We start from the raw sequence: 60,948 nt of genomic DNA, 5'->3' as shown, positions 1-60,948 counted from the left end.
TCCTCAGGCTGCTTAGCATGGGTTAGCCCTGAAAAAAATATTCAATCCTAATAGATCTGTCTGCTCTTGAAACCACAGACTGAACTCACTTGTGTATATGTTGCCTGCTTTAACTGGTAAATAACTCATTTCTTTTTCCTAGTTAATACATGATTAGTTTATTACTGGATTGGCTAGCAGTGTTGTCTTTGGTGTGAGATCTAAGGTACAAATTGATCTGGGGTGAAGTGACTAGTCTCTTGGGATTGGGAGCAACCTGACTGCTTTGTGTGTTTAAATATGTAAGTGACAATATATCATTAAGTCCAACTTCCCTGGGTGGCAAGATAGACTAGAGTGTCTAAGGGGACTGTCTGTTATTCCATTATAATATTGTAGTACTCTGGGAGCTCACCTTTGTTACTGGGTTAGTGAAATCTGCTTCTTGAGTCTGCCCAGAATTTCAAAAAGAAAAGGAGTACTTGTGGCACCTTAGAGACTAACCAATTTATTTGAGCATGAGCTTTCGTGAGCTACAGCTCACTTCATCGGATGCATGCCGTGGAAACTGTAGCAGACTGTATATATACACAGAGAATATGAAAAAATACCTCCTCCCACCCCACTGTCCAGCTGGTAATAGCTTATCTAAAGTGATCACCAGGTGGGCCATTTCCAGCACAAATCCAGGTTTTCTCACCCTCCACCCCCACCAACACAGATTCACTCTCCTGCTGGTGATAGCCCATCCAAAGTGACAACTCTTTACACAATGTGCATGATAATAAAGTTGGGCCATTTCCTGCACAAATCCAGGTTCTCTCACCCCCTCACCCCCCTCCCAAAAACCAGACACACAAACTCACTATCCTGCTGGTAATAGCTCATCCAAAGTGACCATTCTCCCTATAATGTGCATAATTAAGGTGGGCCATTTCCAGCACAAATCCAGGTTTTCTCACATCCCCCCCACCCCCATACACACACAAACTCACTCTCCTGCTGGTAAAACCCCTTCAAAACTGACCACTCTCCAAGTTTAAATCCAAGTTAAACCAGAACATCTGGGGGGGGGGGGGGTAGGAAAAAACAAGAGGAAATAGGCTACCTTGCATAATGACTTAGCCACTCCCAGTCTCTATTTAAGCCTAAATTAATAGTATCCAATTTGCACTCCAGAATTTGGCACTCTTGGTCATGAGCCACTTCAAACAGTGTGACACCAACATCAATGAATGAGGGAACTGGCAATACCACTGTAATTTTTACACCTTTTAAAATAAAAAAAAAATTGTAATCATTGGTGCTGCTTTTCACAGCTTGAAGCAGTATGTAGAAGGCAGTAATCTTTCATTTCACCTTGGCTTTTGAATGTGAGATCAGATTTCAAAATGGTGTTTCCATGCATATGCAAGTTTGTTTATGCAATCATCTGCTTGAGCAATTTTTGTCCTCATTCACTTCAGTCACTGTCAAAGATTAGAATTCACACAGGTAAATCCCCTAGCTTTGTGCCTATACATTCTATTCTTATGCACAAGTGAGTGCTGACTGTATGTACAATGTTGCACATGAACAAATACTAGCTAGGCTGAGACCCCTTTGAAAACGTTGCCCATGCTGTCTTCCATCTCTAGCTATGCTGATACCTCAATAGGAAAAAAAATATGGGGTAAGGACATATGTATGTCAATTCCCAGAAGACAGTTAGAAAGTTTTTCCTAATATCTAATCTAAATGTCTCTTGCTGCAGATTAAGCCAGTTACTTCTTGTCCTCCTTTCAATGGACAAGGAGAACAATTGATCATCGTCCTCTTTGTAACAGCCTGTAACACATCTGAAGACTGTTACCAGGTCCCTCCGCCTTTTTTTCAGGATTAAACATAGGTTAAAAAAACTGGGTTTCTAAACTTTTTTATCATTTTTCTTGCTGTCCTCAAGACTTTTTCTCTTATTTATCCACATCTTTCCTAAAGTGTGATGCCCAAAACTGGACATAACACACGAGCTGAAGCCTCACCAGTGCTGAGCAGAGCAGAACAATTATCTCCTGCGTGTGACATACAACACTCCTGTTAATACCGCAGTCCAGAATATTAGCTTTTTGCAACCGCATCACATTGTTGACTCATGTTGAATTTGTGATCCACTAAGATCCCAAGATCCTTTTCTGCAGTTCTCTTGCCTAGCCAGTTATTCCACATTTTGTAGCTGTGCATTTGATTTTTTCCTTCCTAAGTATAGTACTTTGCACTAGTCTTTATTGAATTTCATTTTGTTGGTTTCAGACCAATTCTTCAGGTCATTCTGAATTCTAATCTTCTCCTCCAAAATGCTTGCAATCCCTCCCAGCTTGGTTTCATCCAAACATTTTATAAGCATACTCTCCACTCCATTATAAAAGTCATTAATGAAAGTGTTAAACTGTACCCGGTACTGAACCAAGACAGAGCCCTGCTGATCCCACTAGATACATCCTCCCAGTTTGACAGTGAGACATAGATAACTACTCTTTGAGTATGGTTTTTCAATTAGTTGTGCACCTACTTTATAGTAACGTAATCTAGGCCACATTTCCCTAGTTTGCCTATGAGGGACTGTATCAAAAACCTTACTAAACATCAAGATAAATCATACCTACTTCCCCATCCCATCCACTAGGTGAATAAACCTATTAAAGAAGGAAATTAGATTGGTTTGGAATGATTGTTCTTGACAAATCCATGTGCCTATATAGCTCCACACTGCCCCAAACATGTGGCTATGAACATAGAGTGCAATTAAGCCCTGAGGTTGTCATTTGCTGGCATGGTTAGCACTCCTAGCTGCAACTGATGGGAGCTGTGCTTTGAATGTATCAAATGTTGTTGTTATGCTAAGGATTCTAAAAATTCAGGTCGTGGTGAATCAAATCTGACATACAAAGTTGGTGGATAATTTTGACCTTAATCTCTGACCCTCAGCTCCCCCTGTGTAATATGGGGATAATAGCATTAGACCTGTTGTGAAAATCAATTGTTTGTGAAGCACTCAGGTACCATAGTAAAGCCCAAGATGACAATATTTTTTTCTTCAGAGCAGGGTTTGAATAATGTGCAGTAAATAGGGCCTAGAGCCATGCATGGAACGAGGATAAAACAAAATATTGAATAGCTGCTCGTTCATTGAGCACCATCCATACTGCACGCTGAATGAGTCAGAGGTCCTATGGAAAAAAGCAGTATAATCCTATACCATAATGCACGTGCATAGGAGGGGTGAATTAATGTTGCAAAGTGCTGGCATTCCTTAACTTTTGAGTGCTGAACTTTGCAACCTTAATGTTCTTTGGACATAGTTTTGTGTTTAATAGCCTCAATCATTAGTTTATAGACTATGTCTATGCTACCACTTTTGTCAGCAAAACTTGTGTCACTCAGGGGTGTGACTATTCCACCCCCGGAACAACATAAGTTACACTGGAATAGTGCTAGTGTGCACAGCTTCTGCCACTCAGGGGGTAGCTTTTTTTTAATGCGGATGGAAGGGCTCTCTCCCATCAGTATAGAGCATCTTCACCACAAGTGCTGCAGAGGTGCAGCCGTACTGGTACAGCTCTGCCGCTGCAGCACTGTAAGTTTAGGCTGCCCTTAATGTTAACTACAGCTTGGTGAGTACCATAAAGCATTATCTGCAAGTGTTTAACAAAATGAATATGTTTAAGTGCTGGCCAGACCCCCTTTGTGTTCACCCTCTTCCACCTTTCAAATAGTTGAGTTATACTCATGTGAACTTTCGTGAAAAAATATGTTTAAAACTGAGATGTGCAAGTATTCGTAAATGGTATATTTTATATAGAGGGGATCCCCTTTTGACAAAGCAGGGCACACGGGATCCCAAAACTCTTCACCAGAGCTCTGGCAAAGAAGCAATTTAATAAACCAGACAAAGATCAATTCACATTCTTTGGAAGTAGGACTGTATATGTACATATGAAGAGAAAATTTAATTTAAATTCTTCACCCAGCCATTAAATGTTAGTCCCCCAATTTTTCTAAGAATGTTGCATCAAGCAAAGCGTGTGAAAAGAGATAATTGTCAAAAAATTTCCTAATCCTGTTTGTTACTTCACCTTTGTTATAGACCGGAACAGGCAGTTAGAGCAGTGGTGGTTGGAGCAAGAGTCAAGAGCCAAAGGTCAAAGTCAGGGTTAGAGTCAGGAGTTGAGCCAAGGATCAGAGCCTGGGGCAAGGCATAGAAGCAGAGATCTGGAACAAGGCAGACATCAGGAACAAGACAGGTCCCAGGAGTCAGGCAAAAAGTCAGGGTAAGTGCTTAATTTGTAATGAAAAAAGTTCTGGGGCTCAAGCAAGTAGTTGCCAGGGCTCCAGCAACTGTTTTACATTCATGACTGATGCAGCAAGCCCAGAGGTGCCGTGGCTCAGCCCTGGCACAAATTAAGCACTGGACCAATGTAGCAGCCAGCCAGGGTTTTGCTGAGTTGCTCAGACAACTTCCCAAAACTCCTTCTGTCTTAAATAGTAGTCTGAGCCAACGGGAGAGGTCATACAGCTTCTCCAATTGAGATCTTTGTGGGCAGTGCCTATGATGAACTAGGGTCCAGCAGCCCACACTCCCTGCTGATACCATCAAGCTGATGGAGAGTGGCTGTGGTCTGAGGACTACATGGGGACCCACAGGCCCAGGTTCAAGAGCTGTGATCCCTTAAAACCTTCAACTGCTCTCTTCCCCAGAAATTCAAACCCCAGTAGCTTCTTCAATACCTCCTTCAGATGGTGGGAGTTTAACTCATTCAGTGAAAGAACAGAAATACTCTATGACTTTTGTGACCACTCACACCTAGCCAATACAGACCAAATTTGGAATATTGAATATTAGATTCTTGAGGTGATTTGTTTGTAATCATTCCATAGGATAAAATTAATAACTTTTAAAAAGTCTTTGAATACATTTAAATAAGGGATATATAGCAAAGTCCTTGCATATGTTCTAAAAGTAGAAATTGGCTTCAAATTATTTCCTCCACTCTAAAGTTAATCCAGGTATTTGTAGGAACTAGTATTTATGTTCACACTGGATGAAAATTCACCCCATAAGGAGAACCATCACTAAGTCTATATATTAGTCAAGACCCATTTAAGTTCAGTTTGAAGTGAATTTCATATGCTTATTTTGACACATAAAATCTTCTATTACAAATAGCTCCCTCAACCATACAAATGTTTTTTTTATATATAAAAATTAGTTACAAAATGTTCATTTTTTTGGATTATTCTGTTACACAAAGATGTGACCAGTATTTCTCTGGCACAAATAGTAGTTTATAGAACTAAACTGAAAAGCTGATGTACAGTATGAGGCACAGAAAATGGGACTGATCCAGATAAATCCGCAGAAATTGCAGCTACTTATCTCCTTTCAAGAATAGTCCTTTTGTGGGAATAAAAACTCCAGAATGCTGAACGTAGCCTTTTCTTTCTTTCTTTCTTTCTTTCTTTCTTTCTTTCTTTCTTTCTTTCTTTCTTTCTTTCTTTCTTTTTCTTCAGTTGTGCCATTTAGATTAGGTTTCTCAAAATTAGAATTAAACAAACCACATCCAGTATCTTCATCTCATCAGAAGACGAGCCACTGAAGCTATGCGTATCAGTTATCTTTAAATCACCACTGCTGTTAATTGGGACGTTGATGTGTCCTGCAGTAGATACATTGAATGTGTTATTCCAGATAGTCTGCTGAAAATCTTTTGTTGCATTATGTGCAGGTAATGTTATGTTTCTCTGTGGGATAAATGAAAATATACTCGTGTTGGAAGAGGCTTCTACATTAGAAAGTGAATTTAAGGATACGTGAACACAAATATCTTCTGAAATGCAGGCATTGATGTAGTGGATGTCATTTATATCAACTCTAAGTTCACAATTGTAGCCTGCATAACAGCGGCAATAAAATTTTTCTATAAATCGCTGCAGATCCTGAAAGGATGGCTGCCCTTGTATGGCATATTTCCCATTCTTTGACATCTGAATGACAAAATTCTCTGGGTTCAGATGAAGATAGTCACTGGAGTTCCAGTTCTTTCGTGCACATGCACCAGAGTCTTGGCATAATGCCTGACTACAGATTTTGGCTGCCATGGTTACATTGATGATGTAAGGGTTCAGAGTGTGCCTAAGGTAGCTGTCCAGAGTCCTGCAAGTGTTCTGTGAAAAGAAAATCATATTAAAAACATTTTCAATACGAAAATGGTTGTCACTTCAATAACAACATTGTCATAGCTAATTATCAATGTTTTTCTTGAAGTATTGCAAATGCAGACAGCCAGTTATCATTGGATGTTGGAAGCAAGCACACTTATTAAATTATTATACAGTGCAATAATTATGAAAAAATTATGCTAGGTAGATGCTGGAGATTTTATTAAAAGCATTCAAATATCAGAAAGCAAAGGAATTAAAGCTTTCACTTTATCTATGTAAGGTTAGCCTGTAGTTTTTTTGAGTCAGATGTGCTTAATGAAGTTATAAGAGAGATCAAAATTCCTTTTATTTTGAGGGGATCCTGAAGAATTCTAGGTCTTCACAAATGGTCATTTTTTTCTAATTATTGTCCCTATGAAACTCTTAATTTTTTCCGCTGAGCTGACTATCCGTCAGCTGCAGAAGACAGGGGTTTTTATGGCTTGAACTGAACACTCCAAGGGCTCTGCCTTTGGAACAGAAAGAGTTCTGGGAACTTCTTCATATTGAGGAATATCTTCAAAACATGCCTCATTGACTGAGAAATTCTTGTGTAATTGGCACGGGTTTCCTGTTTCCTTGGCATGGTTTCATAATTAGAGGCTGGGGGCAGGGGTTGGTTTTTGGTATGTTTTGTTTCTGAGGCTATATCTATACTGGGAATTTACCCTGATTAGACACCAAACACCTAGTGTAGACCCGCAAAGCTACTATTTGCACCAGTGCAGCTTACTGCTGGGATAAACTGTACCAGAACATAACACAGCTGATAGCAGTTAGTTTACCCTGTCTGCATTAGGGTTTGTACTGATACAGCTACATCAATGGCTGCCCACCAATGGCTGAAATCAGGATAATAACCCAGTGTAGAAAAAGCCTAAGAGATCTCTCTGCTTTTTATCTTTTCCCACCTGTTATGTTGAAAAGGGTATGTCTTGGACCTAGCAAAGGCTAAGATGAAACATTTATTTACTATTAAAACATTAAAGAGTTAAGTGTGGTCTGGGATTTCATATCAAGTTATTGCTTACTATACTGTAATACACTCCACTATAAAAATCTTTATAACTCATTTATTAAAGATATAGAAAATGAAGGGGAAACAGTTAAAGCATTTGAGCATTTGAAATGTGAAGTATTGAATAAGACTTTCATTTTAACGGTAACCATTATTCCCTTTCCCTTTAGCTGGAAACAGTCTTTTATAGGAGACAGCTCTGTCTGACAGCCTTTTAGATGGTGTTAACTGGTCTTCTGGGGAAAAGAGAAGTTCGTTTGGATGGTCTAGAGCTGTTGTTGAAATTGAGCCCCATTTTCTTTAAGACAAAACAAAACAAACACATGAAAGAGAAGAGGACAGAACAGTAAAGATGGAAGCTGTTTTTTCTATTTTAGGTGCTGATTTGTACTTGCAGCCTCTCTGCTGGAGAAGCACAGGCACATTGCATTATCAGCCACTCCAAGACCTGTCGAACTTGTACCACTGTCAGTCTGTCTTAGGCATTGTTTTAAGCGGCCTCTCTGGTCACAAGCTCACAGCTATATTACGAAAGATAAGAGTTGTGTTGGCTGGCTTATCCACACTCTTTATTTTTAGACAGAAGGCAAGAGGAGTGAGCAAGGAAAGAGAAGAATAAGGCAGGGAAGGAAAATTACACACGAGGGGGTGACACCAGAAACCAAAATCTCATGTTCCAGGCCTTGTTTAGGATTTAGCCAAAGCTGGTAGAGGTAGCAATGTCATCTGGTTCCCTCTCTCTCTTCTCTGATCTGGTCTGGTCAGGATGCCTTTCAGGATTAGGATGATGTAGGCCCAGTGGTGTTAGTGTGGATCTCAGCCAGAAGACAGTGGGAGTGGCAGTCAAGATGGTCAACCTTGCTCCTTCCAGTCCATGCATCCTTCCCACTCCCATTTGGTGAAGCCCAGATAAACATTGTCCATTATGGTCACCTCATCTAGGTAACATTAACCAATTAAAATACTTCTTTTTATTTCAACTATAGATATTTCCTCCCATTTCTAGAATCTCTCGATTTTTATCACTTACGTTATGCCAACCTGTGACCTTTCTAGGAGTCTGGAAGACTCCTTAGTACAGGATTCTTTTAATTCAAGCAATCCAGTTTGTATCTGTCTATTTATTTTTAACTTTTATGGAACAGGCTGTGTTGTTCTTGGACAATTTAGAGCACATGCCTTTGAACAACACAATCTACTATCTTTCCACTCTTCTGAAGAGCTGCAGGACTTTACTGTTACTGATTCTGTCAGTTACTCTAGGTCACTTATATTGATTGCAGTGGCACCCAAAGTGACCGAGGCACACAAGATAACACTTTCAAAAGCACCTGCGGGAAAAACATACAAAATGTGGAGAGAAAGGATATAATATACCATTAAAGTAGTCAGAGTGATGAGTGGTACAAGTATTGTTTTGTTTTATATAAAGAGAGGACAGCTAAAGATATTTTAGCTAGCAATTCTTAGCTGATTCATTTCTTGGAGGAGTTGTGGCAGAAGTGGGTCTAGTGGAGAGATTTGTATGAAGAGGGTAATGACTTGACATATCCCCGCTGGAAGGTTGTTCCATGAACACACAGCTTTACTCATGTAAAAACTTGCACAACTGTGTAGATAAATGTTACAATCTGTTTATGCAAAATCTCATTTGCTTATACTAATCACTTGCAAATTTAATTTTAAAGGCTGTTGCCAATGTAAATTCTGTCATAATAATTGTGTGCACAAATTACAGATGCAAATGATATTCATATCAAAATCAAGCATGTAGAAATGGAGTCCATGTTCAGACTCTCTTGAAAATTCAGTCCTTAAAGAACTATAAATATTTATGTGGGCATGCTTTCTGCTCAGGAGATACCAACAGTGCTGGACAGTTCCAATTCCTTCCTTTTAGTAGACTGTGGGTGGGGGTGAAAGTACAATAACTGCACAAACAATATTTTATATGGAGTGACTTGACTGTATACAAATGGTCTAGTTCATAAGATTTATTGGAGCATCCTTAGAACAGTGTTTCTCAAACTGTGGCTGATCTTCCTAAAGTACATGAAGGGGGGAAAAGATTTTTTTCCCCTCTTTTGTCATGCATCTTTCTCCTGTAAGAGTCAGTCTAGGTATTATCATCCATTGCATACAAAATAGAGAACAGACTAATCATGAAATGTAACAGGCTGCACCCTCTTAATGTTTAAAATATTTTCCCTAAATGTACCATTAAAAAAAACAACAATCCGTGAGGACGATCATAAAAATAGTTGCATCAGACAAGGCCTGAATATTTTTCTGTGCCTTAGGATGGAATGCTATGAAGAAATTTCAGAACTCCTAAACTGACTAAACAAGTGCCAACCTGCCAGCAGCTAGCATAGTAGCTTGTCTAGCCACTCATCCCTAACAGCATATATCAGATTAAAAGCTAAGTACTAACACTGATATAAAAAGACTTCTGAAGGGATGATGTTTTATTTAAGTATAGTGGCAGATGATGCCAACAAGCCTTAAAGGTGTTTGCTTTCTTCTCAGAGAAGACACTGGGTCTTCTGAAAACTACTTAGTCATTATTTAAAGTAGAAATTCTGAGAGGAGTAAATAAATAATAATAATTAACACCTAAAACTTTTCATCTCTAAGGAAAAAGAATGTATTGCTTGTTAAAAAATTGAATGTAATTAATCTGACATACCACACTCAGTGTTAAATTCAGGTCTCCCCAGATTACAATTCCAGACACCCCTAATGCAGCAGATTCTCCAATGGTATTTACAAGGTCATCCTGAAAGCAAACATGCAAGGATGAATAATAAAGTAAGTATGCTTCAGTAATATGCAGTACATACAATAAGTTTTACATAAACAGAATAACCACCTTGAAAGCGGTAAATAATTAAACAAACATTACACCCACATTCTGCTCTCAGTTATGCTGGTGGATTCTGGAACAGAGTTGAGCAGATAATGCAAAACAACGTTGCCACCTAACACCCTTTTGAGTATGTCTTATGATCACAGAACTAAGACTCAAATTGAGCTCGTAAAAGTTCATGAGACACACTGGCACTTCTCCAAGCTGATCACCATTTTGTCCCACCCCCTTCTCACCTCGACTGGCTAATCAAAGTTGATGGTGTCCCAGTTCAAAAGTGCTACCTGAGGCTGGGACATGAAAGACCTCGGGTTCAAGGCAATGCTTCGCCTAACTTTGGCCAGCAAGGGGAGCCAAAGCAGAAAAGCAGCAGGGGGAAGAGTCAACCGCTTTGGGACACTCTGCCATCAGGAAAGGCAAAGACACAGGGTGATCCTGGGCTTTACACATAGGTGAATTTAAAATATTTGTTTATATATTGTTCAGTCAGGTCTAATCCCAGGTAACCCCACTGACTTCAGTGGAGTTTCTCCAAATGTACAGAATTATACTGTATAAATGGGAGCAGAATTTGTCCATCATACTTAAGATTGACCTATAAAGGCAACACTCAGTGGACTTGTGCCATTTTTGCCTCTTTATGGTGTAAATAAGTTTTGTTTTGATTTTTTTTTAATTCTGCTTCTTTTTTCACATCAGAAATTCTGACCCTGCTCTAGACAAGCAAGTTCCATGATAGCAGAACTAGTGAAATGGTGACATCACAAGAGCCCAGAGAACAAAAAATGAGCAACAGGGTGGGATAGGGGTTTACTGTTTAAAAAAAAAACCTCTAATTTTCTTGTTTGTTTTATTAACACCTAATCAACAATGGGTATTTAACATTTTAGAGAAAGGAAGCTTCTCTTAAAGATTTGAGAAACTTGCTTCTTCAGTTACAGAGTTAGAATTCACAGTAGACATCCCTGAGAGCTCTATGGTCCTCTAACACAGTGGCTCTCAACCAGGGGTACATGTACCTCTGAGAGTACGCAGGGGTATTTCAGCGGGCACATCAACTCATCTAGCTATCTGCCTAGTTTTACAACAGGCTGACATAAAAAGCACTAGCAAAGTCAGTACAAACTAAAATTTCATACGTCTTGTTTATACTGCTCTATATACTATACACTGAAATGATTAAATACATATTAAAGTACAATATTTATATTCCAATTGATTTATTTTATAAGTATATGGTAAAAATGAGAAAGTAAGCACATTTTCAGTACTAGTGTACTGTGACACTTTTGCATTTTATGTCTGATTTTTATAACCAAACAGTTTTTAAGTGAGGTGAAATTTCGGCGTAAGCAAGACAAATCAGACTCCTGCAAGAGGTACAGTAGTCTGGAAAGGTGGAGACCCACTGCTCTAACAAAACCAGGGCAGACCACACTTCATATTCCTAATCCTTCTTGAGGTAAAACTCAACTGAAACATCTTTTAAAAAGTAATCTTCATACTTTCTTTCTACATCACATAAAAAAAATTGTCCCCAGTTAATTTTAATAGCCCCTAACCAGTCAGGCTGGAACAACAGCTTATTCATATTTTCCCTCAATTAACATGCTACAATATTCTTTCCACTTCCATAGTATTTCACTACTTGTTAGATATAGTACTACTCATAAGGTACTGGGAGGAAGTTTGGAAGAATTCAATCCTTTTGGCTTGGCTAAATTTAGTTGCTGAAAAAACTTAAGTTTTGTGAGTCTGTCTGTACACTTCCATTTCAATACAATTTCATTTACTTGTTAAGTAAACATCCAAACCCCCTGTAGGATACTTTAATCATCTTGCAAATGCTTTGTGCCTATGTATTTAGTACACCTTACATTACAAATATTTAAGAGCTAGCCAAGCCTCACTCACCTGAGAGAGATATTCCTGATTGAAATCTGTGAATACTGGACGTGTATATACAAAAATGGGAAGTGGACAGGTGGAATTGGAAACATTAGAAACTCTAATGGCTTCTTGAACTCTGTTACGAACAAAGAGTGGTGCATTTTTGGAAGATCTCAAGGCCGTTTCCAGATAGACAGATGGGTAAAGTGCTGTGCTTTCCTCCCACAACCAATTAAGCTCATTATTTCTTGCTATTTCAATATCTAAACAGCTTCCTGTATAATTGTGGGGATTTTGGTTGTAATCATAGTTATAGCAGTCAGGGTAAAGGTAATATCCCCACAATTGATTCGGCTTCATTGATATTCCCAGTTTTAAAGACTGCAACATAAATGATTTTGCTGCAGCTTCAAATTCCATTTTGGCTAAAGTCCTGGCTTGGGTTTCTGATATGCTTAAATCTTTTTGCTGAACAAACTCAACAGACTCCTGTCTGTAAATGTCTTTCGATCCCCAGTTCCGTATCCATAGTGGCCTCCAGTTTTCCCAGTCGATGACAGCCAAGCCAACCTGTTCATCTGAAGGGATGTAAAAATTAACGTCATCACTGGCTTTCTTTAAATGATGCTCCATGGAACACAGTTGGGGGATCCCACCATTAAATGTCTCACCTGTGTTCTCATCTATGTAAGGATAATTGCCGAGCCTGTCTGCATAGAATATAGTAATACTCTGCTCAGTGGATGTCTTCAGTGTGCTTCCTACCAAGTGGAAGGTTCTCAAATCCAGCTGCACTCCAGTCTTCTCAGTGCAAAGCTCTGTAGGGGCATTCCATATGGAGAGGAAAGGAGAATTGGGGATGAGAGGACGGGCTCTTATATGCAAAGATGAGCTGTAAGTAACTAGAATAATGATGAACACCAGCCAGGATGCTCTGATAGAGGCAACAAAGCTACCAAAGCTTTGGACTTGCCTTAGGGTTTCCATTTCAGTTAGTGAATGGCTCTGTATGTACAATGCCATTAGCTGTTTGTAATCAAGCTGCAAATAAATGCTCCAAAGATGCTCACAGCCATGGTAGTCAGACAAAGTCTTTAGTAAAATAATATATTTCTTCAAATAGAGTACACGTTCAGCAATATTCCTTAAGGGTAAAAGATGTGTGTCATTTATCCGATGTTCTTTATTGCACATCCGAGAAAGCTTCCCAATAGTTGCCCAACCTAATGCAAAAAAGAGATTGAAATCATTATAATACCTGGTGGGATTTTTTTTCAGAGTATCCTTAAAACATAAATAGATATAGTTTGTAGCTAGGAAAATACTGCCATTTTTCAACGAGTAGAGACTACTCCTACTGAGTGAAAAACCAGCATAGCATTATAGAAGCAATACAATACTTAGAGAAGATATAAGATGGCCAGGGAAGTGGTTTCTAATGGTCAGAGCATGGAACAGAGTTGATACCTCCTGTCTTACTTCTGATTCTGTCAGCAACTCAAGTGTGTGACTTTGTTCAAACTCACATAAGCACTTGGTGCCTCTACTTATTCTAATTATTCAGTAGTAATCTGGGTATAATATTACTTACCTACCTCACAAGATTGTTGTGAAGCTCTTAATTTTACAAAGCACTTTGAGATCTCCAGATGAAAGATGCTGTATACATGCAATTGTTATGATCATGTCCTTGCCCTTGGACAAAATGTGGATGCTATTTTCTTCTCCATAAGTTTCTTGTCTCATATTCCTGTTGCATTCCTGTTTTTAATGCAATATACCATACCCCTGTTGCAGCATAAGCACTATGATATAGTAGCTCTGTTTGTCTTCCACTTCTGAGCCCGGTAATCATGACTGCATGCCTATCAGTCAAGCTTTGCTAAAAATGCAGTGCTTTTTCATAATTTACGCTGTTGTGAAAATCCTTCCTGCTGAATTATTTTTGCCAAAATAATATGGTAATCGTATTTGCAAGTGACTTGCAGTAGGAAAGATCTCACAATACAGAATCCATCAAAATAAAGCTTGTGATCTGTGGGCTTGATTATGCCCAGACCTATGTGGGTTTGGAAGGCTACTTTTCCTGCCCTAGCTGCACACAACGAGAGCATATGACTTCCCCAGTGCAGGTTCCCTTGGTAGTGCTAGCCTTCCCAAATGGGTGTGAAGGAGGTGGGACATTGCCCTGTATCACTCCTCTCCACAGGCTAGAAGAGTGAACTCTGTGTGAGGCAGGAATGAGTGCACACTGCACCCTTGGAACACCTGGTACAGTGGCCACGCTCTTAAGAGCTCAAAGATGCATTATGCCTGAGCCAGGCCCAATGACTTTAGGACTCAGCATTCCTGCTGGGGCAGGGTACCTCCTCACCATAACTAAACACTTTGCTTGAAAAGAAGTATGAAGCAATAGCCCTGTTATTGCAGTGCGATGGGGTAGTCTGCCCCTTAAGGGCAGGACTGCCTATGGGTCAGTCCTCCCCATCATGTGTCATGGTCTTTAAGAATATTGGGCGGTCTGATATATAAGACCTGAGGAGATATGGGAAGAGAGGTAAAGGGTCCTATGAAGAGTAGCAGATAGAAGGAATCCTGTTACTGTGTTTTTACCAGCCTGGGACCTGAAGCCTTGAAGAGAGGGTGAGGTAGGGTTCCCTTTTTCACCCAGACAGTAAGGAATGAGCTGGGAGAAGGGGCCAGCATAAATGCTGCCTCCACCTTCAAAGCAAGTCAGATACCTGTAGAAACTACAGGGAGCAAGAAGGCTCTGTTAGGATATAGATATTCAGGCCTGTCTGTAAAGGCCTCTACTCTAAGAATTTAGGTGTATTCTTATCACTTAGCTAGTTATAGAGTTACAGAAGAAAGAATCAAAATCACTGTCTGCCGGTGTAAGGTCCTTCTCTTACTGTGACAGTCTGAGGCCTTGTTCTTAGGCTAAGGCCTTTGGCTAAGCAGCAGAGGCAGCCATAAGCTGGAAAGCGAATGGTCACATCCTCACATTCCAAACTCGTCAATCTGGGGCTGTTAGGAAGGTGATCTGATCTATCACCTCCAGAGAAAGGGAAGAGCCTAGAAGATATAAAAGGAAATTTAGGTTGATAGTTTTCTGTTAGAACTCACTTATCAATAGACACAGCTGGGAAACCCTTATGTCTTTATAGTTGCAGTTGTGAAATCCTCACTTCTGTATTGTTTTGTCATTATAGTTCCCACTTTGCTATTGTTTGTCTGTATAGTCTCTGTCTGGTTCTGTGATTGTTTCTATCTGCTGTATAATTAATTTTGCTGGGTGTAAACTAATTAAGGTGGTGGGATATAATTGGTTACATAATCATGTTACAATATGTTAGGATTTGTTACTTAAATTTCAGTAAAATGATTGGTTAAGGTATAACTAAGCGGAACTCAAGTTTTACTACATAGTCTGCAATCAATCAGGAAGTGTGTGTGGGGACGGGGGTGGAAATGGGAACAGGGAATGGGAGTGGGGAAATTGGAATCATGTTTGGCTAAGGGCAGGAATGGAAACAGGGACACAGGTGTAAGGCTCTGTGGTGTCAGAGCTGGGAAGGGGGACACTAAGGAAGGAAACTGGAATCATGCTTGCTGGAAGTTCACCCCAATAAAGATCAAATTGTTCACACCTTTGGACTTCGGGTATTGTTGCTCTCTGTTCATGTGAGAAGGACCAGGGAAGTAAGTGGGTGAAGGAATAAGCCCCCTAATAGGCTCCTGCAGGGCCCTGAGTTAGCAGGGAGAAGACAGCAGTAGGGGAAGGTCTGCTTACTGAACCCTGCCAGCCTCAGGGTGAATGGACTAAGTGGGGAAAAGGGCCCAGCTGGAAGAGAAGCTGGTTAAAGCCCTGCCAGTGGCCTGAACTACAACCCAGTTCCAAGGAGGAGCACTGTGGGAAACTCCTATCTAAATGAGGGAAACCATAAGGGCAGTTTGAAAGATAGGCTGGCATGTGCCACAGAAACTGAGGAGGCTTAGCTGTGTCAGCTTCTGCCTTTCGGGTTCAATAAACTAGACACCTGAAGGGGTGTTTTTCAATATACAAGCCTCATGGGACTTATTAAAACCCCTCACTCAGTGAAACCTAGGCAAAGACACAATGGTGGCACTTTACTGGACCACCAGGGCTCCAGGGACGAGGGTCTCTGCTGCATGCAGATATGGGTTTATAATATGGACACTGTTCAGATCTAAAGAGCCCAGTTCTTGGTCTGCAATAGCTTCTCTGCACTGCTTTGTCTGTGCAAGTGGGTTGTAAAACTGATTTAAATGCCCCCTGAATATTTCCCCAGTGTAGAGGAAAGCCAGGTGTTATAAAGCCAGCACAGTCTGAGCCCCCAGCATGGTGGATGTGGCTAGGCAAAGACTGAAGCACTGCAGTTCTGTGGCTATCCTGGTTGCCAGAACAGCTGCTTGGGGCTTTGGGCAGCCATGTGGAATTAAGAGTCAATTGGAAGCTACCCTAAGTCATATGAGGGGCCAAATCAGCCCTGAGCCAGCTCTAAGATCAGGGGAACACTAAAGTAAAGCTACATTTACCCCCTCTTCCTTTGTTCGTGTGCCAAGTACAGCTCAGCTAGACCCCAGATTTGGGTCCCCGTGTTGTTTTTCACAGACTCTCTGCAACCATTTAAACAAGTGCTCAGTGCATTCCTACCCCTCTTGTGCCTGATCAGCTCTGCTGGCTTCTGCAGAGGGTTTTGCATCATTGTGTTTTCCTCACTTGTCCCCTTTGAGAAGGCGAATGATGCCACTGATAGCCTCATGCAGTGTCCATGCTCCTCAATCACATTATGCCTGGGCCTGCCATAACTTTACCCTAAGTGAATATCCATCCTTTTCTTACACTCATTAATACTACCTGCTTCCACTAGAACCTTCAATAGATTCAAATCCCAGTAACTCTATGAGAGAAGTCTTTTCTGAGATCTAAACTAACTCTGTCCTTTCTTTGCTTAAGTTAAAAATCAGGACTATATGCCATGCCCTCTCTTCCTAGAGGTTGACCGATGAAGCTATGTCTGTGCCAGTGTAGGGGAAACCCTACATTTGTAAGGGCAGGCATACTGCATGCACATGTGCTATGCAATTTAAACCTTAATAATGCAGGCAACATTTATTATGGAATTCAGGAGTTTTTGTTTTACAGTGGAGCTTTATATTAACACACTGTATGGTTCTATCTAACACACACTGTATGTTAATGGTATGATGGTGTGTAAGGACAGGCCTTTCTTGGGAGAATGAATTTTGAGTGGATGAGGGTGGAAGTGGGCTATGGATTAATCTGCTAGCTGTAGTAACTATGCTATTGGTAAGTTCCTTCCCTTGTGATTTGCGACTGTACTACCCAACCCGCTAGGGAAGGGTAAGGAGGATGGTGATGTACTAACAGTAAAATTCTTACCTTACCTCTAGACAGCTGTACTTTCTCATCTCTGACTGGTTAAGGACCTATTCTGGAGCAGTGCAGCTTCTCTTTATTCTCCCAAAGTAGTGACCTATCATCGATGTAAGTTGCATTGAATGCCTATGCAAATTGAGACATTTTATCAGCAGCCTTCTGGATAACAATTTTATGCAACTGGTATCCAAAACAAATGTGTCCCATACTTAATGAAGGGGGCAGCTGTTGGAGATGGAACTGAAAAAAAAAAGGCTGGATCCTTTATAGGGCATTATCTCCGGCTGATATTGCTAATAGTCTCATTATTGAGGGTGTTGACATTTGTAATGGTATGTGCAGTAACTGAAAGCATTATTAAAATGGCTAGGGAAACTACTTATGTAGTCAGTCCATTACTACATTACTACTAATTATTTACAATTGATTGTCTCTCCTTGGGGGAAATGAGAACCCAGATTTTGGGGTACATGTCAACTTCCTGCATCAGGAAGCTTTGCCTGCTTCTGATCAAAGGCTAGCACATTATGGACTACAAAGAGGCTATGCAGAAACTCTGTTATAGAAATCTCACAGAGATTCTGGAAGGGGCATGAGTCCCCAGCAGCTCAACCAGCGCTCTGTAGATCCCAACTCATCTATCCCCCCTCTGCTGGGACCACAAAAGTTACTACAGTCCTGGGCAGCCTGTATGTGAGAGGGGACGTCAATGCTGTGATAAAAGACCCATGGCACGATAAAAGACCCATACAATTGCATTATAGCTATTTGGGCTCGGGCTGGAGCGCTGGCTATGAAACCCTGCCTGGGGGGAGGGTCTCAAAGCCCAGGGCCAAGCCCAAATGTCCATACTGTAATTTTATAACCCCTCTGCCTGAGCCCTGTGAACCCAAGTCATCTGACCTGGGCTCAGAGACTGTGCCATAGGTTTTTTATTGCAGTGTAGACATACCCTAAAAGAGGGAGGTGAGAAGGAAAGCAGAGGAAAAGGGACAAACCACAGAGGACCATGGATAGGGGCTTTCCCATACGGCCAAAAAATTAGCTAGTGGGAGGATTGGAAGAGTCATGGGTGGGCTTTGCTTTGTCTTCTCTGTCCTCTGGATACCCTTGGTTGAGTGGGAGAGCTTCATCCTGAGTGAGGTCTTTATCATCCCTGGCTTACATTTCTATTTTGGAGCTGTCCTCTGGCTCCGGTATCTCAGGAACATGAGGAAACTGACCCCAACCACAATCTTCTTATAAAATAATTTCTGATATCAAGTTACAGATGGGTCATATCCGCATAATTCATTTCAGTGCTCCAGAGTGTGGTTGTAATACATACCGTGATAACAGCAAAGGTGAAAGTGGGCCGGTACGGTGTACTGGTAAGAAGTGGTTGCCAGTACTGGCCGGTACACAGCTGATGTTAAAGCGCTGCCACGGCAACGCTTTAACGTCACTGCCCCTTCCCCGCCCCCTCCCCGGGCCGCTGACGGGGGAGACAGTGGCGGGGGGGGAGGGGCAGCTGCCCTGTGGTCCGGTGATTTAAAAGGGCCCGGGGCTCCTGGCTGGAGCCCCGGGCCCTTTAAATTACCACCAGAGCCCTGGGCAGCACCAAGCAGCATGGAAGGGCTGGCTAGGGGAGGCTGACCCCCAGCCCTGCCTCTTCTGCCCGAAGCCCTGACCCTTCCAGTAAGTCTTTTATCTTACTTTCACTCCTGGATAATAGGCTATGTGAATAAAGAAGTGCTTCGATACAAATGCCATACTAATACTGAAAATACTAATATATAAATTCTGCTTTGATCATATGTAAAAGATGATGGTAATTACGGAGCATGTGTTTCATATGATTCCATTTGAGTTTTTTGAGAAGAAGAATGTTTTTTGAGCTTTTCTTGGTCTCTTTGACTCTTCTGTCAAGTCTGTCTTCTACACAGGTATATAGAATTTTGTATTGGGGAATAAGGATTTTGTATTGGGGAATAAGGAGAATGTGATCAAATAGAAAAATTCAATTACACACTTCATGTTGGATATTATACAATGAAATACCTATCACCAATTAGCATCACGATAATATAATGTTATAGAACCTCCTACTTAATAGCCATGTATTCTTGAGAAAGGGTCTGATCCTGCACCATTGACGTCCACTCTGTATTTGTTGTTGACTTCCGTGAGTGGGATCAAGCCGAAAATGTGCAAAAAGCTGACCCGCCATATTGCAAACCTGCTCTCTGATCTAACCTGATTTTTTCTGTTTTGTTGACCACTGTAACTTAGAATTTCTTCACATTAACCAAATAAGGTGACGTTTTCTGATGGAGTGACAAGTTTATATTGGGGCTGTAGAGACAGAACAAGGAACTCTTCTCAGAAATCATGAGGGGGGGAGGAGAATATCTTCCATTTATACATGAACAACTAATCAGATGAAAGGAAATTATCACATGGTTAAGGAGGAATTCTTACCCCCAAATCAAATTGGAGCACTAGAGAGTACAAATTTGACTTTCCACTCTGTTAAGTTTACTTGTAAGTGAATTTGACTGGAAGGCCATGGATGTGGAGGAAAAATATAAATCATTGTACTGTATATTACATTTATCAGCTTATCTAAAACTCAGCTGATTTTGCCAATCCTACTAAGATTTGTTCAATTGATTGTTGGGAAACTTTTGCCTCCAGATCTTACGGTAATTTATTCTTGTGTGTTAAAGTTAATAGATTATTTCACATAATAGCTTTCAGTTAAAAGGATTGCCTCTGGCCCAGCTTAATGATGACAGGTCTAATAAATGTTTCTCTTTTCAGTCTCCTGTTGTGAATGTGGGTCTAAATGAGCTAAGTAATAAAGCTGCCCTTGTCTTTGTCAAAAAGTCAATATCTTTAGAATATATTAACACTAATTGCTCTAGAGTTATCTGGGAATATATACTGATGGATCTAAGTGCCCTGAGTCTAGGGAAATAGCTACTACTTTATATTTTCCTGAATTTGACATTTGTGAAGGTTATATATTGGAAAATATCATATCAATTTTCTCTGTTTAATTATTTTCTCATTTTTATATCATAAACTAGATTGCAAATGAATAGAAAGGTTGAAAATCTGAGTGTACTACTCCAATGCAACATCTCACATTTCTTATTCCACTGGTACAGAATGATGTGTGTCCCATCAGGGGTCACTGCTAGTGCTGCTTGGATTAGCTCCAGGAAGTGCTCCTAAGCATTATAAGTATCGGGCAGCGTTATTTTACTAGGATTAGATGTGAGAGTCTAAATTCAATCATTGAGTCCACTAACATCAGAACTAAGTTTGACCCAGTAAGTGCTACAAGCATCTGACATCTACTGCCAATAATGCTCTTAGCCACATGCCTCAATTTTGATGCAAAAGTCATTGAATTCATGGATTTGGATGGCTCATAATGGCCCTTCATGGAATCCCATACATTGAGTGACTTGTATAACCTGTATTAGTCTGCCTGAGTATACAGAAACATCTCTAAGATTATGACCATGGATATATTTATCTATAGTTCAGAATGTTTGGGCCATTTTTTGCGTAGTTTGCTAGCCTAGTGATTATTATTTCTTTACTTCATTCTAGCCTGAGTCACTTGAATAATTAATGACAGTGTTAGTAATACAAACAATGATCAATGAAGCAAATTAGGCCCTGATCCTAAGAGTAAAATCCTGTGAGTGCAGGAATCAGCTTTTGGAATTGGGGCCTTGGTTAAGATGGAAGTGGAAGGACTAGGCCATTTGTTTAGATCAGTCTAAAGCTGTTAGGAATGATGTGGCTACTTCCTGATGTCTAGTAGGAACCAGAACTTTGGGCCTTTTCACTCTGTTGTTTCCTTTTTGATTAATAGTTTATAAACTATTAATAAAAACTTTGCATGTAAGTTGACTCTAATGATATTGGGGAATTCATTTTAATATAGTTACTGAGATATTCCTTTTTCAAAAACATAAAGATTAAATTCCTAAACTCCATAATTACATACACAGAGTGCATGTATACATCGGAACTTAGTCTTTTAGTGAAATATAGCTAGAGTCCTGCATGGGTACAAAATTTGTATCTGCATCCGTATGGTCCATGCATATTCGTGGATGTAAAGTGGATATCCACAGATTTGCCAGGCTCTAAAATAGCTATTCACACTATCAAGAACATACCATACTTGAGATTCTAGCCCTTTGTAACTCTGTGGAACAAAGTGGTATAGATCTTGCTTCATTTGTATTCATGCTCATAGTAGAAACAATGAAAAAATGACTGAAGTCTCAACTCCACCTACTGGAAAGAGAAAGCCGTTCAGCAGTTACTGAGGCCTTGTCTACACTACAAAATTAAGTAGACCTAAGTTAGGTTGACATACAGCCATCGCAGTAACTACTGCATTTTTTTATGTCCACCCTGGCCCTTTCTGTCTGCAGTGCACTTCCTCACCAAGAGTGCTTCTACTGACTGAAGTGGGGCATTGTGAGGTACTGACAGCTGGACTGCCCCCTGCTCCGGGGCTGACAGCCCAGAGTGCCTGCCGGGGCTGACAGCCTGGAGTCCTGCTGCTACTTCCCAGTGGGGACCTGGGGGGAAGGGAAGGAGAACCCAAGCCTGCCAGCCTCCCAGTGAGGGATTTGGGAAGGGAGTTAAGGAGATCCCAAGCCTGGCAGCCTGTCGGTGAGGGACTGCAGGGGAGGAGAGCCCGAGCGGTGGCCAAGCTTGGGCTCTCCTTCCCCAGTCCCTCACTGGAAGGCGGTGGCGCAGCTCTGGGCTGTCAGCCCCAGTGTCCAGGCTCCGGGCTGTCAGCCCTGTGTATCTGACAGACAACAGGCAGTGGTAGTAATGCAGTGTCTACATTGACCTAAGCTCTACGCCTCTCACAGAGGTGGAGCTATTAGGTCAATGTAGTGGCCAGCTTACATCGGTGGGAACACCATTGTAATGTAAACATCTATAGAGTTAGGTCGACATAAACTGCCTTATGTCGACCTAACTCGGTAGTGTAGACCAGGCCTGAGGAGTAAACAACAGCTATAGTTGCTGAGGAGGAAACAGACCAAAACAAGTGTGAGCAAGTTTTGTATTTGAAGAGTCATTAATTCTGCAGCCTTGTGAGGTAAAAAGACAACTAAGGCCCAAAAGCCATTTTAAGAGAGAAACCATATAACTTCAGAAGATCACTGAAGGACAGATTATGCATAATTTGGGTAGTCTGATAACTGTTTTGTTTGAGTAAACATTAGATGGCCTCAAACTAGGGAAAATAATTTGTTCATTTGAATCTTATTGCCCAGTCTCATAAATTGAAAGAGCATTCAAGGCATTGGTGGGCCATTAAGCACAGCAAATGTCCCACTTTCTTTGAGAATCCTCGTATTAACTTCTGTTTTATATAGCTGTTGACCAGTAGGTGCAGCAAATAATCATGTTGAAAGTTTAGATGTGTCATGACAAGTTAGATGTCTTCAAGTCACCAGAGCCTGGTGAAATACATGCTAGAATACTCAAGGATCTGACTGGGGAGATATCTGAGACATTAGTGATTATCTTTGAAAAGTCATAGAAGATGGGAGAGATTCCAGAGGACTGGAAAAGGGTAATAGTGCCAAACTATACAAAGGGAAATAAGGACAACCTGGGGAATTACAGACCAGTCAGTTTAACTTCACTACCTGGAAAGATAATTGAGCAAATAATTTAGCAATCAATTTGCAAACACTTAGAACAGGGGTTCTCAAACTTCATTGGACCGCAACCTCCTTCTGACAAGAAAAATTACTACACGACCCCAGGAGTCTGGACTGAAGCCTGAGCCCACCCAAGCCCTGCCGCCCCAGGTCGGGGCCAAAGCCAAACACCAAGTCCCACTGCCCCGGAGCAGGGGTTGACCAAAACTAAAGCCCACGGGCTTCAGACCTAGGTCAGGGGCCTGTAACCTGAGTCCCGCCGCCCAGGACTGAAGCCTTTAGGCTTCAACCCCGGGTGGTGGGGTTCGGGCTTTGGCTTCAGTCCCATGCCCCAACAAGTCTAACCCTGCCCTGGTGACCCCATTAAAACAGGATCTTGACCCAGTTTGGGGTTCCGACCCACAGTTTGAGAACCGCTGACCTAGAAAATAATAAGGTGATAAGTAACAGTCAGCATGGATTTGTCAAGAACAAATCACGTCAAACCAACCTGATAGATTTCTTTGACAGGATAACATCTTTGTGGACGGGTGGAATCAGTAGATGTGGTATATCTTGACTTTGTAAGGCTTTTGATACTGTCTTGCATGACTTTCTCATAAACAAATTAGGGAAATGCAACCTAAATAGAACTATTATAAGGTGGGTGCATAACTGGTTGGAAACTTGTTCCCAGACAGTAGTTATCAGTGCTTCACAGTCAAGCTGGAAGGTCATGTCAAGTGGAGTCCCATAGGTATCAGTTCTGGATCCAGTTCTATTTAATATCTTCATAAATTATTTTGATAATGGCATAGAGAGTACACTTATAAAGTTTGTGGATGATACCAATCTGGGATGGTATAGAAGTGCTTTGGAGGATAGGATTAAAATTCAAAATGATCTGGACAAACTGGAGAAATGGTCTGAAGTAAATAGGATGAAATTCAATAAGGACAAATGCAAAGTAGTTCAGTTAGGAAGGAACAATCAGTTGCACACAAAATGGGAAATGACTGCCTAGGAAAGAGTACGACTGAAAGGGATCAGGGGGTCATAGCGGATCACAAGCTAAATATGAATCAACAGTGTAACACAGTTGCAAAAAAAAGCAAACATCATTTTGGGATGTATTAGCACAAGTGTTGTAAGCAAGACACGAGAAGTAATTCTTCTGTTCTACTCCACTCTGATTAGGCTTCATTGGAGTATTGTGTCCAGTTCTATGTGCCACATTTCAGGAAAGACGTGGACAAATTGGAGAAAGTCCAGAGAAGAGCAACAAAAATGATTAAAGGTCTAGAAAACATGTCCTATGAGGGTTTGTTTAGTCTGGAGAAGAGAAGACTGAGAGGGGGCATGATAACAGTTTTCAAGTGCATAAAAGGTTGTTACAAGGAGGAGGGATAAAAATTGTTCTCCTTAACCTCTGGGGATAGGACAAGAAGCAATGGGCTTAAATTGCAGCAAGGGTGGTTTAGGTTGGACATTAGGAAAAAATTCCTAACTGTCAGGGTAGTTAAGCACTGGAATAAATTGCCTTGGGAGGTTGTGGAATTTCCATCATGGGAGATTTTTAAGAGCATTTTAGACAAACACCTGTTAGGGATGATCTACATAATACTTAGAGTCTTGCAATGAGTGCAGGGGACTGGACTACATGACCTCTTGAGGTCCCTTCCAGTCCTATGATTCTATAGTATTTGAAAAGAGAACAAAGAGAATATTTTGCATCTTAGTGCTAAGAATTGTGGTATATGAAATGATATCACCTAAACTGGGACAAATCAGATGGCCCAGGGATTGTTAATAGAATACAGAACCTTTTACTTCCATTTCCAGCTCAGGTCGGAATCATGGCTGTTCAGTGTCCTGTGTGACTTGACCCATGTCTTAGTTCTATTCCTAGTGAATGGGTATCGATGTCATAAAGCCACCTCAAAAGGGAGGGAAGGATAGACTTGTGGTTAAGGCACAGGCCTAGGAGTTGAGATGTGGGTTCTCTTTCTAGCTCTATCTCAGTTTCGTTGCCTGTAAAACAGGGTGGAATGGAACTGACCTAACACTAACAGACAAATTAATACTGGTGAATTATATTGAGTTCTTTAAATTGAAAGTGCTACATATAAATGCACACCATCAAAAGGATCTAAGTAGCACATGTGTTGGCAGGCTGAACTGATATGCCACAGACTGAAAGAGCAGTGAGGTTGAACATGCATCCTTAGAGGTGGCCGTTGTCAAGGTTCAGGCACATTGATGGGACAGAGTTAAATATGCTGCACTGCCACCTGCCTGTGCTGTAGCTTCTGCAGTCACCATGGGCTGCTGACAAGGGCTCTGTTCCGAGATAGTTGAATTCTCACTCTGGTTTAGTCCCATATTTAAACATAGGACAGTTGTATGAGGAGGAGTGGAAATGAAAGAAGCCTAACGGAAATTATAAGACAAGCTCTGCTCTCAGATTTTGGTGTTTCCTGATTGATCCTGAGGTTTTTTTGTATATAACGGAAGACAGAATTTGTCCATCCTTCAGGGGGTCAAATGGTCAATACCTGAACTTACAGGGGACATGTTTCCCTCAAAAACTTACATATTAAATAAAAAATGTGAAAAGGCTAGTTAAACTACCATTTACTTATATTAAACAAGGGATTTTCTAAATGAACTTTCCTAATATTTTCAATTATTTTTTGACATTTTCCCCATGACTACTCTATTTTTCCATGACCAACTTGGAGTGTTAGGAATTCTTTTCCCAATTCCTGTTCTATGATTTTCCCGTTAGGAGTTCGAACTCTCAAATCTGTAAAGATTCGTCTGACAGCATCATTTCCTAGGAGCCTATTTATTGATGTTCCAATTTGTTTTTCAGCATGTTAGCCAAATGAACTGTCTGAACATATTTCTAAAAGTATTTGGAGAAACACCTTTGCCTTGCTGTATATAATTATGCTTGGTGGTACCCAAATGCTGCAATGACAGTGTCCATGGCTTTCAAAATAAGAAGGAGGACAAGATAAAAGCCCATCTATTGTTACTCACTCTGCAGAGAATTCAAGCTCATTAAAGTTGCTTTATAAACCTCTTGGGAAGTGTCCATATCCAAAAAAGCACATTAGAAGTTAACATTATGTGAAAGAAATACAGCCATAATCTCACTTAAAACTTCGCTCCTACACTATAGCGTAAAAAGTGGCTTTATTTGAGGCTCAGATCAGACTGGGGGGGTCCATTCTGTTCACATTTCTACAACAGGCTACATGGGCAAATCACAAAAGCTTTGGGCAAATCACAAAAGCGGCCACAGATTTTCATGGCCTCTCTTTTGGTGATGCACTTTACAGTGTCTCAGATTAGGCCCCCAAAACCCGAAACACAGCAAATCGGTGGCTATTTGGAAAAATGGCCTTAATTCCTCTTAGTTTCCTTATCTGTGAAATGGGTAGAAACAATACTTACCCACCTCCCTCTTTCAAAGGGGCTGTGAAGTTAAATACATTAATATTTGAATACATGTATTGCATTGTAATAATGCTTTGTATTTCCATAAAACCTCCCATCTGATGCTCTCAGTGTGTTTTTCCTCTGTCTTTGTGTTCTGCATTCTCATGTCACAGTAAAATTTTCTGGGTAGCAATTTTAAAACGAGGGCTGTAGTGTAGTGTACAATCTGTTTTACTTTGTGTTGCTGTACAAAGACAGACTTCCCAAGCTGATGAATAGTTCTTTTGAAAGAGCTCTTCCTAACAGAAGGCAGTAGAACTATGACAGTGCAAATGAAACGCTATAAGTTACTTGGTCCATATGCACAAATACTGTATTCATAAGCAAACTTTTTTTTCCCCACCAGGATCTTGATTTTGAAAACTTGACTCCTAATCTCTGCTCAGAAAAAATACAACTTGCTTTCTCAAATACCAGGCCAGCACAGAAACCTATCTAAAGCACAATTCTGGTTAAAGTAGAGGGCACTTCCACATCTATTTTTTTTTCTCCTAAGAGGGGAAGTGTTGCCCAATTTTGACGATTATATGGGGAAATGATCCAGACTCTTCGAAAATTGCTGTGCCTTAGATAGGAGAGTAATTTTCAAGAAAATGTCAATGAAATAGGCAGAATGGGCTTTTCAGAACCCTGATCTTTTAAAGAAATACAGACTCAAAATTATTATAGCTGCCATTTCAGCATCAGAAAGTTCACTGTTCTATTAATTGGTTTCAGTCACGGAATTATATTACAGCTTTTGATAACTGGGTCTTTCAGTAAGGATGCAGCTTTTTTAGTGGTGGTCACTTTTGAAAGCAATGGGCCAAATTCATTCCTGGAGTAATTCCATTGTGCAATAGTTACACCAGGGCTGAAATTGTTCCAGGATCTTTAATAGCAGCGATTTACCTGTAGGGCTATGGGAGAGTAAACAGGGAAATGTCTCACATCGGAGTGATCCTGGGAAATACGTACTCACTGATTTCAGAGCCAGTTTGCATCTGTCCTCTTTTCTGCTGTAGGTGATTTCTTTTATTGTTTGTTAAAGATCAAACCTCACTGTTTTTTTAAAGCTTGCCTTCCTGTCAGGCATTAGCTGTGTCTTCCCTCACCCCGATTATTAGAATAAATAAAGCCAAGGAGAACATGGACTTGCAACACAGAAACTCATCTCTCCCAAGAGTAGTTTCCTTTTCCCTTTATTTTCGGTCAGGCCTTCTCTTGTCTTTCCCTTTCTCCATTATCCCCATGGTCTTTCAGTATTCTTATAAATTCATCTGTCTTTTAGGGTAAGATTCTACCCTTGTCAGAGACAACACATACCTTTTGATGGGAGTGGGGGTGGAGGGTAAAATTTAAAGGTTGGGAGACACTTGACCGCCCCAAGTGTTGCCTCTGGGAGGTGGGGGACATGGGGAAAATTGAACTTGCCTGCTGACTTTGACTGGACTTTTGCTGGCAGTTGAAGCAGAGCCATTCACAGGTGAGAAGCCCCATCCCACAGGGTGCCTGGCTAGTGGGCTGGCTGCGGGAGGTGGGCGAGGCTGTGGTTGTGAGTGTGAGCCTAGAAGCGGCGGTGGAAGAGTCCGGGCGAGGGAACAATGGGAAGAAGAAGGGAGCTCAGCATGGGCTGTGGTCCTGTTAGACTGGCTGCATCGTGTCCAAGTAGAGAATGCAGAGAGGGAAAGGTTCTGAGTTGTTAGGAGTTAAGCAGGACTGAGCCCACCTAGCCCATAGCACCTAGAGGTGGCAGGGGACTGAGTGCCCTGGTACATCAGAACTTCATGAAGTAGAGCCAAATGGAAAGCAGAAATCTGGGGGTGGGGGGTGGGGATGCAACCCTGTGTGCCCACCCTCCACATGTCACCTCTGTTTGCACTGGAGGGACCACTTTCCTTCTGGAGCCCCTGCAACCTTAAGCAGTGTGCAGTCCAGGGAGCTCTTTGGGATGGTGCATGATGGATAAAGCTATGGCCCACCTTCTCCCTACCCTCTCTCAGACACCAACACCCATTGGGGGCAGTGGGAGGTAGCAGCAATTGTACTCCCCTGTACAGGCCCTCGCCTCCCTTTTTGCACTCACACAGCAGCTGGCTACAATCTAGCCCTTAACTTATAAGCAACTCTGAGGCTAACACCTTAGTTTTTTATTTGCTTGTAGCAAGTCATGCCGTCAATGGTTCTTCGTAAGTAATAATTAATTCATTACAACACATCATTTACCTGCATCAGCAGGTTAGAGACACTGATGTGTCTTTCCTTCCACCCTTTACTAGAAATATCATAGTAACCTCACTCTTTAATAGGGACAAAATAACTTTTCACCAACTTTTCTCCCAAACATAGCTCCTTCCAGTAGCTTCCTAAAACAGGGCAAATACTTAATAGCTTCCTTCACTTATAAGTGAAAGTGTCCAGAGAAAATTTTAGGTCAAGCTAATATAATTTAAATAAGTTACTTGAGAAGTTTGTTTTGGCACATTTTGTAGGTCTGGATATATGCACTTTACTCAATAATCCTTACACAATGTAAGAATAGCCATACTGGGTCACACCAAAGGTCCATCTAGCACAGTATCCTGTCTACTGACAGTGGCCAGTGCCAGGTGCTCCAGAGGGAATGAACAGAATGGGTAATCATCAAGTGATCCATTCTCTGTTGCCCATTCCCAGCTTCTGGCAAACAGAGGCTAGGGACACCATCCCTGCCCATCCTGGCTAATAGCCATTGATGGACCTATCCTTCATGAATTTGATCTAGTTCTTTTTTGAATCCTGTTATAGTGGCCTTTACAACTTCCTTTGGCAAGGAGTTCCATAGGTTGACTGTGCATTGTGTGAAAAAATACTTCCTTTTGTTTGTTTTAAACCTACTGCCCATTAATTTCATTTGAGATCCCCTAGTTCTTGTGTTATGAGGAGTAAATAACACATCCTTATTTACTTTCTCCACACCAGTCATGATTTTATAGACCTCTATCATATCACCCCGCCATCTCTTTTCCAAGCTGAAAACATATGAAATATAAATAGCCCTATGCGTATTTGTCATGATGCCTGTTAATTTGGGAACAAGGAAAATAAAAACATTCTAAATCGCAAACAGGTGATAGTCGGTATTATTCACAGAAGAAGGTATTTACATGGTATATTATACTGTTTACTTATCTAACTAATAACTAATCTTCAGTTTTTCTGGAAAATCTGACTAAAAGGTTTCAATGATCAGAGGTGAAATTGTAATACTTTACAAAAATATAAAGGGCTGGAAAATCAATTGTAAGTGCTCACCTGCATGATACTGGAGGGCAGGAATTGCTGCAATGAATGGGTGTATTGTTACGCAGTTTAATCTGCCCTGTCAAGAAGGGCAGGGCTATGACACAACCAATCAGAATTTAACATTTAGGCTATGACCCTAATCCCAATTACATGGTGAATGAGCAAAACTATTTTGTCACACTTGAGTGTGTTTAAATTGTGCAACAAAACTCTGCCTCACTCTTCTGCTATAGGTATTACTTTAGCAATTGGAGTGTAGAATTAAATCAAATAGTTTAAAGCAATATACAGGTTTGTACTTATTTTGTTTCAAATGAGGTTTTTTGGGGGTTGTTTGGGTTTTTTGTGGCTTGATGCAGTGCCCAGTGCCCGCTATATTCAATGGGAATCTTTCTTTGGATTTCAGTGTGCACTAGATCAGGGCTCAGATAAACAAAAATTAGATGTACAATCAAGAACACATGTAGGTTATGTTATTATTAAGGACAGAAGGACCAATGATAGTTAGAAAGGCAGCATGTACTTGCCAGTGAGCTGTAAGTAACTAATTGTCCCCATCTCCTTCCACCCCAACCTATCTCTATATTGCAGGAGCCTTCCTCTTCTCTTGTGGCATTAGCCTCCTCGTTACTGTCAACAGAAGTTTACTAGTTTACCTACAGCTTGAGGCTTTTTATTGGATAGGGTTTTTAAATTAAAAAAAAAAAAAGATATGCTCTCTATATAATTCTTTTAATGAGACATAAGAGTTAATGGACCTGGTGGCAGTGGTGGTGATCTGTGGAATAGAAAATGAGACATGAGTCTGATGAGCTATAGAGATTGTTCCTGAGCTATATGGGGAAAGCATTAAAGAGGAGTTAGTAGCCACCCTGCTGTAAATGAAATACTGTAGAAAGGTATGTCCAGGCCAACACCAAAACCCCTTTTTAGACATCATTAAACTATTGGTCTGCCTGTGGCTTTCAATAGCCATCTCTTGTGGCTGAGAGTCTTTTAACCTTTGTTCACTGTTATCAAACTGCTCCTTTCAAAAAAAATTAAGTTATTTGGAAAGATGCCTGCCCGGCAGCCTTGGATATGGAAAGCTTCCACTGAAGAGGCACAGCAGGGCCCTCCACATTACCCCAGTGTTCTGCACTTCATCCCTTCTTCTGCAGGAACCTCCTAGGATTGAGGACACCCTGGATGGCCCATTGAATCCATGGTCTGTCTACTGAGATTGCCAACAAGGGTGTCAGTGAAAGCTGTGTGTTTTGTGGTGTGGACATCTGTATGTTCGGAATTGGACTCGCTCACTGCCCACCTCGCTCACTGCCCACAGCTGCCAGTCTGCCATCAGATGCCAACAGCTTTTAGCTACTATCCCAATGAGCTGGATTCAAACCAATGACCTGGTGCTAAGTGTTTCTATGCTCCCCTGAACCATCCAGAACTGCTGTTAAGCTCCTGGGTTTTTGTTGTTGTTTTTTTTTTTTTTGTAGACTGCAAATTGAAAGATGTCCTAACTCACCGTTGGAACAGCCATCAGGCTGTTGTAACCTGAGAAACACAGCCTTGCTAGTCATTTAGCTTAGTGCAGTCTGACGGACCTCTGCTGATAAAATAGTTTTAAGCCCAGACCTATGTGTACCTGCATTTACCTTCCCCTACAGTATTGTATGTGTTACACTGTCATGATCAGTCACGTACATCTCTGCAGAGGGATTTTTTGAAATGTGTGTAATATAACAAGTAGATACAAATCAGTCCATTGCATACTATAAATGTTTACTCTGACAATTTCCAGTTGCATGGCCCACCCAGAGTCTGAATAGTTGAAGAGAAAGAGGCCCAACTGAAGAAAAACAAAACCCTCTCTAGGGTTTCTGGTTTATCTGGTTTGTTGCTTAGCCAGAAGCCAGCCAAGTCTCGGGCCACATGCCCTTCATGTGTCTCGACACTCTGTAAACTCAAAACAAACAGTGTAAGATCAACATAATAGGGCAGCTCTTCTGACTCACCCTCTCATGACAATGGTTCAGCTCTTTTTTAAGGTTTGTGTGTATCTGTTGTGACAAAGCTCTGTCCTTGCCTCCGTGGGTCCCGCGTTTCCTGGCAGATTTCTCTAGCCTCAGAGGCTCACTGTGACGCTGCACATAACCATTCTCTCTCTAGAGACAAGGGTCACAGTCTACTGAGCCATTTTCATCATAATCCAGCAAGGGAGGTGAGGAGAAGTTATCCTTCCTTGCACAGACTCTGTTGTCTCCCAGTCTCAGTGATTAATCAGGGGGCAAAGGTGGGGGGGGGAAGCCCGGGCCCACCCTCTACTCCAGGCTCCAGCCCAGGGACCCTAATAGTATCAGCTATGGTAGCTGACCTTTTAGAAACATAACATGTACAATTCCCTGGGCTACTTCCCCCACAGCAGCCCTCACTTCCTCAAGGGCCTCCCTCCTTGTGCCTGATATGGTGTGTACTACTCAGCCTCTCCAACAGCGCAACTTCCTCCCACAGCTCCTGACATGCACACCCACCTGACTAACTGGGAGGCTTTTAACTAGGTTCAGCCAGCCCCTGATTGGCTTCAGGTGTCCCAATCAACCTAGCCTTCTCCCTGCCTTCTGGAAAGTTCTTAATTGGCCCCAGATGTCTTAATTGACCTAGAGCAGCTGCCATTTCACTTATCCTGGTGCTAGGGATTTGTTTAGCCTGGAGCTAATATATCTATCTCCCACTACTTTTCTGTAGCCATCTGGCCTTGCCCCGACACACTATGCTAATGCATTCCTAGCTTAGATCCCAGACTTCTTAACCCAAAGTACTCAACAGTTGTCTGGTTCAGTGGGGGTGCCTCCCATGAGGCGAGGTACAACAGGGATGGGGGACCTCCTTTAGGAAGCAATGAACAACCTGTACAAACCATTACAGTGCTTTTTACGCCATGTCTTTTACCAAACTTATTCCAGGGTCCACTGAATCTCACTCCTCTTGGACTCTCAGTTTCCAGTAATGCCCCAGTAGTGTATTTAATGATCAGCAATGGACAAGGGGACTTTGTTGATTTCTATCAGAGGTTGTGCAAAGCTTTTCCACATATCACCTTTCTCATCTCCAGGCTAGACTAGTGCATGTGCTGTACTTAGAGTTACCAATTAATTCCATCCCAAATCTCCAGCTGGTGCAGAATGCAGCCACTCACCTCCTATTTGGTCTGGACCATCACAAGCACATAACTAAGGCCCTACCAAATTCACAGTCCATTCTGGTCAATTTCACGGTCATAGGATTTTAAAAATAATAAATTTCATTATTTCAGATATTTAAATCTGAAATTTCTCGGTGTTGTAACTGTAGGGGAACTGACCCAAAATGGGGTAGTGGGGGGCGGAGGGGGTCACAAGGTTATTGTAGGTGGGTCATGATATTGCCACCCTTACTTCTCTGCTGCTGCTGGTGGCACTCTTTCAGAGCTGGGTAGCCGAAGAGTATCAGCTGCTGGCAGGGAGCCCAGCTCTGAAGGCAGCAGCACCACCACCAAGGGTGGCCTGGTATGGTATTGCCACCCTTACTTCTGCACTGCTGCCTTCAGAGCTGGGTGCCCAGCCAACAGCCACCGCTCTCCAGCTACCCATTGCTACCCTTACTTCTGCGTGGCTGCTGACGATGCTGCCTTCAGAGCTGGGTGCCTGGCCAGCAGCTGACACTTTCCAGCCTCCCAGCTCTGATGGCAGCACAGAAATAAGGGTGGCAATATCAAGACTCCCCTACAATAACCTTCCAATCCCCCCCCCCCGAGCCGCTTTTGGGTCAGGACCCCCAGTTTGAGTAACACTGGTCTCTGCTGTGAAATCTATATAGTATAGGGTGAAAGTACACAAAAGACCAGATTTCATGGCGCATTTGATGCATTTTTCGCAGCTGTTAATTTGGTAGGGCCCTACACATAACACACATGCTCACATGCAGTTGCTTGCCAGGCAATTTAAGGTGCTGGTGAAGATCTTCAAAGCCCCATATGATCTGGGACCTGGTTATCTGATAACACTTCCCTCTTTGATGTCTATCTAATCTTGCTAAATGTAGATGTTTCCAGGTACCTTCTAGGTACAGTATCTAAGCACCATTGCTCTCTACTCATCACAGCAGTTAAAGTGGGTGGGAAGACTGTCATCAATTGATATGTCTGATCACTCCATGGCAGGCAGCAAAGCCTTCTCAGTTGAGGGCTGCTACAGTAAAGCCTGCTGCTCACAGCAGACGCCCAGAACATGAATCTAGTGACCTTTAGCCACCATACAAGGCTCATTTATTTTGTTTAGCATTTTAACGACTTACTGATTTTATTTTTGAGAATGGCACCTCTCATTTGTGTTTGAATCTTTTTAATTCAGTGCCAGGCTACCAATAGGCAATAGACACTTTCAAAATCGTAAATAAAAATGTCTTATTTACCTGACAGACCTTCACCTCTTGTTGTCTCTTATATCAATCTTTGCTGGAGTGCAAAAAAAAATCCAAAATAAATCATCTCCCTGCTCATCTTCTGTGTAGCTTGCCTGATGCACATGATCCATATTCAGCTGCCTTTTCACTCTGAGAAATAGGTATGAGACTTGTTTTTACATGTGTATGTGTTTACCCAGAAGTAAGAGCAGGATCTTTGTGGGCTAGATCTTTTCAAATATTGACATGGGAACTTCTCTTTATTTTGATGTTAGAAAGGATAGTGTTGTGCAAAGTCTTAGAGGGGAAATATATATTTTACATTGAAACATGAATGTCATATTTCATGAAATGTGAAATCATGACGATGAGTGCCATTCCCCAACCATCTTTTTCTGTCCTGGAAGTTATGAGCAAGTTGAGTGAAAATTGGTTTTATGTCAAATAAAATACATTTCTGTTCACCCCATGCACATGATGAAAGTCACCCTACTGAAGAATGTATAGTACCAGCTCCCTAGCTGGTGTAAATCACCATTAACTTCAATGGACTTAGGGCAGTGGTGGGCGAACTGTGGCCACTGGGAGCTGCAGACGGCCATGCAAATGTAAACAAAGGGTCTGGTGGTCCACCAGCGGATTACCCTGATGGGCCGCACATGGTCTGCAGGCTGTCCACCACTGACTTAGGGCGACTTATACCAGTTGGCCCATATTCATTAATATAGTAGACATTTGAGGCCACATCTTTAAAAAGCAGAAGCCACTTGTCTATTTTTGTGCACAGATGTTGGGTAAATATATCGGCTAGTCTCTGGGGCTCTTCAGTGAGAGTAAAAGAGAACTCTTCAGATACAGGTTAGAGTGGAACTGCTCTGTGGAAATTCCTCCAGTTTAAAGGCCCTCGCATATTGTTCCACAGCAAAGGCCAGAGAATACAAATAACAACAGATTATCTGGCCTTCTCACTACCTCCACCTCAGGCAAACCCCCACTCACTACTGCTTAAGGCAATGGTTTGCAAACTAGGGAGGGCAGAATAAGTTCTCTGGGGGGAGGCGGGGGCACGAAGAAACTGGGATTCCACAGGTCCCGCAGGACCCACTGCCGTAATAGCAGGATAAAAATAGAGTGGGTATTTCAGGATAAAAGTAGAGTGGTATTGCATGGCAGGATGGGAGCAGGGTTAAAAAATTAATCCTCCTGTGCTACAAACATCATGAACACCCCAGTCAGCAGATACCTCTCTCTAGTCACCCACCTCTGGAGGCAGCGCTGCTGCAGATTACAAGTAATGGAGAGGTGCCCATCACAACTTCTGTAAATAGTAAGGGAGGAGTGAATGGAAAAATTTGTGCACCACTGACTGAAGGAGCCCCCAAAGAGCTGAGCTTCCTGCTATACAAGAGGTCTGGACACACCAAATCCTGGTTCTCACCAGTTCTGCTGCCCCCTCTCTCAGTCTGTAAGAGGTAGGAGCAGGATTTGCTCCTTAGTGCAGAACTTTATTTTAAAATATGTATTTTACTGGCCAAATTCTTCTACCAGTTACACCCATGGAACTCCACTGGCTCACTGGTGTGGCAGGAGTGGAACTGAGTGCAGAATTAGGCCCTATACATTTATGTAAGATCCCCTGTTTACAATTTTTTAAAAGACTGTTGCTATTTAGAAGCAGTTGTTCTACTATTACCCTAGGAATACAACATGTATTAAAATGTTATCTTTTAAACATATTGTTCTACATTAATATTTAAAGAAACAAAAAGAAGTATTTGACTGGTGCAGCAGGTGGGAATGTGAATGTATGAAATACTGACTGATCACGTGCTATAATATATATTATTCTTACTGTATTTTTCACTCCATGCTTCTGATGAAGTGGGTTGTAGCCCACAAAAGCTTATGCCCAAATAAATTTGTTAGTCTCTAAGGTGCCACAAGGACTCCTCGTTATTTTGACTGATCACTGATTGGCATTATCCCGTGTCTATCTTTGATCATGTAATCAACAGTCTGTTTGATCAATTTGTTTTGTTTCCTTCAAATTTGCGCTTATGGAGCTTAACCTTTGAAGTCCAAGTCAAAACTTTCCTCTGAGATCTTCTGGTGATTAGATCAGGTACATTTTCTGAACATTCCAATCTTTCCTACTGAGGTTTCATTCTTTTACTCGGAGGCTATGAAGTCAAGAGGAGAGCATATCTTCATTAGCACTTGCATCTTCAGGGCAACTAGATTAGGAAGAAGGCCTGAGACCACGAAGTTAACAATGATGAAAATCTCCACTTGCTCTACAAGAGGTCCAAAAAACTTCCAGAGGCTTAGTTAACTTTTAATTTGTTATTTTATTTTACCTGGCTGTGGTTGGGATGTCGAGCATTTTTTGCAGGGTGATGATTTTATTGTTTTCCAATATCAGTCAGGCAAATGCTGTTCTAACCAGCTACAATGGCCTGATTATCATTTACACTAAAGCTCTTTTCACTGATCTGGTGGTTTAAAGGGGCCTTAGAATGGCTATAATTGCATTTATATCCACTTTAAGGCCCTTTTCCACTGTCAGACTAATGCAAGGGGCCTTAGTGTAAATGAAATAGGCCCAATATATAGGTATTCTTTAAAGAAAAATATATTAGGGTCTGATGGTCTTCTCACGTTTGTTAGACACTATTGTCTTCAACTGAGTTACTCATTTACTTTCACCAATGTGAGAGGAGAATCAGGCTGATAGGATTTTTGTTGGATTTCTGATTTAAATTTAATGATGGAAATCTGTGTATCAGATGTATCTCAAAAGCTTTGTTCAGTGCATTGAAAACAATCACATGCAGAATAATTTAGAAAAGGAGACATTCTTTATGTAAAGAAGGAAGGATTGTTAATCTGTGGTATATTTGAATGCCTGAGGAAACAGAGTTGGCTGTTTTTCTTACACAATAAATTGGGCATTCCTTTTATGAAGAGTGTAACAATCTTGGGGTTCATTAAATAACAAACCAGTGAATGAGAAAGGAATGAAACTTTAATAAAACAATCTGGAGCGTTTCTGGTGAAATGCTGCACACAGCCATATGTTCCCAGCCTCCGCCTCCAGGACATATCACCAAATTCCCACACTCACAACACAATCCCTTATGAGGAACTGTCTCCATATCAGAATCTTTCATAAACATATCTCTACATCTTCCCTCTTAAAGAAAAATGAATTAACTCTTATATACATATATATAGATACACACTAACAGTTAACTATCTAATAACACATGCATCAAATTCTCAACCCATCTAGTACATTTCTATAAACCCAATGTGTCAACTACCTAGAGAGGAAAGGTTACCAGCAGATCATTCTCGACTGAGTCTTTACCACGCACTTTCCTCAAATACTCCTTCTCCAGGCAAGTTAGCAAGTCTATGAGTCTTTCAGGATGTTTAATCTCCCACTCTGATCTTCTCAGTATCAGCCTTTCATTAGAGTCTAAGTTGTTCTCTTATTCTTTGGCAGTTTCTCCTTTGTGCGTTGATGATAAAGGATCAGTTAAATGGGAAATGCCAGAGTCCACATCAGCTGTTAATGTGTTGGAACTTTCTGGAATTATTTGTAGATCCCTTTAATTATGTTGAAATGTGTCCCCCTGGTCCATCTGGAATACATAAGACCTTGGATGCAGCTGTTCTTTAATGTTACCCCTTCGGCCACAAGTATTAGAGATGTGATTCCTCGGGCACTCTCTATCACTTGGGTTAAGAGATGGGAGATCATGGGCCCTTTTGTCAAAGTAATATTACTGCTTCCACTTCTGATTTTCTTTCATCTTCTGTATGGTTTCATTGTTATGAGATTTCAGCAGGTTATCAGTAATTGGTAAATTAGATCTGATCCTTCTACCCATTAACAGCTGAGCTAGAGAAAAACCATTTTCCAGAGGTGTGCTTCAGTAAACCAATAAAGCTTTATACAAATCACTCCCATGGTCAAACATCTTTTTATAAGGTTCTTTATTGTCTGTATTAACCTTTCCACAGGTCCATTTGGTTGGGGGTAATTTGGACTTGATGTTTTATGATGAAAATCCCAATCTCTGGCAAATTGCCTAAAATCTGTGCTGGAACATTGTGGCTCATTATCACTAAAGACAGCATCTGGAATTCCATGTCTGGAGAAGATTTCCTTCATGCTGGCTATCACTGACTTACTATTAGTACTGTGCAGTGTGCAAATTTCTGGTTACAGAGAATAATAATCTGTGACTATTAAATAATCCTTTGATAGCGATGTAAATAAATCAGTGCTGACCTTCTCATAAGGCCTTTGGGGAACTGGATGAGGTCTCAGTGGCTCTGCTTGTTGGCATGGCTTGTATTTCAAGCAGAAAAAGCAGTTTTCTACCACATTAGTGATGTTGTGATTGATCAGTGGCCAATACATCACCTCTCATACCCATTGTTTGCACTTCCCAATTGGTAAATGACCCTCATGAATCTTCTCTTGCATTTCTTTTTGGAGGCTCATTGGAATGACAACCTTACTGCCCTTGAAAGTCACCCCATCTATCACAGTAAGTTCATGTCTGCAGTTCCAATAGTCTCTTATACTTGGACAGGAACTGCATATTTCTTCAGGACACCCTTTAATTATCACTTCTTTAAGGATTCCCAATTATTCACCTTTATCCGTTTCCTCTCTTATTTGTTGTAATTTCCTGTTAGCTACAGCAACTGAATTTACAATCAGATCTAGATAAGCTTGCATCTCTGTCTCTAAAGTATTCTCTGGTTTCGTGGAAGCCACTGCTCTGGAAAGTGCATCTGTGGTGAACATGAATTTACCGGGCATACAGGTCACAACCAAATCATACTTTTGCAGCTTTATCATCATTCTTTGAATCTTTAAGGTACAGTCATTTAGCAATTTGCTAAATCAGGGGCCTGTGGTCCATTTCAACTTCCACTATCTGTCCATAAATATACCAATTGAATCTCTCACAAGCAAATAATATTTCTAAAAGCTCATTCTCAATCTGTGTGTATCTGGTTTCTGCCTCAGTCAGGGATTTTGATGCATATGCCACTGGTTGCCAACAATCCTCATGCTTCAGTAAAATCACTGCACGTAATCCACACTGTGAACCATCTGCTGAGATTTTAACAGGCCTTCCTGATGCATAGAACTTCAACACTGGTTCTTGTATCAGTTGTTGTTTTAAACCTTCCCATGATTCTTCCTGTTCTGCACCTCAATGCCATTCATTTTTATTCTCTAAGAGTTTTCTCAAAGTTGCTGCTTTGGTAGATAAATTAGGTATGAATTTTCCAAGATAATTAACCATTCCCAGGAGCCATTGGACATCTTTCTTTGATTGGGAACATGGCATCATTTCAATGGCTGAAATCATCCCCTTATCAGATTTTACACCTTCATTGAAAAAAATATGCCCAACAAAAGTCAATTCTGTAACTCTCAAAACATATTTCTACCTATTTAGTTTGAGGTTTGCAGCTCTAGTTGCATCCAAGACTTCCTGAAGTCTATGATCATGCTCCTTTTTCATTGAGCCCCGGATGATGATGTCATCCATTGAGGTCTCAACACCATTATTACATTCATAGATTATATGTATGGTTTTGTGGTACACTTCTGTGCTGAGGCTATGCCAAAGGGTATGCATAAGAATCTGTATCTTCCAAATGGGGTATTAAATATGCATAGTTTTGAGCTTTCTTCAATTAATTTTAGCTGCCAAAAACCTGAGGATGCATCCAATTTACTGAAATATTGAGCATTCGCAAATTGAGTCATAATCTCTCTTCTTATTGGTAGTTTGAAATGTTCTCTTTGTATAGTCTTGTTGAGGTCTCTGGGATCTAAGCATATATAGCTGGCTGTTACTTTTCTCCACAAAGACTAGAATTTCACCCATTCTGTTTGCTCCTCAATTTTTTGTATTATTTGCATTACTTCCATCCTTTCATGCTCAGCCTTGAGTTTATCATGGAGTACAAATGGCACCTTTCTAAATGGATGGATAACTGGAGGAACCTGCTTGTTTATCTGGATTATATGTTCACCCTGCAAGCAACCCAACCCTGGAAACAGGTCATGATATTCCCGAAAGACTGCCTCATAGCTAGGGTCAGTATGATCTTATAGTGAGAGCACCCATTTTACCAGACTGAGTTTCTCACATGTAACCAGGCCTAAAATTGGTGTCACCTCTTTTGGCACAATGAATGGGAGCCTGTACATGATGTTTGTATGGTTGATCCTAGAATTGCACCTCTCCTTCACTGGTATATTTGTTTCAGAATAATCAGTTACTTTTATTTTTGTTGGTCCCAGTTTGGGTCTTATTTTTAGTCTCTCATAATCTTGTTCAGAAAGAATATTAACCTGAGAGCCTGTGGCCAGTTTCAGTGGAATAATTGTTCCATTTACTGTCAGTATCCAGTCCCTCTTATCAGTCTTGCTAGGTCCAAGTACGTCTATGAAAAACTCCTCAACCAGATTGTCTTTAACTGAGTGCACTTGACTTTTCTGCATTTGAGATCTGCAGCATTTTGCAAAATGATTATGTTTCCCACATTTTTGATAGAGTTTCCCAAAGGTAACACACAGTTTGGGACCTTGCTCTGATCCACACCTTCCCTGTGACTGTCTGTACCAAAGTCACAGGTTTTACTGAGTTTCCTTAATTCTGTAACATATTGCTCTATGGTGTCATCAATTTTTTGTATGCATGTAAAAAAAATTGTCTCTCTCTAAGGTTTCATCCCTTTTTGGCATGCAATGTTCCTCAAATTTAGTCAGTATTTTACTTAACTTCATGCTTTCCCCTTCTTCAAACTTAAAGTTGTTATAAATATCCAATGCTTCCTCCCCAACAATATGCAAAAAGATAGATGATTTCACTTTATCATTTTTCTCCTGTGCCCCTGTGGCTGCTAAATACAATTCAAATCTCTGATTTTTTTCCAGTTTTTCCAGTTCCAGTTTTTATGTTTTGCTTTTTTAAAAAAATTACTGTCTGACAACTGCAGACTGGATGGAGGTTGCAACACATCTATTTTTGGCTTTTCCCCTCTATTTAAGCTAGTCAAGATGCTACTGTGCTCACCAGATACATGCAAAAGTCTCTGTGCCTGGACTCCGCATGCTTCTCTGGTGCCTCCCTTTATCTCTGCTTCCCATTGCAAACACAGGAGTTAACTTCAAGATGACTGCAGTTTCCTCCTCATTCAGTAACTCTGGCACCATGTAACCATCTTGGGGTGCATTAAATAACAAACCAATGAATGAAAAAGGAATAAAACGTTCAGAAAACAAACCAGAGAGCATATCGGTTGAACTGCTGCATACAGCCATATGGTGTTCTGAACCCCTACCTCCAGGGCACATCTCCAAATGCACACACTCACAATGCAGTCCCTTGTCAGGGAGCGACTCCAAATCACGATCTTTCATAAACCTATCTCTACAAAGAGGTTGCTGGAGAAATATACTAATTAGAGGTGAATGGAAATTTGGGTCAGCTCCCTGACTCCCTGAACAGCTGGCTCTCTGGGCTGCACAACCCAGGGTGAACATTCTTGGAAAACTTCACATTTTTTCATGGGATGGAAAGACTGGTTCTGAGCCAGGACTAATACTAATGCACCTCTGCTCTGCTTATGCAGTTAGAATATTACCTCTTAGAAAATCTGCTTTATAAACTACCTCCAGAATTGTTTCAGCTGTTTGTGAAACAGTGCCCGTGAAAAAAGGATTCTGACAGTAGCAAAAGTGACAGGCCATTTGGATTGCAAAGCAGCAAAGATACAGTAAGAATCTTCCCAAGCAATACATCTACATATTAAAGAGATACAAGAACTTCACAGAGCTTAACATACTAGTCCCAAAACAAACTTAAAGGGTCACTAGAGAATGAGATGCTGATTCTCAGATTACATGTGTTATTTATTGTGCCTATTACTAAAACACTAATATACTTTATAAAAACCACACTGCATTTTAATACAGAATTGCCCAATTTTTTTTAGGCCCTGGAAAATAGCTTTGGGAAATGTCAATTTCAGTGAGAATCCTGTATTCTGATTGCATTTGATTTCTGGTAGTTTAATTCTTTGCAACATATGAATGGAATTTCTAGAGGGGATTTTTGATAGTTCTCAAATGAGTGTATTTCAGTTTACTCTATGCTTGGTTCCACTGTGAATTTCTCCATATGAAGACAATATGAGAATTTCTGAAATGGTTGAGTAAAATACAGAAATGCTGATCCATTTAGCTCCTTCCTCTTTTGTAATGAGAGGCCAATAATATGGATCTGAACTTGCTAGCCTAATAACGTGTAATTGGACCACTGTGTGTCACACGAACAGAAGTGTGAGGTGGAGGAGATAACGGTAAGGCATAAAGATAAAACACTATTTGGGATTGCAATACACCACATTTCTTTCGTATTGTGATGGGGGTTTTTATTAGGGCAGGAAGGGGCAATGTTTGTGAGATGTTTGTGTATGAAGGTTGCAACAGACAAGATCAATGTAATTAGAGGGGCAAGACCCACTAGCCTGTTTGTATCATTGAGCTCTGTGAATAACTGATTTTTCAGTTCACTGGCCACTCCATTTGAAATTTTTGGCAAACCAAAATATTTATTTAGGGTTGAATGAAACACTTGGACCTCAAAATAAAAAGAAACATTATGTTTTGCTTTTTTAAAAAAAGAAAACATTTTATAATTTTTAAAATAAAATTGAAGTAAATTTTGAAACAAAAGGTCATTTCAGATCAAAAATTCAAAATGTTGTATTTCAAAAATGTCAAAGCAAAATATTTTAACTCTTTGGGAATTTCTTTTAGTTTTTTTCCCCAACCAAAACAATTCATGTTGCTCCAAATTTGCAAATTTTTTTGTGGAAAAAGATTTAGGCCCACAGCTCTAGTGCATCCCTTACAAATTCAGGACATCCTGTAACAGAGGATAAATCTGATGCTTACTTCATGCTACACCTGTTCTTTCCAAAAGGAGAAAAACACTGCTAACAATGTTGGGAAACATCTGTTCCTCTCATGTCACAATGATTTTTAGTTAAATTTTACCAAGTTAAGTTTAAAAAGGAATTTAATGGAAGAAGATTAGAAATCAACACTCACTGCTGGATTTCCTCTCTCATTTTAGTTTCTCTGGGAAGGATTGTGAAATTAATTGTTTTCAAAATATTTAAGACTTTTTGAATCTGGTAAAACTTTAAAAATCATTATGATAAGACACACATTTTGCACAAGGAAAATACTTGATACCTTTAGTAAGAAAAGCACGTACCCACATAACAGCATTACAAAGTTATCCAGAAGCCTCACAACGTTAGGTCCCTTCAAATACCTGGTGGGACTCACATCCATTTCAATACAGCAGCCAGCTGTATTTGCCTTTTAGTCATAGCTTCCTTATGCTCAGCTCAAAATTACCACGCTGAGAGCCTGTTCAATTTCATAGTCATCTAAAAACTCATGTTAGGTTTTGCAAGAGTCTGATTGGAATCAGTTAATGTTCACCTTGCTCTTTCCCTCCTCCACCCACTTAATTACCTGCTGCTACTTCCACAGGGGGAAATGTTTGTACGGTGCTTTGAAGACACATTGAACTATGTCAGTGGCAATTATTAGGATAGGAAAACATGAATACCTATATAATACTGACCTATGCATTTTCTGCAGATTTTACCCATGTTATCTTTTTTTTGGAAGAATGCCCCCAGAGTTACTCTGAAACACATTTTCCATTATGGTAATCAAAGTATAAGAATATTACTTTAAAACCTCCCCACTGTCCTGTCTTGATTCCGAAGGCTAGCTGCTTTTTGGTCTTAGAGAATACTCTCATTTCTTTCATCAGTTTATTATTTTTAAGATAAACCAAGTCCAAATATAAGTTACAGATCAGATCACTACTCTGAAGTCTTGTCTACGCTCGAGTTTTCCCCCCTAAAATTTCCAATCATTCCTAATACTGATGCAGCACCACAAGTGGTAGCAACAGTAGGAATTCTTAAGATGATAGTTGTCACTGTCATTTTTATCACCGTCTTTTCTAGACTTGCACTGGTCAGATTTAGATGACATAAATGCAAGTCTAGAAAAGATGGTGATAAAAATTTGTGTCTACACTACAAATACTCCAGCACTGCAATTATGTCTCTGTAGCATTCTAATGTAGACACATGTTTCAGTGATGGAAAGGGGTTTTCATCATTGTAGTAAATCCATCCTTTAAGAGACGGTAGCTACATCAATGAAAGAATTCTTTCATCAACCTAGTGGTGTCTATACTGGGGCTTAATTACATCTCTCGGGGGGCGGGGGGGGGAGGTTTTGAGATTTTCACACCCTTGAGCTATGTGGCTAGGCCAGACTAAGTTTTAGGTATAGACTAAGCCATAGAAACACTGCCAGTTGCTGGAGTCTTGTCTACACTAGTGATCCCATTTTACTATCACTGGTGGAGCTGCACTGGTGTTAGCAACCTTGGGATATTTTAGAAGGGAAAATCTAGTCTAGACACAGTCATATCACTTAAGTGAACTAACAAAACTAGAATAATGTTGTTGAGTTCTTTTGTCTTCCTTCACATAGTCCATTTCAAAGCCTACCAAACTCCACAGGTTCATCTTCCAAGTTCAATAAGCTACTATAACATTTTAATTTTGTTCCCAGATGGGATTTTAGTTTTGACTGACTTCATACAATTCTCTTTGGATTTCCACATTCATCGATTTATAAACTTTGTAGATTTTTTTTATAGTGTAAAAGCCCACTAAAGTAAATAGAAAGACTCCCAATGATTTCAAAGGGGAAAACCACAGAATGATCATAAAATACTTTATTTATTTACGTTTAATATATTTCTAATTTTGGTACATGTGAAAAGCTCATAGGGCCAAATCTTGGCTTGCCTTACTCACATGAGCAGTCCTGCTGCAGGCATTGGTCCAGATTCTGAGCTCAGCTATACCTCTGGAAAATAATTACTATTCCACTGAATCCAATGGAATCAATACTTGGATGGGAGACAAAACAATGCATATAAAACTTCATCAGATAAGAAACATCACTATTCATTGGTCTGTTTAGTAAATGTAAGAACATTAATAACATTGATGACTGCTTGCAGCTTTATTTAAAACTGGAGTATATATTTACTGAAGCCCTCTAATTTTGGCCAGGTATATTTCCAGAGGGCACTCAACACCAGTTCAGCCATTCTAAAAGTCAAGCTGTGGGTGTCTGAAACTGAGCACTCAGAAACTGAGGCACCCAAAATGAGTGAAAACTTTTGAAAATTCAGGCCCAAATTACTAGAGAGCTCACTCTTAATCTTAATCTTAACAAACAAGGGAAGATTTCTGCCTTATTATAAGTAAGGTAAACATCTCTCTAAATGTCTCTAACAACCGCACCAATAGAGACTTATCTCTCTGGACAAATATATTCTTCTGTGTGAGTAATGGTTTGTTTTAAGAGTTGCCTGGAAACAATTTGCCTGAAACACATTCTTAAGGTAGTACTATAAACACTAATCCTTATGACATTAATTATTTTTGGAGGGTTTATAATCAGAGCTGTGTGAAACTTTCCAAACAGTATCTGAAACTCAAGCCACATTTGCTATGCTTAATCAACCTTTCAGTGAACTTGTACCGAGCATTGAACCAGCCTGGACAAGTTCTGAATAAACCTGAGACATTTTATATTTTCACCTGAAAACATGCAACATTTCATGGTTCTTGCTGAGTTTTACATTATATTCCAGGGTTCATTTGGCATCTAAATTCAGTGGGCAGAAACTCAGAAAAATGTTTGCAGTGGTGCTGGTCAGAAAAAAATCTTTTATGAATCTTTTGCATTATGACAGGTTTCAGACAGCAGCTGTGTTAGTCTGTATCCACAAAAAGAAAAGGAGTACTTGTGGCACTTTAGAGACTAACAAATTTATTTGAGCATAAGCTTTCGTGAGCTACAGCTCACTTCATCGGATGCATTCAGTGGAAAATACAGTGGGGAGATTTATATACACAGAGAACATGAAACAATGGGTGTTACCATACACACTGTAATGAGAGTGTTCAGGTAAGGTGAGCTATTACCAGCAGGAGAGCGGGGTGGGGTGGGGAACCCTTCTGCAGTGATAATCAAGGTGGGCCATTTCCAGCAGTTGACAAGAACATCTGAACATATATAATTCTAATTCTGTTAGAATGCTGGAATTGCTGATGAGTCACCCTAGGGTTGTCAGGCATCTGGTTTTTTACCAGAATGCCCAGTCGAAAAGGACTTGGTCCCTGGCAGCTCCGGTGAGCACTGGTGCTGACTGGATCGGTAAAAGTCTGGTTGGTGGCACAGAGGGACTAAGGCATGCTCCATGCCTGCCTTGGCTCCGCACAGCTCCTGGAAGCAGCTGGCATGTCCGGCTCTTAGGTGCAGGGCTGGCCATGGGGGCTCCATGCATTGCCCCTTCCCCAAACATCAGCTCTGCAGCTCCTATTGGCTGGAAACCACAGCCAATGAGAGCTGTGGGGACGGCACCTGCAAGTGCGGGCAGCACACAGAGCCCCCTGACCCCTCCACCTAGGAGCTGGACATGATGGCCACTTCTAGGAGCTGCCTGAGGTAAGTGCCTTCAGGCCAGAGCCCGCACCCCTCAATCCCTCCCGCACCTAAACCCCCAGCCCCAGGTCGGAATCCCCTCCTGCATCCTTACTCCCTCCCAGAGCCAGAACCCCAACCCCCTGCCCCAGTCCTGAGTTCCCCTCCTGCACCCAAACTCCCTCCTGGAGCCTGTCCCCTCCCCTGCACCTCAACCCCCTGCCACAGCCCTGAATCCCTCCCTTCCCCCCCCCCCCACTCCAAACCCTTCATCCCTGGCCCCACCCCAGAGGCTGCAATCCCAGCTGGACCCCTTACCCCCTCCCCAACCCCCTGCCCCAACCTGGAGAAAGTGAATGAGGGTGTGGGAGAGTGAGCAATGGAGGGAGGGGGATGGAGTGAGCGGGGGACGAGGCCTTGAAGAAAGGGTGAGGCAGAGGCGGGACAAGAGTGTTTGGTTTTGAGTGATTAGAAAGTTGGCAACCCTAGTCACATACAGTGGCATGTATATGTGCACAATCACTTAATGAAGAAAATAAAGTTACCTATCTGTACAGTAACTGTTGTTCTTTGAGGAATGCTCTAGGAATTATTTTGGAGAACTTCTATGGCTTGTGTTATGCAGGAGGTCAGACAAGATGATCACAAGTGTCCCTTCCACACAAACTTCCTCGTGACTGGATTTTACTAAAACTAGACAAGCCATTTACAACACACACTTTGCTTCTCTACAAAAGAAAAAGGACACTAAACTTTCTAAACTACTACATACTACAAGGGGCCACAGCAATGGTTCCCTCAACCCACCCAGCAATATTGTTAACCTATCCAACTATACTCTCAGCCGAGCAGAAGCAGGTCTCCTATCTCGGGGCCTCTCCTTCTGCCCCTCCACCCCCATGAACATGATACAGTTCTGTGGTGACCTAGAATCCTATTTTCGACATCTCCGACTCAAGGAATATTTCCAAAATACCTCTGAACAACATACTAATCCACAGAGGCCTCCCTACCAACACTACAAAAAGAAGGATTCTAGGTGGACTCCTCCTGAAGGTCGAAACAGCAGACCTTCATAGGCTACATAGAGTGCTTCTGCCGACGTGCACGGGCTGAAATTGTGGAAAAGCAGCATCACTTGCCCCATAACCTCAGCCGTGCGGAACACAATGCCATCCACAGCCTCAGAAACAACTCTGACATCATAATCAAAAAGGCTGACAAAGGAGGTGCTGTTGTCATCATGAATAGGTCGGAATATGAACAAGAGGCTGCTCGGCAGCTCTCCAACACCACTTTCTACAAGCCATTACCCTTTGATCCCACTGAGAGTTACCAAAAGCAACTACAGCATTTGCTCAAGAAACTTCCTGAAAAAGCACAAGATCAAATCCGCACAGACACACCCCTGGAACCCCGACCTGGGATATTCTATCTACTACCCAAGATCCATAAACCTGGAAATCCTGGACGCCACATCATCTCAGGCATTGGCACCCTGACAGCAGGATTGTCTGGCTATGTAGACTCCCTCCTCAGGCCCTACGCTACCAGCACTCCCAGCTACCTTCGAGACACCACTGACTTCCTGAGGAAACTTCAATCCATCGGTGATCTTCCTGATAACACCATCCTGGCCACTATGGATGTAGAAGCCCTCTACACCAACATTCCACACAAAGATGGGCTATATTGATGACATCTTCATCATCTGGACCCATGGAAAAGAAGTCCTTGAGGAATTCCACCATGATTTTAACAATTTCCATCCCACCATCAACCTCAGCCTGGTCCAGTCCACACAAGAGATCCACTTCCTGGACACTACAGTGCTAATAAACAATGGTCACATAAACACCACCCTATACCGGTAACCTACTGACCGCTATTCCTACCTACATGCCTCCAGCTTTCACCCTGACTACACCACACGATCCATCGCCTACAGCCAAGCTCTGCGATACAACCGCATTTGCTCCAACCCCTCAGACAGAGACAAACACCTACAAGATCTCTATCAAGCATTCTTACAACTACAATACCCACCTGCGGAAGTGAAGAAACAGATTGACAGAGCCAGAAGAGTACCCAGAAGTCACCTACTACAGGACAGGCCTAACAAAGAAAATAACAGAACGCCACTAGCCGTCACCTTCAGCCCCCAACTAAAACCCCTCCAATGCATTATTAAGGATCTACAACCTATCCTGAAGGATGACCCAACACTCTCACAAATCTTGGGAGACAGGCCAGTCCTTGCCTACAGACAGCCCCGCAACCTGAAGCAAATACTCACCAACAACCACATACCACACAACAGAACCACTAACCCAGGAACCTATCCTTGCAACAAAGCCCGTTGCCAACTGTGCCCACATATCTATTCAGGGGACACCATCACAGAGCCTAATCACATCAGCCACACTATCAGAGGCTCGTTTACCTGCACATCCACCAATGTGATACATGCCATCATGTGCCAGCAATGCCCCTCTGCCATGTACATTGGTCAAACTGGACAGTCTCTACGTAAAAGAATAAATGGACACAAATCAGATGTCAAGAATTATAACATTCATAAACCAGTCGGAGAACACTTCAATCTCTCTGGTCACGCAATCACAGACATGAAGGTCGCTACCTTACAACAAAATAACTTCAAATCCAGACTCCAGCGAGAAACTGCTGAATTGGAATTTATTTGCAAATTGGATACTATTAATTTAGGCTTAAATAGAGACTGGGAGTGGCTAAGTCATTATGCAAGGTAGCCTATTTCCCTTTGTTTTTTCCTAACCCCCCCCCACAGACGTTCTGATTAAACTTGGATTTAAACTTGGAGAGTGGTCAGTCTGGATGAGCTATTGCCAGCAGGAGAGTGAGTTTGTGTGTGTGTTTGTGTGTGTGTGTGTGTTCCGGGGGGGGGGGGGGGAATGAGAAAGCCTGGATTTGTGCTGGAAATGGCCCACCTTGATTACCATGCACATTGTAGAGAGAGTGGTCACTTTGGATGAGCTATTACCAGCAGGAGAGTGAGTTTGTGTGTGTATGGGGGTTGGGGGGTGAGAAAACCTGGATTTGTGCTGGAAATGGCCCAACTTGATGATCACTTTAGATAAGCTATTACCAGCAGGAGAGTGAGTTTGTGTGTGTATGGGGGTGAGAAAACCTGGATTTGTGCTGGAAATGGCTCACCTTGATTATCATGCACATTGTAGGGAGAGTGGTCACTTTGGATGAGCTATTACCAGCAGGAGAGTGAGTTTGTGTGTGTGGTTTTTGGAGGGGGGTGAGGGAGTGAGAGAACCTGGATTTGTGCAGGAAATGGCCCAACTTGATTATCATACACATTGTGAAAAGAGTGGTCACTTTGGATGGGCTATTACCAGCAGGAGAGTGAGTTTGTATGTGGAGGGGCGGAGGGTGAGAAAACCTGGATTTGTGCTGGAAATGGCCCAACTTGATGATCACTTTAGATAAGTTTCAGAGTAACAGCCGTGTTAGTCTGCATTCGCAAAAAGAAAAGGAGTACCATAGAGACTAACCAATTTATTTGAGCATGAGCTTAAGCTCATGCTCAAATAAATTGGTTAGTCTCTAAGGTGCCACAAGTACTCCTTTTCTTTTTACTTTAGATAAGCTATTACCAGCAGGACAGTGGGGTGGGAGGAGGTATTGTTTCATGGTCTCTGTGTGTATATAATGTCTTCTGCAGTTTCCACGGTATGCATCCGATGAAGTGAGCTGTAGCTCACTTAAATAAATTGGTTAGTCTCTAAGATGCCACAAGTACTCCTTTTCTTTTTGCGAATACAGACTAACACGGCTGTTACTCTGAAACCTTCTAGCCTTGGAATCTATGAATTCCATGAGCCTCCTACCTTCCCCGCTATTTCAGATAGTAGATAGACAGTGGTGCAAAGGAACAGCGTGGAAGGCGGCAGTCATGCCCTTTTAATGCTACAGCATTTTAAATGTAGACAAGCCCTCAGAAAGACTCCAGTGGAGCTCATATAAATTTTTGCCAAGCCCGAGATTGTTGAATACTTAATAGTATATCCTAAAATTCAATAAAATTATATCAAGATAAATAAAAAATCATCAACTCAAATGGCACTATGAAACGGTAGATCAACAAAATGAAAATCAAAGACTGCGCTGCACCAGGCAATAACAGGAATTCTGTCCATACCAAATTGGCTCTACTAGATCCAACTGCATAAAATAGCTATTGAAATATTGCTGCAGGAGATTAAAAATGCAAGTTACATTTGTAAAGAACAAATACAGGACAGCAACATGATCATTATAAGTCTACATAGCAAGCTTGGCAATATTCAGCAATGAGTGGCAGTCACTTCTTGGAGAATAAAGGATCTAGAGGATGAAAGTTAGTGATCAGTGGTAACATAAATAATTCACAGTTTTAAAACTCCAAACTTTATTGGACAGAGTAATAGACCTAGAGAGCTAGTTTCAGAATCTCAGCAGTGTCGGTAGGTGCTGAATAACTTCTCAGCGTGACACTGGCTGGAGGAGACCTCGCAGAACTAGATTCAGACTGATAGCATAAATATAGCCTACAAACCATCCTTCAAGGAGAAAAACCACAATGACTGGTCACCATTAAATTAATTCACTTCCAAGAAAGGAATTGGGTGCTACAGCAATCCAGAGTATTGAAGTATCTAGGAAGAAACTATCTTGTGTACTATATGTCCCTTTTCCAACATATGCCTGGAAATGCAGTGTAAATGTGCTGCCTTTCTCACAATAAAAGATTGTAACCACAAAACAGGAATAAAATTTGCCCTGTTATACTTAGCAAAACTGTGAATTGTTTTCTGGAACCATTAATCTCAAAATTCAGTGAAACACATCAAGACAATAGAAGCCAGACAAGCTTCCAAAGAAAATTCAGCTGAGCCCTTCCTCCAAAGAATAATTTACACTATGGAATGCTGGAAACAGAGTACGCCCATGTGGATCACAGACAGCTATTACAGAAATAAAGTTTAACAATTGATTTTTTGTTTAAAATTTAACTCAGAACTCTGGACCAACTGTATGGAAAGCAAACAGGTTCTATGCTTCACTTGTGCTACCCTCCTTTATAACCTTCTCTGTGACTAACCTACTCTTGAGGTAATGGTTATGTAAAGTACTGCTATTGTTTATAATACAAGAGCATTAGTTACTGACTTCTTCACCATATATGAGCATTATAGAAAATGTTTTTTTCCTAGGTTCTCTGCTTGTGTACTTATGCCAGCTGAGGCTATGACCCAGAAAATCTAGTTGCACGTGTAACTGGTGATTTACTGTGTACTTCACTTTCACCATCTGTATAGAGAGGAAGGGAGAACAACTTTAACTTCTGCTCAGTCTGTCTCAGATGGATGACCTGAAATTGTTTGTCTGACATTTTTTGCAAATAATTGCTTTATAGATAGTGGTGAACACATTTGATTTAATATTTTAGGGTTCTACAATCACAATGTACAGTCTAGGAAGCCACAGAATGTATATAGGACCCCAAGAGAACCAGCTCACCTATACTGACCTGAAAGAATTTGGGCAAAGATTTAAATTTTATTTAACTAAAAGAGTTTTGTTTCCTTTCATAGCATCAAGCTGCCAAATTAATCTCTGCTGTAAAGAGGTGCAACCCCAGTGCAGTTAATGGAAATCCATCTTCTGAATATGGCCAACAGCATCATAGATGTTAGATGAAGAAAAAAACTGGGTAACCTAATAAGCCATCTCCTTATCAGTGCAGAATTATTCCCTACATTATACTTTCTAATGTTTGCAAAGACCCAAAAGCCTGGTCTTCCACCACTTCCCATAGGATGTTAATCTACAGCATAATACATCTCATGCCAGGAAGTTTTCCCTAATATTTCCCCTAATTTTCCCTTTCCTATGTTTATACCATTTCAGCTAGCTATACCCTCTATATACCACAGTAAATAATTCCTCTCTCTTCTTGCCATTGACGCTCATAATTTATTTGTAGTCTGTTATTATGTTCCCCTGTCCCCTTAATCATTGCTGAACAAGCCATCTTAATCTTTACCTACAAGCCGGTCCCTCCAGTGCTCTGGTCATTTACTTTGCTCTTCTCTGAACTGCCTCTATTTTTTCTGTGGTAATGAGGTAGTCAGAATGGAATGCAGTATGCCAAGTGCAGTTGCTCCTTCCTGCTCCATAATGTGCATTGGTCTTTTCTGCAGCCACATCTCATAACTAGCTTCTATCTAATTTGCTGGCCACTGAGATCTTTGGTCTCTTTCAGCATTACATTTCCCCAGACTTCTCCCTCAGCCTAAGTATATGTTTAAGATTATTTTTCTCCAGTGGTATTTCTTTCCCTGTAAAACAGAGTTTTGTTTGTTTGTTTCTGATTGGTCACTGTTAAAGTTACCCAAGGCCCAAAATGACTTATGAAATTTGTTCAGAAGTTTCTGCAACATTCCCCACGAGAACTGCTGTCACCCCAGAAAGCCCACTGTGATGCTCAACTGCTTTTACTTACCTTGTAGATGTCTCCGGCTGTCTCCAGGAGAGAATCATGTAAAGGAATTTCCAAGGGTTTTTTTTTCCTGTGAGCAGCTCTGAGGTGAGCTGTGCAAGGGAAACTGGAAGACGGCAGAGCAGGAGAGATGTGTGAGGTGTGGGTATCAGAAAACACTACTGTGCCACAGGTGTTCTCATGGAAAGAAAATTATGGTCTGTATGCAAAAAGAGGAGGAGTAATCCAAAGATGGGAGGAGAGGGAAACAAGAGATAGCAAAGCCATAAAAATTCCAGGTAGCTGATGAAGAGGGACCATAAAAAATGACACCTGTAACTGGTTAAATTAACTCAGGTACTGGGGGAGTAATGTAATTATTTACTTTTGTTGCTGTTTGCCATTTATTTTTAATTCTAAAAAGGAGCCTGCAGTTGTCTAAGGGCTTGATCCTGCACCACTGAAGTCAATGGAAATTTTGCCATCGACTTTAATGGGAGTAGGTTCAGTCTCTAAATCTAGATATTTTAACTGTAATGTAAGGAATGTAATGAAACATGACTGTTCAAATTGCCACAAGACCAGTGGTAGAAATACTTTGTAATTGGATCAAAGGAATAATTACACCAAACAGATACGTCTTCTGGTAGATGTTGAGAGTTAAAATATTTCCATGAGCTGTAGGGAATAGCAGGCTTAGATGTTTAGTGACCAAGATCTGGGAAAAGAACATCTACTTTTATCAATCGTTTAAATGACCTAATCAGCTGGAACAAGAGCTGGTCAAAAATGTTTAGACAGAAGATTTTTGCATCAGAAAACGCAGATTCGACAATGTTGGAATTTTTTTTTACAGGAAAGTATCAATTTCATACAAATTTTCAATGGGAAATTATCAAAATGTTTTGTTTTGAAAAGGTCAAAATGTGTTGTGTTGACTTTATCAATTTGACTTTACTATATTATACAGTATTATATATAATATTATATTGAAACAGTAATTAGTGTGTAAATGATCAGAATAGTTTGAATCATTTATATCATTTTCATCTTCAGAGTGCTTTATTTATTATTATTATTATTTATTTATTATGAAGCCCTCTGAAGGAGCAGCATGGAAGGTGCTGCATGGAAGAAAGGCAGGCAGATGGGAGTAGAAACAGTGGTATCTTTAGCCAAGCAAAGGGGGCTGTGCAGCCAGGCCCACATCTATTACATGAACATATGGAAATATTAGTGCCTGAGCCAGTTCTCCTAAGGGGCTGCCAGAGTCAATGATGAGGATGGACTATGCCGGAGACCAGGAAGAAATGGAGGAATATCGGTGGGTGTGTTCAAAGAACAAATTGGCCACTGAAAGAACAGCTTGAGAGATGACCCTTCTATCCAAGGTGAAGGAGAGCAGCTCTGTACACCCCCAAACAAGAAAATGTAAGGCATAACCTACAAATTGACTAACTGCTAATAGACTGCAGACAAACAGCCTGTTACATTACCTACTGCTTAGGCCTATGCCCAGAGCAGTTAAGGCCCCAGAGCAAGGCACAGTCAGTCCTCCCTTGCCTAAGGGGTAGTCACTGCTCCATCGATGGAGGGGATATAGAAGGATTCTACAGGACTCTACCAAAACAAGCAAGTATCTAATCAAGAAATACACAGAAGAGAAATAAAATCAGTGTAGCTGTATGTTTCAAAACACATTTCTATCAAGTGAAAAAGGGTTTAAACATGCAAATTTGCCTGCTGGTTTACTCTTGCCAAGACAAAGTTCATCTTATGTAGTGCAAAGTGGTGAGCATCAGAGTAGGAATGTTTCACTATAAATGTGGAGTCATTTATGGCTCTAAAGCAACTGGGGCACATTGAATTTGGGTCAGTGAAGCAGGAGATGTGATAGCAAAATGCCTAAACCCGCAAACATTCAAAGCTCTTACACATGCATATGCTTGCCAGCTGTCACTCAGGATACAGAATAAGAACAGCCATACTGGGTCAGACCAATGGTCCATCTAGTTCAGTATCATGGCTCCTGACAGTGGCCATTACTAGATGCGTCAGAGGGAATGAACAGAACAGGGCAATTTTGGGGTGATTCATCCCTTGTTATCCAGTCCCAGCTTCTGGCAGTTGGAAGGTTTGGGACCCTCAAAACATGGGGTTGTGTCCTTGAACAACTTGGCTAATAGTCATTGATGGACCTAGACTCCATGAACGTATTTAATTCCTTTTTGAACCAAGTTATATTTTCGTCCTTCATAACATTTTGTGGCAATGAGATTCTCTAAACGCCCCTCACCTAGGGGCCGCAAGGGCATGCTGGCGAGCCCGTGCTTGTGGCTCCAGTCTCATGGGCTGGGGGAAGAGCAAGGCTAGGGGATTGGTGTCCAGCCCACTGCACAGAGACTTGCCATGAGCCGGATGAAAAGAAGCAGTGAGCTGCATTCGGTGTGCGGGGCTCCCCTTAGCCTGAGGCCCTGGGCTGCAGCCCTAAAGCCCCTGAGTTAATCCTGGCCATGATGGCCCTGCCCCTTTCCCTTCCTGCTTCACTCATTCCCCAAGGCCCTCACTGCCTGTTGCTGTGGTCCCTGCTGCCTGCGGGGGTAGGGGCGTGAGGAGTCAAGCGGGGAAGTGTCTCACAGCTGATGGGTGAGGAGGTGAGCAGCAGGTGGGGGGGGAGTCTCACGAAGGGCAGGTGAGGAGGCGAACAGCAGGTGTGGGGGCTCTCATGGCAGGCGGGCCGGAGAGGAGGCAAGCAGCAAGTGGTGGGGCGGGTCTTGTGGCAGGATGTGGCAGTTTCATGGTGGGATGCGGTGAGCGGGGAGGGGGCAGGCCAGGGGCAGAGTGGGAGTGGAGTCACTCGGGGAAGAGGTGGGACAGGGAGCTAGCCTCCCTAGGGAAAGTTTCACCCACTGCCCATGCAAAAGTCATGTTGACTCTACCTCAATATATCGCATTCATCTATGTATCTCATCATTCTCTTCTTTATTATAGTTTCAACCAATTTGCCTGCTGCTGAAGTTAGGCTGGTACTTAAGTTACTGGTCTATAATTGCCAGGATTGCCTCTGGAGCCTTTTTTAAAAAATCAGTGTTAAATTAGCTAACCTCCAATCATCTGGCAGAATCTGATTTACGTGATAGGTTACATACCACCATTAGCAGTTCTGCAATTTTATATTTGAGTTCCTCTTTGGGTCACATTTTCAATTTTTGGGTCACTGGTCTCCAACTAATATATCCACAAATCGGTTTTCAAGAACAGACAGAGTCGTTAGATATATAATTGAAGCTTTGTACACACACATCTGAATTTTCAACTGAAGGTGCCTGAAAATTGTGGGATTGTTAGTGAAGGTCACTTTATAATTTGGCTTGGATAGTTCGCTTTGAATGCTAGATTTTACAACCACAGTAACAGCAATTCTATGTTTTTCTGCCCTTAACCTGTTTCTTAATCTTTTTTTACTACAAAATAATTACACAAACTTTTTCAACATGTTATTTTATGGTTTCACGTGAGGGCATGGGTATGTTCCATTTCAGACTCTTTTTTCCTGGATTAACTAGTTAACATTTGAACAGGTCTTTCATTATGTAAATCACTACATACACACAATGTCCTATTGTTTATTACTCCTGTTATCAATACTGCCATGGGCTAGATTAGTTCTTCAGGGGGACCACCCAGTTGACACAAAACACCTCCCGCACTTCTCCCATCTTGTAAATGGAAGAAAACTTTATTATACTTGCCCACAATGTAGGTTATATTTAAATCCTATCGTGGTTAAGAAACAGTTTTGTTTGCTGATGAGTATCTGCCACTGCCTACCATTTAACTCAGATGGATATTACTTCCTGATAGGAATAATAAGAAGCCTCACAGAGAACTTGCAGGAAAGCCTCTTCCCCAAGCAGGAGGTGATAGCAACGTTTTGTTGAATTCCGATATACATATGGTGAAAGGAACACCTGATCTGCGACCCTTGGAAAGGAATGTCCTTGTTCTGTGGAAAACTGGATACATTTAAGCCCCTGGGGGGAGAGAGACTTTTGTTCTGACCAAGCCCTGTGTAAACTTTGTCTTTAAGGCTCTTTTACATTATTAAATGAGTTTCCAGATTGCCTAAACTGTTGAAACTGGATAATATTCAAATTCCAAAGTATGTAAAAGATTTCAATATTCTCATAAGAAGCTTCAAAGATTCAGAGGTTTGTGTTCAGTCTGAACAAGGTTAGAAGTTTAGCTGAACTTACTCAAGCCCCTTGGGCCAAGAAGCTTTCTGAGAAAACCTGGATTTGTGCTGGAAATGGCCCACCTGATGATCACTTTAGATAAGCTATTACCAGCAGGACAGTGGGGTGGGAGGAGGTATTGTTTCATATTCTCTGTGTATATATAAAGCCTGCTGCAGTTTCCACGATATGCATCTGAGGAAGTGAGCTGTAGCTCACGAAAGCTTATGCTCTAATAAATTGGTTAGTCTCTAAGGTGCCACAAGTACTCCTTTTCTTTCTGAGGTCAGGCTTTCTAATGAGATTTCTGGTGTTTTTTTGTTTGTTTCAGTGAGTTTGGCAATATTACCAGAACAGTGTTTCTCATGGTATTTTGGCATTTTCACTTCTGTTCCTGGTTTAAATCAAAAAGTGTCAAAAGCTGCACAAATTTTTATTTTTGTATAAAAAATTAATCTTTTCCAGATTTTTGAACAGTGTGCATTTAGTTTTAATCACGCTGTGAGCAAAGATTCAGGGTGGTTCATGCTTTAAATTAGCCAGTCTGTATAGCCTTAATTGATGATGATCCTGACATTTGTAAAATACTTTGGCCTGGATCCACATGGGGACTTTAGGCATTGTAATACTGAGCACTGCCACAGCTAACTTTTAGTCACCTAGAAAATCACTGGCTCAACACAGCAATCCACAGAGAGTGAGTTAGGTGCCTAGGCTCCCTGTTCAATTAATGGGAAGAGACAAGCAGTTTAGAAGGCAATCTACAAAGCCAGCTAGCTTGGTGGGGAGATGCCTTAACTAACCAATAGGAGATTCTAACAAGAGGGGTGTATTGTAAAGCCCGCCCCTCTCAGAGTTTGGTGTCTATCTCCACTTGCAATCCACAAACAGGGGAAAGATAGGCAGGTGAATGCCTGGTGGGGCCTCATACAGTAGGTGGGCTCAGGGGCAGTTTAACGCCATATGTAACTTCTGGAGTGGTAAGGAAGTGAGGAAGATATCTCTGATAACTTTTAGCTCACTGGGTAGGGAACTCATCCAGGATGTGGGCCACCCCCAGTTCAAGTCTCCCCTCTGCCTGGTGAGGCAAAGGGACTTGAACAGGGATCTGCCACCTCTCAGGTGAGTGCTCTAAACACTGGACTGGAGGGATATTCTGATGTGCGTCTCCGTCTCTTTTATTGAAGTTATTCCACTTTAACTATTTAATTGAATAATTAAATATTAATTGGGCCAAAGAGGGTGAGACTCACTCTACAGTCCAGTGGTTAGAGCACTCACAGGAGAGGTGGCAGATTCCTGTTCAAATCCTTGCTTCTTACCAGGCAAAGGGGGGACAGACTGAAACTGGTGCTCTTCCACATCCCAGATGAGTGCTCTAGGCACTGGGCTAAAGGTTAAACCTCCTTTCCTTCTGTGCCACTCCCAGCTATTTTGTATGCAGATAGGCAACTTCTGAGCACGACTTCCAGATTTGGCCTAATTGGCAAGATAGACATTTGCGTGTCTATCCTCCCACAGTTCATGGATTGCTCTGGACCTTAGTCAGGAGAGGTACCTGGATACCTAGAAGCAGAAACATAGGTATCTAGCATACTTTTATTGCAAAAACTTAGGTACAAGTGAGTTAGGTGCTTACAGGGCTAGGCAGCAGCTATGCAGTGGCTTAGTGGATCACAGTAGAGCCCAAAAACAGGATTTAGGCACTTAAATCTGGGAGTTAGGTGCCCAAGTACCTTTGTGGATTAGGGCTTTGAGATGTAATGATTTAAAGCACTAGATAAGAGCTAGGTGTGATTGTTATAATTTTGACCCTATCTTACAGGCCAGATGCTGCCACCATTAATCAATACCTTATTCTATGAATTTCTAGTAGTGTTGATTTCAGTGGGGCTATGTATGATGTAAGGTACAAGACTATTCATGGTGTAAAGTATTAAATGCATGGGTGGTAGAATCTGCCCCATAGGTATTAGAAAAATACTCTCCTTTTCATCCCTGCATACTTACTAGCAGCCTAGGTCTTAAAGGTTTACAGCACCTCCTGTGAGTTGCTGCGCACCCTCAGTACCAATTGAAATTTACAAGTGATGGCACTCAGCACCTTGCAGGACTGTAGCTTATTAGAAATATGTTGGAGAATGGGTTGAGCTGGTGGTCTACTTCAAACACTGGCGGTAGAGCTGATCAGAAAAACATTGACAGCATAGTTTTCCAGCGGAATATGCAGTTCTATTAAAATATGAAATGCTTCATGAAACTGTGTTGATTTCACTGAAATTTAATTTCAGAGAAAAAGTCAGGGGGAGGGAGTTCTAATGTTGTTGAAATGGGACTTCTCACATTCTTGGAATGAAGTGTTTTAACTTTTGTTTTCAAAACAACTGCTCATTTTTAATTTTCCTGTACTAATATTAGGTTAAACTTAAAGTTAAAATCAAAATGATTTTATCAAAGTGAAACACTGATCAATCTGAACTGAATTTTTTTAAATTCTCTGTTGCAAAGAACTTCCAGATTTTCAGGTTTTATTCTGAATCTGAAAGAGATCTTTAAAGTTTCCCCTATACAGAACTTCCATTTTCCACACAGCTCTAACCAGAAGCAAGTGATGGCCGCAAAAGCATCTGTTTTTCATTATGTAAATGTATCAGAAAACAAAAAGATGTAACTACTTGAAAGCACATGAGGATCTCTCTCAACACCTCAGCATACTAACTTCAGAAGATTAGATGTAGGATTGTCAAAATCACTCAGCATTGGCCTAACTCTGTGAGTTCAGTCAATACTCAGTGTTTTAGAAAATCCCACTCTTGGAATGGAGGTGGAACTCAGACCTCTCCCTCAGACCTACTTTCTTTGGCATTGCTGAAAATGCTAATTTGGGTTCACCTTGTTCTAGGAGCCTTTCCCAACATGCTCTTCTAGTAGCTTTTTCTTTTTATCTGGCGGGGTAAGGAACTGTATCCCTAAAGTGACCATTTTGCATCCAGGTGGTACTAGGTTTAGCTATTCCCCTCCAGCTGGTAAGCACTCTTAATTTCTATTAAGGGGAAAGGAGGGGGGAAACCTTTCTTACGTCTGAGGAGATAGAATATCCTCCCAGAGAAGATGTTTCTGCTTTAGACAAAAAATGCTCCTCTCTCTCTTTCTTGTAAAATCTCAGACTTCTTGGATTTATTTCTGTGGTATTATAGTTATTTTATAGTTATAGTTAGTTTATAGTTATTTTCTGTGGTGTCCTGGTCACACTGATGG

At 41.3% G+C, this 60,948-nt stretch overlaps 1 protein-coding gene across 3 annotated transcripts; it reads right to left on the bottom strand.

Moving 5' to 3' along the window:
* Positions 1-5,240: 5,240 nt before the first annotated feature.
* LOC140906880 (hyaluronidase PH-20) lies at positions 5,241-53,578 on the bottom strand. 3 transcript variants are annotated; one of them, XM_073331748.2, is made up of 4 exons: positions 53,480-53,578; positions 12,018-13,216; positions 9,924-10,013; positions 5,241-6,180 (listed from the first exon to the last, which is right to left on the bottom strand). In XM_073331748.2, exons 2-4 carry the CDS (start codon positions 13,185-13,187, stop codon positions 5,536-5,538), a joined length of 1,905 nt encoding a protein of 634 aa, XP_073187849.1. In that variant the 5' UTR covers positions 13,188-13,216; positions 53,480-53,578; the 3' UTR covers positions 5,241-5,535. The 3 variants fall into 3 exon arrangements, with proteins under 3 accessions (XP_073187849.1, XP_078707819.1, XP_078707821.1); XM_078851693.1 differs by lacking the exon at positions 53,480-53,578 and adding an exon at positions 43,622-43,731; XM_078851695.1 differs by lacking the exons at positions 9,924-10,013; positions 53,480-53,578 and adding an exon at positions 43,622-43,731.
* Positions 53,579-60,948: the final 7,370 nt, after the last annotated feature.

This window comes from Lepidochelys kempii, chromosome 1 (genome assembly GCF_965140285.1).
Source record: "Lepidochelys kempii isolate rLepKem1 chromosome 1, rLepKem1.hap1, whole genome shotgun sequence".
In the NCBI taxonomy this organism is placed as follows: domain Eukaryota; kingdom Metazoa; phylum Chordata; order Testudines; family Cheloniidae; genus Lepidochelys; species Lepidochelys kempii.
The sequence above is the reverse complement of the archived record's forward strand: the minus strand, read 5'-3'. Positions and strand labels throughout refer to the sequence as shown.

Coding starts and splice junctions, on each gene's coding strand:
- LOC140906880 (XM_073331748.2), bottom strand. CDS start 13,187: ATGTGCAATAAAGAACATCGGATAAATGACACACATCTTTTACCCTTA. Junction 10,014..12,017: donor ATCAGGAATATCTCTCTCAG/GTGAGTGAGGCT, acceptor GTTTGCTTTCAG/GATGACCTTGTAAATACCAT. Junction 6,181..9,923: donor TGAATTTAACACTGAGTGTG/GTATGTCAGATT, acceptor TTCTTTTCACAG/AACACTTGCAGGACTCTGGA.